At 42.9% G+C, this 60,948-nt stretch overlaps 1 protein-coding gene across 2 annotated transcripts; it reads left to right on the top strand.

Moving 5' to 3' along the window:
* The first annotated feature begins 500 nt into the window (after positions 1-500).
* Positions 501-41,707, top strand: SS18 (SS18 subunit of BAF chromatin remodeling complex). 2 transcript variants are annotated; one of them, XM_086472750.1, is made up of 11 exons: positions 501-569; positions 3,730-3,806; positions 5,108-5,192; positions 18,403-18,556; positions 23,393-23,614; positions 31,157-31,324; positions 32,041-32,145; positions 34,292-34,384; positions 35,108-35,230; positions 37,681-37,814; positions 40,000-41,707. In XM_086472750.1, exons 1-11 carry the CDS (start codon positions 501-503, stop codon positions 40,024-40,026), a joined length of 1,257 nt encoding a protein of 418 aa, XP_086328876.1. In that variant the 3' UTR covers positions 40,027-41,707. The 2 variants fall into 2 exon arrangements, with proteins under 2 accessions (XP_086328876.1, XP_086328877.1); XM_086472751.1 differs by lacking the exon at positions 34,292-34,384.
* Positions 41,708-60,948: the final 19,241 nt, after the last annotated feature.

Genomic DNA, 60,948 nt, shown 5'->3' with positions numbered 1-60,948 from the left:
TCGCGGCGGGTAGAGGGGGGAGGAGAGTGCGCCGCTCGGCACAGCCAGAGCGCGTCCCCTGTAACGTGCGCACCACAGCTCTCCCATCCCCCCCCTCCGCCGGCCGTACCACTTCGCTGCCCGTCCGGCGCCGAGGCGCGTTGGGCAGGAACGTACCAACGCCGCGGAGGGAAAGGGGTAGCCAAGAAGGTCGCGTGACAAGGGGAGGTTACGTTCAAACGGCGCAGCGCCGACTCTCGGTCTTAATGTTTTGGCCGAGAGGTTCGAGACGGCCACGGCCTCACCGGGTCTCCCCCCTCGCAGCGGGGAAGGGGGAGGAGCCGCCGGTCCTCCTTAACCCTTCCCCGGCGGGACGGCGATGGGCCGTCCCGCTGGGCAGCCGCCCCCGCCCCTCGCGCGCCGCGTTCTTCCCGGATCGCTGCCGCCTCCCGCCGCTGCTGCTGGTTCCGCGGGGCGCGTGAGCGGGCGGCGGGGGCGGACCCTGCTGGGAGCGGCCCGACATGTCGGTGGCGTTCGCGGCCCCGAGGCAGCGGGGGAAGGGCGAGATCACGCCGGCCGCCATCCAGAAGGTGAGGGCAAAGGGGAGAGGAGCGCCCGGCCCCGGCCCCGGGGGCTGCAGCTGCTTCCTGCCGCCGGGCCGCGCCGAGAAGGGGGCGGCGGAGCCCCGGAGCGCCAAGGCCGCGGTGCGGGGGGTGGCTGCTGGGCCGCGCTGAGGGCACGGCCCGGCGGGGGCGGGCGGCGAGGCGCTGCCCCTCTGCGCTTCGGCACTTGTTCGGGGGTCCCGCGGCCGAGGGGGGAGGCGCGGAGCGGGCGGGCTGTGGCGGGGCGCGGAGGCCGGGCCGGGGCGGGGGGGGGGGCGGCCGGTGGCCTTGGCCCGCTCCTCTGCCCGGCTGCCCCCCGCACTCCCGGGGTGCGGGCGTGAGTGAACCGAGAAGGACTCGGCCTGGCACGGTGGGGAAACGGAGGAGTCGAGTGGCTCCTTCCTGTGAGGGGCGGCTGTAAGTGGGGCTTCAGTCGGGTGGTTCCTAAACCCTGCCTGGCTTTGGGCTCTGCCTCCGCGGGGTGAGCGGCGGCTGCAGCTCCCAAACTTGGTTGGCCTAGTGGTGAGGCTTCCCCCATAAACCTCAAGTGCTATTAAAGAAGAAACATTATGGTCGGAGCCAATGACAGCGACTCCGGACGACTCCATTTAAGCTTTTGTGGGAGGGAGCAAGTTAACTCGCTAAAGCCATCGAAGAAAAGCACATGTAGGGTTTGTAATAACCCACGATGTTATGTGTCAGCAGAAGCAGAGAAGCATGCTCAAGTTCACAGGTAACTTGATGATATTTAGAAACTTAACTGCAGACTTGCAGTGTTACCAGCATAAATGGCCGTGAATCAGATACCAGATTACTACAAGCTCCTTTTACAGGAGCCTTTTGGGTAGATTTAGCCAACCTCTGATTTAGTAAGGAATGAGAGCATCGACAAGGTAGGTGTTGCAGATCAGGACCTCAAAGAAGACCCCAGAGTTAAAATGGAGACCTGCAGGGTACTGTAGCAGAAGTTGGTGCCTGGGAAGTGTGGATGAAAAATACATACCCACTGGGTGCAAAGCTGTGTACAGGTAGTCAGTGGAGACTTGAGGTCGCTGGGGTGCGTGTGGAGAATGCAGACAATTAAGTTTTTCTTGTACTATAGTCAAACCATTAATTTGATGGTGGCGTGCTGGCAAAACCCTAGTGTAGTTAAAGCTGAAGAATCTTTGTAATGTACATAAGCTGTCAGAAGCCCTGGAGGTGTCTTCATCCAGCTGAAAACTAAGTTCTCTTTCCGTGGTAGGTGTTTATAACTTTCAAAGAACTGTTTCAGTTTTCTATTGGCAAATGCTCAATCAAAATTGTATAAAACAATGCCTGCAGCCCCCTCTAGAATACAGTTATATTCCTTCTTGTTTGCTTTCCTCTAGGCTCTTTCCTTTCCCACTGTTTTCCCCCCCCTCAAAAAAAAAAAGGTCCAGCTTACAAGACAACAGTGAAGAGTGCAGCCATCTAGTAGGCAGCCTCAAGGTCTACCTGTCTGCTGAGCTTTAAGTGTCTGCTGCCTTCCTCTGAAGGCGGGAGACATTCTGAGGAGCACCTTGATTTAACTCATTTGCAAGTGCTCCGTTAGCCTTTGATATCAAAGATGTTACCTCCTGTGTCCTGATTTTTTTTCTGGTGAAAATGGCCCCTGAGTTTCTTAAAAACGTGATGCCAGTACATGTGAAACGTGTCTGTGTAGCAGTGTATTTGTGATACTCTTCAGAGTGTGGAACTGCAGTTCTGCCTAGTTTCTGAGGCTCAGGCAGTAGTTCAAAATGCTGCAGTTCTGTCTGTGTTTAGTGCTTAATGACAGTGTTTCCAGATCTAGCAGTTTTGGGCAAAATAATTGCTCGGTGATCATTCTAGTCAGTTCTGGTGTATTACTGGTTTGGATTTAGGAAGACTTGCCTGGCTGGCTCGTTCTTACATGGATAGAAGTCCTGAGTGGACTGTATGAGGTTTCTGACTCCATACTCTTTTCATAGTAGAGATGGATTAGTCAGAAGAAAAATAATTGTTAGTACTTATTTCTTTTCTCCCTTTTTTTTTTTCTCCTGTAGGTTTTGTTTAGGTTGGATTCTTGGGGAAAGAAAGGTGATGTAATAACTGTTTGTGCTTTCCTTGTAGAAGTATGAGCCTTTTGGCTAGTCTCAGCCACGTGTGGAAGAAGGGAAGTCTTGTGGATGGTTAAGATCATATTAGTTTTGTGACATTCAGCAGCTGGGTAAAGGGATCTAAACTAGCTTTCTGCTGAGAGGAAGCCAAGGGAGAAATCCACACAGAACTTCTGATTTGTCGGTAAACTTTCCATTTGGTTCAGCTGACTTGGGCAACTTGGCTGGTAGCTCAGATGAGCCATGCTTCTGCTGACTCTTGTCTGGGCAGAGTGCAGGAGAGTGGTTAAAAGATAGGAGTGTGGGGATGTGCAGCTCTAGGAAACCAGGCTTTGGTCTCTTCCTGTTTGTGGAGCTTGGAACACTCTGAATTCGTGAGCTTTTAGTAGAAAGCCATGAGATCTGCAACTTCCATGAACTTAGGGCTGCTTTTTTTTTTTGGTCAGAAAGTTAATTCACTTATGTTTGTATTCCTGCACACTTCTGAAGTATGATAGGTTTATTGTGCACATTATACAGAATATTTATAAAGTGCAGTTTAGTTAGAAGTTCTTCATGCAAATAGGGTCTAGCTTTCCAGGGCATTTCCGTGCAACAAACCTGTCTGGTAAACTCAGTTTCTACCAATAACAGTTTCAGTGCCTTTTATTATTAAGTTTGTAAACAGTTGCAGGCTTTAGAAGAAGGGAAACTTGAGGCATAAATTTTTAAGTATTAATTTCTTGGTAGAGATTAAATGAAGAAATGGAAAACTTTGAAAGCTTCATAAGAACTTGGTACAGAACAAGTATAGGTGTTCGAATGGGAAGTTTCACAAATGTAGCTGTAAAAGTTGTATGAAACCCTTAAACTGAAAGCTGTAAAACTAGTCGGAGAGGGGAAATGGGAGCAAAAGCGTTCTGTAAATAATTGATTAAAGTTGAACTTTCTGAAATACTTTTTTTGTTATTTTAAAAAACTCTAAGAAGAGGCGCAAGACTCAAACTTATCTTCAGGTTTTTTCCCCCTAAAGAACATGAAACTTACTCCAAACTTCTTTGTCATTTCAGATGTTGGATGAAAATAACCATCTTATTCAGTGTATAATGGACTACCAGAATAAAGGAAAGACGTCTGAATGCTCTCAGTAAGACCTTCATCCAAATCTACTGTGGACTGAGTGAATTCCTATGTAGATCACCATTCCCGAGTTGTTTAGCTCATCTTGTAGGAGAACTGTGCTGTGAAGAACAGAAAAGTATTGCTACAGATACTATAATTACAGTTTATGGGTTTTTTTATTTGCATATAACTATCAGTCCTGTCACTGAAGTGTCGCAACTTGCCTACTGCAAGTTGATGGCGTAACGATGATGCCCATAAAAACGGGGACTGTATAACCAAGATCTTTTTCCTCTGCATCATAATTACGCTTTGGAAAGAGGTAGTTTTCTTCTCAAACCTTTCAAAATCACGTAGGAGTGGATCTTTCTTCTTCCTGATGGTGTGTTTGAAAAGTACCTGCTTACCACTTGCCCAAGAACAAGCAGGGTTGTCTTACAAGTCTGGCTTGCCAGAACAGCCCGTGTGGACTTGCTGTCTGGTGGGGTCTCTTGAGACTGATCTGAGAGAGCTGTGGAAGGAGTGAATTATTAAGGAATATTATTTTCCCATTGCTCTTTTCTAGCGGGGGATGATCATGGCACCCTTGTAATCAGACAAATACAGGGCCATGTGACACACAGGGCTCAAATCCCTTAACTAAGAGAACTGGTAGCCTGGGAGTAGGAGGGGGTTCGTCAACAGCAGGTATTTTTGCTGTAAGGAAATGCTCTTGTTGTAGCACAGATCCTGTATTAAGCTGTTTGCAAGCCTGTAGTGTGTATTTGTAATCTCTTCCTGATTTCAAGGTTATTTTGTGAGTGCAGGCTAGATGCTGAGACTCTGGAATGTGGTTCTGTAGCAGAAAAATAATTCCATAGTCAACTTCCAAAGCTCTGGGTGCTGATGAAGTGTTTGCCCTGTTCCTGGTCCCGGTTCGCATAAATCTATGATGTCTTGTATCTGGGAATGTAATAAAAGGAGCATTCTTTTCCTAGTATTTGTGATGGAAGTTACACCAAACAGCCACACACACACTCGTATGTCTCCTGGTGGCTCAGTTTGGGGCAGGAAGTGAAACAGGTGAGAACCGTGTCACCCAGCTTTAGATTTTTCATAGCAAGACAAGTTGTAGAGAAGATACAGGCACAGATTTGATGGAGACATTGAGAAGGATGGGGTAATAGTAAGTGCGAGGGAAAAGCTGTAGGATTCCTAATAATGGTACTCTTGTAAATCTCTCTAATCTTCTTTTACGTAGGCAACTTTCTTTACGTGTATAAAGTAAATTCTGATGTTACTGTATTTGTGACTGAAGATCTGTTTTGCTTTTGTTTATTTTGGTAGATACCAGCAGATGCTGCATACAAACTTGGTTTACCTAGCCACTATAGCTGACTCCAACCAGAACATGCAGTCTCTACTACCAGCAGTAAGTACAAAATAGTGTGAAAGTAGGGAATAGATTTCATTTGGGTTCCTGGAGTAAAAAAAGCCAAACCCAAACAGAATTGGTTGAGGTAACGACCAAACATTTAGCCTCTGATTTGCTGTACAGTGAATACATGATGCAGTGTCTGTTCATGCTGTGTTTGGAGCAGTCTCACTGCTTGGGTCTTGCTCAAAATCTGACTCCTTTTAACTGAAGGCTGCTGAATTGAGCGTGCAGAGCACAGATCAGCTGGCCTGTCTCATAGATAGTTTTAGATTTACTTTTTTCCACGCCCCCCCCAGGTGAGAACTCTGGTGGTGTGGCTCATGGCTCCTACAGCAGTACTCTGTTTTTCCTCCTACACTAGGGAGAGATGGGGGGTGGGATTTATTTATTTGTTTTTTAATTTTTCACTGGAATATCATCCTTTCTTTTGCCTCAGTGGAATGAGGTTGGGTACAACTTTGTCTGCTTTTCTGTACTCTAGGTGAGTCTCAAATTCTTTGCCTTGCTCCTCTATCAAAGTAACCTTTTTTAAGGTGGATAATGATAATATGCAAGAAATAAGGTTGCACAGGCTGAACTTGAAACACTGCATTGCTTTACAAATGAAGCATTTTTAATCTGGAGTCTTCTGAACCCGTATTTGTGAACTCTTTCCTTTATAAGATACCTCAAATTTTCCTGCCTTTCCATTGTTTATGGAGCAGTAAGGAAAGATACAACAAACATTAAAATAGCTTGTTATCTGTTTGCTTTTTGGGTTAATCAGAAGGCTTGGGGAGTTTGTTTTGAGTAAGACAAGGAAATCCTTTGTTTTTTTGGTAATAAGACTTTTCTTGAATTAATATAGTCTTGATTCATTTCTGTAATATGAAGCTAAAAAGAATGTCTATAAAGCAACCTTTCCTTGAAACTGGTTTTCACCAACTGAAATTGAATTACTTTTTCTTTGGTCTCTGGAGAAGTGTTCTCCAATCACTGCTGCTAGTGAAGCATCCTTTCCAGTTGGTACCTAGAGGACTATAGAAACAGTGCTTCATTATGGCCAACCTGTTGTGCCTGCAGAGGCTTCTCTTTAAAAATCTGTGCTTATAGCTGAGAGGGAGGACAAGAAACCTTCTAAGAGGGCTGTGTGTGTTACTCAACTAATCTGTTTTTGGAGGTTTAATTCATATCCTGGTTCTGATGACAACTGGAAATGAGTTTGACCTTATCTTAGTCCCTGGTGAACAGCCCTGGTCTTAAAGTGGAATATGATGACATTCTCTTCCTGAAAGAAAATAAGGATAGGGGTGGGGAAGACACTTGCAGGTCAGGACTGAAGTGCATTTCTGATCTTGAACGTAAAGAATGTTCCACAGGAGTGAGTAGATGGTGTAGTGTGGTTTTGTTTGGAGGGAGGGCGGGAAGTCCCCTTTGGGCGACTGAGGGGCAAATAAAAAGGTAGTTGCTTGGGTTTTCTTTCAAACAAAATGAAATTCAGATGTTCAGTCTTAACAAGTGTAGACTCTAACCTATCAAATCAAATCTTTGAAGATTTATCTGAAAGGCGGTAACATAATCAGATAAAATGACTTTTTGTTGGGGTTTTTAGAAAAATATTCTGTAAATTCTTTCTGTCTTACTAACAAATTTTAGCCAGAATTTGGGAACATGTGAGCTACTGCTTTTTTTCAATGCAAGATAAACTACTTCAGCCTCCTTCTCCTTTACTGACTTTCTGTTCAAGAGCTGATGAGGCTGACGTTGGCTCGGCAGTGTTGTGTTTCTGTACACCGTGCTTCTGGGTCAGCTGCTGAACAGGCGTGCTCAATTCAAGGGTTGGGGGTGGCAGCAGTTAAATATGGAGCCAGATACTGTGTGTGTAAACATCTACTATTTTTAATAATAAAATACATCACCTTTGTGATCCTACCACTGCAGCAGCTTCCCACCTAACCTGGGGAGGCTGGAGTCTGGGTAGCTTCTGAAGTTGGATTGTAGTGGATCTATTCATGTCTAGAAGATTTTTCCCCTGGTAAACTGTACTTTTTTTGTTTAAATTTTATCTAGTTTTTGTTTTCATCAGGTAAATACACTTTCAAGAAATTTCACAACTTAACTATTACTTTTTATAAAATGCTTTATGTGATAGCAAGGTTGAAAAGAGAGTACTGCTGTTAAGACAGCATTCACACTGAACAGAAGAGCTAAATGAGCAGGTTCATTGAAGTTTTTAATACAAGCTAAAATGACATGAACCTTGTATCCACTCTCAATATTCTTTGGACTTAATGCTTCATGTCGTTGGGAAAAATGCTTGTAGTTAGCTTCTGTGCCTCTGTCCCCATCTTTTAGAATGCGCTATTGTAATCAAATGACTGTACATCCTTTCTGAGAGTGTGATATTGTAGAGATCAAGATAAACCTTATACTAACCAAAAGTATAGTGAACCAACTGTGTTGTGCAGAGAAATGCTCCTATAAAGGAGCCCTGGAAGTGAGGAAAAGGTGAAAAGGGTGAAGCAAGCGTTGTAGGGCGTGGGTGAAGGGAACTGGAAAGGCTTTGAACTTCCAGTGTCATAACAAAGCTCCTGTTGTCTTGTATGCGTGATAAATTTAGAGTATTAAATGATGGCTTCTGGGGTGAGAGACCTTCCTTCACATGAGAAGACAAAAGAAGTCTGAGGTTAATCTCCTTGAGTCCACCAGTCTTTTTGCAGCCACCTGAGCAGGAGCTTATTAAGGGCAGGGCTGTTTTGGAGTGTCTTCTCAGCTGGACGAGAGCATTGGCTAAATCCGTGTGTGAAGTTGGTGCAACTCTTTGCTGCCCCTTCCCGAGTTGGGGCAGGTGTTCTCTTTCCTGGGCAGCGGTCGAAAGCCTGTCCCATCGCCACAGGGGGTGAGCTGGCTTCCTGAAGAGGGCTTGTGTGGTGAGGAGCACAACTGTTGGTTCTTTTGGCTTCCACTGGTGCTGCTGTTGAGGGAGGCAACAGCAGAGCAGTAGTCTCTTGGGGCTGTAGAGAGCAAAGATGCAACTCAAGGTTGTTACTGGATCTTGCAAGAGAACCTCCAAAACCAGCAGTGAGGTGTGTGCCTGTGTTGCTCAACCTGCAGAACAGGCATCTCTTCCTTCCTGACTTTTAATTATTTTTCGTTTTCTTGAAAAAGAGTGTTTTAATGGCATTAAAAAGTCATTGCGAACTGTTGAATAAAAGATCCCCGACTTTTCCCCTTGGACATTTTCCCTCTCCCATATGTCTTCATTTCACCAAATATTTATAAGAAAACAACCCATGACCTGTATGGGGAAGAGTAGAGGGGAACTGTTGTCCTGCACTCCGGCTTTTTCATTTTGGCATTAGTTTTATAACAGGCAAATATTGAGGTCTGCATTTTTTTGATTGAGAACGTTTGGTTTGAGGGTTGTTTTTTTTTTTTTTTCAAACACAAAAAAGGGATTTTTTTTTTCCCCAGAGTTTATCTTGCATAATGCAACTTGCCTTCTGTCAGCATGCAGAGCACTTGATTTCAACTGTGTATTTAAAGAAGGTGATGAAAATAAATACTTATGATTATTACTCACTTCTATCATGTACCAGTATTCTTTTATATTAAAAGTGCCTGTTTCTTCCAGTAGCAAGCTAAACTCCGTATGCAACGTGACTTCCAAGAACACTTACTGTCTCTGGGTTCTAGAAAAGTGTGCATGTCACGTTGAATTGTTTTTCTTAATTTCCTAATAGTGGAAAGGTAATTAATAAACCTACTAATTAAAAAGTGATTTTTTTTTTTTCTTGCTTGAGATACTTCTGTCAGAACTAATACTTTTTTGTAGGACTTGAGAAATCTGTGAGTGTATGCTGTTCCCAAAGCTGTCACACAGATTAGGATGAGGTCCGTGCTTCACTTCTATATAAAATGGTGATTGCTTTTGATAAACACCCGGCATCAACAATCGCTGAAGTGCTGGTTGCTGCCAAAGAAACTGCTTCAGGAGGTTGAGCCATTAAACATCATTACTAGCACCTGACTAAAACTTTTGCTCAGGTTCCTTCTTGAAAGATGGGTTGGTTTTGTTTTGGGTGGCTAAACAGGAGTCTTCCATGTGAGAATGGTTGTACTCAATCAGTGGAGAGCCTCGTATCATCTTAAATACACTGTAGTATTTTTTCAAAGGGGTAATGCTCAAGCTACAGTTTTAATGTACTTGTGGTGGGATTAGTTTGTAGAAACAATTCAGAGTCTTAGGAACTGAACAGTGCACTCTGCTTTTTTACTGGCCTTTGTTTTGAACATAAGAATTGTCTAAAATCCATATGTTAATTAAATTATTTTGATACTGGCTTTCTTGAGAAAAGCAAGGTGGCATCCAGAAAAGAAAAATCTGCTCCATTTTTAAGAGCTAAAAATAAAATTTGCAAATAAAATTGTCATTGCTGAAGATGAGGGGAATCCTAAATTAGTAAAATTCTTGTCCAGTTATGTATGAAATGCCCGGGGAAGTCTGATATCTGTGGTAGTGTAGCAGAAAGTCTGTTCGTGGCGTATGCTTTTCTGCTGATCACAGCTGGCATCGGTCTGTGAACCTCTGGCTTAATTCTGTGTATATTGAATGTTCATGTGTTGACTAAATTAGTTTTAAAGCAGATACACAAAGCAGTATGGTGTATTATTCTGCATTAGCCTTTCAGAACACAAGTCCATGCCAAATTTAAGTTCAACAGTTTGTAAACTGAATTAATAGAGAACAGAGTAAAAGAAAGGTTGAATGTTTCTTGTCAAGAGGCAAGAGAGCTATTATTCAGAAGTGGAGCTTGGACTTTGGAGAATAATTGCTCTGATTAAACGTTTGTTAAACAGTTTTCAAAAATCCAAATAATTTCTAAAGGCTTTTCGGAAGAGAAACGTTAGGTAGCAGATTTTTTGAGAAGGGGAGGAAAGATGTTGCATTTGTATCTACTGTAGCATGCGAGTACACTCCTGGAATTTTACTGCTGCTCTTCAAACGAGAGGCAAGTAGAGCTACTGTGGTTGGGGTGGGTAAAAGAAATTGAGCTTCACATCCCCGTACTGTTATTAGAAACTATCAAGCTAATGCAAATCCATAACAGATGAAAGCCGATCTACTTGTGCTTGCATCCACCTGAAGAATATAATTTCTTGAATTACTGCCTCCTCCAACCCTTCGCACTCTGTTTTTATTTGCTGTGTTGATTCTGCACAGCAAAAAGTGTTTCCTGGTTCTGTAAGCAAGAAGCCCATGGGGTAAGCCTCCTGTGGTGCTCGTCACTAGCCCCCAGGTAGTCAGGCGTCGTCACCAAGGAACGGGAAATGTGGGACACTTGGGTTTGTGTTGCAGTACCCCATTGCTGTAAGAACTCAGCGTCACCACGGTGTGAGCGAGCTCAGATGCTCGGCACTTTGAGCACACAAGACTTTTCCTGGAGTTGTACAGTGTTAGGGGTCTGTTGGAGGTGAGAGTTGATTTTTTTTTTTTTTTTTTTTGCTGTCAGTAGCCTAGTTCATAGGTATGACTGCAATAAGCGGTTGTAAAAGCCATGCATTACGATTTAGCTGTGTGTTTACAGAGGGACCTCGAGTGTCTGTATCATTTAATTGTCTTTACTCCAAGGCCAGCACGTGATCATCTGTATCTGTTTTCTTTCTCTGAGGCTTTGGGTGCTGTTTGACTTCTGACCTCTCTGAACACTGCCTATGTGTTCGTTGAACATGAAATGTGGCTATGGGGTATTAACCAAAAGAGAACTAGTTTTACAAGTAGCTACTCAGATTTTTTTTTTTTGGGGTGCAGCATGAAAGAACACATCCATCACTTATACCAGGAAACTGGAAAACTATTCACTATGAGAAGGAAATCTCATAAAATTGTCCATAGTGCAAGCTTTTCAGAAGAGTGAAAGGCTAAACAACCAAATTTGCTATGGTTTAAGTTTTGTGGGTTGTTTCTTCCCTAGTGTATTAGTTGAATGTCTATAACACCACCAGTCCTTGTCTTGATACGCATGTTTTGGGGCCTACAGTGTCATCCTGCTTTAGCAAAATGGAATTGGGTATGCTGCTTTTTTAAAAGAATTTTCAGATCGTGGATTCTCAGTTTATCCACATGTGCCACAGTCTTATAATAAAAATTGCTTTTCCGGGTGGTTTGTTTTGCTGTGGAGAGGCTTTTAAACGTTGGAAGGAAGTTTGTCGGTGTCTGACAAGGTTTCCTTTCGATAGCGGTCGTTACACTGCCACAACCAGAGCCGTGCTCTCGTCAGCCGCTGTTCTGCTGCGTGACGTTTTACAGTTGTTGCATGATGAAGCGATATGGAGACTCAATCCGGATTAATTAGGTGGAAACTTTCATTTTGGATTAGTTCGGATTAACTGCAGGGCTATGAGAATGGCTGTGTTGGCACAGTGGAAAGGGTGCTATTGGGAAATGGAGGGCAGCTGGTGGGAACTTCTTAAGCCAGCAATTCCACTAAAAAAATGGAATCAGAATATAAGAATTCCAGTTGTTAGCATGTTAGGAGTGAATTCAGAGCCCGCTAGTGTACTCCACTTTAAATAAGGGGCTCGCTCATTTGTGTAAAGCTTCTCTGCATGTGTTGCTGGTCAGGTGTGTCCACACGGGGAGCCAGTGCACTGCGCACCGCAGACCTGCTTGCGCTGCCTGCTCGCTGCTGTGGCAGAGTTGGAAATGGGTAAGGATAGCAGCCGGTTTGAATGGGGAGTGTGCTCCAAAGTGTGATTCTCTCATACTTGAAGGTGCGATGTGGCTCTGTAGGACCGTACCTGCACAATAAGTACGTGTTTCAACCCGCGGCGGTTTGCTGAGGGCCGTGCCGGGTGGGCTGGTAGCACGGCAGCAGAGTCCTTTTAGCCCGTGTGCTGCTTCCCCAGGGGAACGCTCGGGGGTTCTGCAGGATTCCTTCTGCTTTAATTGAGTTTATTTACGGCCTTCTCCGTGGAATAGAGGTGGATTTTTTTCTCTTAGGTTACTAAATGCAAGCAAAACCTGTAAATATTGGACCAGATGGGAAACTACCTTAAAAGCCAAAGAGACAGGAGGTAAACAGCTGGGGAACAGAAAGCTCCTGCTTTTGAGGACAGGTATGAACTGCATTTATGGGGGATTACAGAGGACCTCTGAGGTTGTCTAGTTTCTATAGCTTGGTGTTCCCCAAGATAATGTCCACAGTTAACTTATTCCTAGTCACTTAAAATAAAACCATCTGAATTGGTACCAGATTACTTAACTTTTGATTTAAATAATTTCTAGTTGTATCAAGAGTTTAGAATTTTGTGTGTTTATTTTTGAAGTGTCAGTATTGCTATGTGGACATTAAGCATTTTAGGGTTAAGTTTTCTGGTGGTCAAAATGATTCTAAAGAATATTTGTGTGGTGAAATATTTTTATACAGTGATCTATGTAATTTGAAACAACTAAAGATTCAGATTTTCTCTTTAAGTGAAGTGTTTAAGTATTACATTGTACACTCTTTTAACATTTTCTTCAAATATTGAGTCAGAGTTTCTCTCATTTTTGAAGATGCTGATGTAAATCAGGATTTAGAAACTGGTTGTCATTCTAAATTTGGAATTCCTTACTGCTTTGTCACAAGTGGTGCTCCAACAGTGAGAGCACAAATTACATTTGTAACTAACTTCACTATTTAGACATGATTGCAAATGCTTTTGATGTAGAAATCTTCCCTACCCCCCTGATACTACGCTTGCTGAAAATTGTTCTGGGTTCTTTATTTTTTTCATTTCAGAGACTCTCAGTACTAGAGTACCCTGCACCTTGTAGAAGAAGAGTTATAACCCAATTAAATAAATCTTGCCTCTTTCAAATCTCAAAAATATATTCCTTATGATCTTCCTTCCCAGTCTGACAGCTCGGCGAGTCCTCTGCAGGTGCCATCAGCACCGATCCAGAGCGCTGCTCTGGGAGGCTGGGACGGGTGCTGTGAGAGTAGCCATGCGATGCCAGCAGGGCAGGGTGCCTCCCGGGACGGGATGCTTTGCTTTGCAGAAAATGTGTTTGAGAACTGAAAACAAAAGATGGATTAAATCCTGAGTTAGAGCTTCTCTTAGAAAGGCTTTTATGTTTGTGTTCCATGTAGCTTTTAATTGTTATTCTGAGAGAATTTCAATAAAGTTGCAGTTTTGATGGTGTACTTCAGATATCTGTTGGTATTTGTACTGATGAGCAATGCTGTGTTTTGGTGTGCCTAACAGGATTTCCTGCCTTTTACACTTAATTGATGACTGAGTTGGTATTCCACCTCAGTTTTTGCAACAGTAAATGTTCCATGAGCAAATCTTTCAACTGCCTATTGATGGTAAGAAAAATCCAACAGGGCAGAGAAGAGATGATAGATGAAAGTTCCAGGTGTACGGTTCCACCATGGCAGCCTTTATTGTTTGCTGTCTTGCATTTGATCTAATATATTACTTAAAGAAAATCATCTTAAAAAAAAAAAAAGCAGGTTGGCTATTATTTTAAGTGTATGCTTCCAAATAACTTATGGGTTGAGTAGGATTTTGTTTGCTGAAAGTTGTCAGTTGAAATCTAATTTTTTTTTTCTTGTCTCTTTTTTTTGGTTACAACTGCAGGTCAGTTACAGGGGTGGGTTTTTTTGTTTGTTTGGTTGGTTTTTCCAGTTCAGATTTCCAGAGTTGGACAAAATAGCTAATTTGTTCTTTCATGCCCTGGTAAATTTTAAACGCTCAGAGTGGCTATAAATTGTAATCTGTGTGTTTGGGGAAGTGAGCCAAAAATTAGTGTTTAGCAAGTAAAGCTGTGTCTAACATCTTACTTCTAATTCTTTAGTTTCGTGTTTGCTGATAGCAAAATATTTAACGTTTTCTACTTCATAACTGGAATCAAATCGGCAGTGGTTTTAATTTCCATTCCTTTCAGTCGCTCACCCAGCAGAAGGAGGGAGGCAGCCTTTCCCTTGGTTCTGCTCACTACATTGGATGTCACTTCACCCGTCATAGCTAGGCTGCTTGGGTAGGGTTCATGCTGGGTCGCTTTACTCTCACAATGGGTGGGGAGTTTCTTTTTTCTTCTCTTACTATTTGGCTTTTGAATGCTGTGTAGTCATTTTGTATTTTAAAAGGTCTTTGTCATGTGTAGTGCATATTACTGGGGATAGTCAGCTTCTGTAAAGAACAAAAAAGGTTAAATGACTTGGGTTTTGTAGTGGTTGGGTTTTGTTTCTTAATTAAAGCCAATTTTAAAGTTTATCACCTGTAAAAGCCTGGATCAACTGTGACAGGAATAGGGAAGTTGTCATTTTAAAACAATTTTTTCTTGTTTTCTTCTGGCTGTGGTCAGTAGAAAAACACTCTGGAGGAATTTCACAGGGGAATAATTATATTTGCAGGAGACATTTTTTTTTTAATTACTGTCAGGTAGCGATTGGTTTATGTCCGTGACGTTAAGGCTTGTAACACATTTTCAACATATCCTATATAACGGTTTCGATTGCACATATGTATGTGTAAGTATCTCTGAATACTATTTAAACTTTGTTCCAGTGTCTCCTGTTTGATGAATTCCTCAGGTTTATGTGATTTATGTGGTGTCTTGTATGTTTGATGTTATTCCTTAATTTATTGACTATTCTCCTGGGATTTTCTTTGTCATTAAAGCATAAATTGGATGATATACTTCTTGCATGTATCATACATTAAATTGTATTTCTGTCATAGCCTCTTTTATGTTCATTTCCTTTCGATGTAAAAAAACCAACCAAACAAAAAACCCAAAAACAAACAAACAAAACCAAAACAAACCCACCAAACCAACCAAACAACAAAAACCCCCACAACAAAACAAACAACCCAACTGAAAAAACCCCAACCCTTCCTTTTTGACTTGGTTCAGGTGATTAAGACATTAGTCTTTAATCACCAGTTGCATGACTCTGGAATCCTTCTGATTTTACAGTATCTTTCTGTGATTGCTTTCCTCAAACCAAACATGTATCATGATCACAAATACCATGGCTTGGTTTTTTCTTGCGTGTTGTACCTTGCTTCTGATATATCGAGTACTGCAGATAATCAGAACCTGAACACAGGTATTATGAATGTTTCTTATGGGTAATTTTATTATTATTTCTTCCACCAACCTGTCTGGCTAGTGGTCAATTTTTTTTTCTGCATTAGTTATAATAGGAGTTTCTTCTTTCTGAAGAGTGGTTCAAAATTCAGTGTAACTGCTGTATATTTATCCATGTTGAATTTCACCTGGCACCATTCTGCTTATTTTACAGTTTTCAGTAATTAATGTTGCAGTATCTTCAGATGTTAACTTTTACTAACAAGTATTTTCAGGGGACTTTTATTTGTTCCTTTATTCTTTGAACTTCATATAAGGTTATTGCTTGTTTCTTCCCTTTGGGCAGTTTCTGAGCAGTGAAAGTGTACCCTTGGACAACATACTTCTCCAAAAGGTGTTGTCAAAAAACTTGTTCCAAGAAGTGTTTGATAAATATGCAGCTAAGTGGTTGAATTTATATTTTTGAAATTTTCTAATAGATTAGAAAGATAGAACTTCCCTGTATTGACACTTTACTAACGCATCTTTATTTTTATCATCCTTAGAGTTTTATAATACTCTTAATAATTTTCATCAATTACTTGTAGCTTGGGGAGCAAGTCTCGCAGATTTATGATTCTCAGAATTCGTCCTACTACTTTTTTACAAAAAGAGGTACGGTGTTCGTCTCCCTCGCAGTCATCGTGTGGCGCAGTGTATCTTAATGGAAGGCTGAAATCGTTAGCAGCTTGGGTCTTTTTCTTGCGTTATTTTCAAGAATCCGAAATGGGTTCACACAGGTCTTTGGGCTGTTTCCATATCCCGAAGCTCCTCTTGTGAAATTATTTTCTGGTAGTACCTTTTTTTGGGTGTTTTTTAATTACTCCCTCAGTTCTCTCAATTCCCTGTGGTTTGTGAAGTCTCTTGCAGTTTTTTATATCTAATGGGATTTTAAAAATCCCTAATACTTTTTTTCCCTGTCCTTGAATGTTTGCTCTCTCAATGCTGTTTTTTGATCACTGAAGCGTTTGTCTTGAAGTTAAACAATAATGTTTTGAAAACTTACAGACTACATGGCAGAGTTGGAATATATACTTTTGTCTCAAATAAGCTTTGCAGGTTTTTTTGTCCATCTTCCCATGCGTAAGGGCATGCCTGTGTTTGTCCAGTAACACCTGCAGGATAGCTAAAACCTAGGTATGATCTAATATTTTTTAGTATTTTTCATTATCACCATGTTGTGTGAACACTGGATTTACTAATGATTTATGCTTGGAATCTAAGTGGTTCATTTTAATTCTGAAAATATTTCCACTTGGATGGTTTTTGGCTTTGGTCTCTGCTGACGTGGGGCTGTTACGCTCTGAGTTCTAGATGCTCGTGTAGAGAAGCCAAGGATGTTGGTTTTGCTGGTATTCCAAAACGTACTTTCTAAATAAAAATTAAAAGGTTTTTTGTTTTCTTTTTTGTTTGTTTCTCTGTATATCAGTTTTAGATAATTTCTGTTAGTTGCAAAAGTAGGATGATGGTGAGCTTGTGAAGGTGAAGGAAGACTCAACTGAAGCAGCCTTCCTTTGGTTGCTCGCTAGTGAAGGAGGATCAAGCAGAATGAAGCAGCATTCCACTCCTGCTGTTCAGAGAGCGGAGCTGCCTTCCACTCTTACCTTTCCTACCTTCTGCCACTTCTGCTGTAGGATGAGGAAGAAACTTGCTTGTAAAAAGTCGTTCTCTTCATTGTGGAGGAATGCAAGGAATTTAGTAAGAGAAGTCATCTACTTGCCTGTTTTCTTTCATGTCCTTCCTTCCTCCTGCTGGAAAAAAAGCCTTCGCTAATTCCTTGAGGAACTTTTAAAAATCTCACAGGGAAAATAATACCTGCTTGAGGTATTTGAAGAAATGTTGAGAAAATAAGTTAATGCTGTTCTTCCCCTCCCCCAGCAAGTGAACGTGTGTGTGTGTGTGTGTGTGTCATTTACCCTGGTGTTGTGGGCTCCAAGGCCAAAAAGGGGTCCTGCCTTACACCCGTTTGGGAACTGCGTTATGTCTTGTCTTTATGTACATCCTGATGAGTAGGTGTAGGTGCAAGGGGAGCTGGGCTAGACAGGAACTTGGGGTTCACCCCCATGGCGCGCTCTGTGAAGAGAAATGTTGAAAAATGCACACGTGGCTGTCTCGCAGGAAGGGTTTTGCGTGGGTAGTTACGGCCTTTTGGAGAGGGTCCTCAACAGCCAGAGACCCCAGCGTTCCCTCTCTGAGATGACTTTTATTCCCCTGAAAGCGTTTGGCTAAGGTATGTGAGAAGGCTTGTACAGTCTCACAGGTGTTTTAATAACTACTAGCAGCTACTAGAGCTTCTGTGGCTCCTTACACTGTGCGAGTAGAACCTAACAGTAAATTCCCCCTTGTATTTATTGTTTTTCTTGCTCTCCCTCTTTGAACTCTCAAGGTTATTCAGTTATTTTCCTCACAATTTCATTAGGAAATTTGCCAAAAACATCCTTTCTAGGCAGCTGTCTCTGGACCTTTGGAGGCCAGCACTAATGTGCTTCCAGTCTGTAGGGGGTGTTTGGCACGGAATTATGAACTAGGCCTTCAGCGCTTCGGGGGAGAGAGGGGAAGAGATAGCAAACGGTTTACCACACCCAGGTGCAAATTTCTGCAGGTCTATGAGCATTCAGAGGCTTTCATCTCTTGTTGTACCTGTTTTGTCCTGGTGCAAGGTCTGTTAACAGCAACTAATTGTTGGTGTGAGAGAATTATAATGGAAGAGTTATTTTGCTGTTCACTGAACGTTCCTTTGAAGGAAAGCTTCTGTGTGTGCGGGAGGGAGCGGCTCCAGCGATCTTCAACTGTTCAGATATATTTTTTTAATGAGGCATTGATTTGTATTTCTTTTTTTTTTTTTTCATTTTAAAGCGGTGCTTGAAGGTGCTGTGGTGTTGTCGGCCTGTAATACTTCATGTAAAATTGATTGAAATATTAAATGTTTTGCCGAAATGAGCACTGGGAGGAGTTAAGCATATCAGAAAGAGCAAGAAAAGCGTTTCAGTGCTTGCTTTTATGCCCCACTGAACAATATAGGCAACTGCTGTACCATATGTACATATAATATATTTGTCAGACTAACTGCTCCTCGTGTTTGACTAAACTGTCTCCTTGCAGCCACCCACACAGACTCTGCCGATGGGCCCGGGCGGGATGAGTCAGAGCGGGCCCCCCCCGCCGCCGCGCTCCCACAACATGTCTTCCGACGGGATGGTAGGTGGGGGCCCTCCTGCGCCACACATGCAGAACCAGATGAACGGCCAGATGCCTGGTAAGTTTTTCTCCTCCAAGACATTAACACCAGCGTTGCCTGGCAACTGGAACGACATGGGGGCTCAGGGGATACTAGATTGTTGATGACAAAACTGCTTTGAATGCCCCCGAGTACAAGCTCTCTTAGAGTTTGTTAGCTACAGAGCTACGTGACCTGTATTCAGTGTTTATCAGGCTGCCCTTGGGCTTTGATGTAGCTGACACACAGCATTCCTCTGATGAACAGAACTGGCTAAATTTAGTCTGTTTGAAACCATGCAGTACAGCTGGCTTTAGAAGGCTTATTGGGGAAGGGTATTGGCCTGTGGCTGAGCGAACACAAATCCTTCCATAGAAAGATAATGTGAAATCGTTGTAGCTAAATAATTAGATAATAAAATAGATGTGTCCTAAAGAGGGTGTTTCAAATGTCAGTAAGTGTTTAAAAAAAAAAAAAAAGATTGCTTTTGTACAGAAAGTCACCCAGCTCCCACTAATCTTCTGTGTTCTTTATTATTGAAGATGTGTTGAATCGTAAGGGATTTGTAAAGAAATGGCCTCCAGATTATTGTTCTAGGTGTAAATTTTAAGTCTGTTTTTATGCCATCCTGTTTGTAATAAAAGGGAAGGTGCTTGGGAAGTCAGAAACGAAGCAGTGAAACAAGATGATAAAATTCCACGTTGTACCTACCAGTACTGGCTTTGGGGTAACTATTCCCTTTAGCAGTCAGATCAGAATGGAGTAGGCCCCGGAAAAGCTTGCTGCTTTATATAGGGGCTGTTTCCCAGAATTTCCACTCATAAAGTCGTACTGCCTATTTCATGTGAATTGGCTTTCAGTTTAAAATTGCATTCCCAGGATTGCTTTTGTTCAGGACACCTTAATTTTTTTTTGTGTGGAGGAACTTTTTGTACAAAAGTTCCTTCAAGGTATTGATTCTTCCAAGAAAGGAAACTGCTGTCAAAGGATCTTTGAGAATTCATCTCTCAGGGGTCACAAGGATAAGCTCCACGACAGCAAGCACAGTAAATAACTATGCAAAACTTAGAATGAAGTAAAATATGGTTGCTGTAGTCAGTAATTTCTGTGCAAATCTTGATAAAACGGGCATGATAGTGACAGCTTTTCTGTGAAGAGTGGCTGAATAGCCTCCGGAGGCTGTGTGTAAGAAGTGTAATAAAAGATCTGGAGAAGTTAGTTTTGTTGGTCATAGTCTGCATTTGGAAGTGGAAAGAGCGATATACGCTGCTCCCTAAGTAAGGCAGAGATATTCTGGTTGTGGAGTCCTCTATCCATCTAAGATCCATCAGGTCCCATGGAGAATAGCATTGCCTCTCACAAATCAGTCTCTTTGACCCTCTAGTGTAATCATATTATTGTTATTATAATGATCTTTTCCAAGGAGAAGGATTACTAAGTCACAATGTGAGCCTAATGACTTCACTGCAGAGCCACGGGGGAGAAAAGTCACTCCTTAAACATACATATTTTGTAATTAGATAGAATAAGAAAAGAGCTCTTACGAAAATATGTGAAAGGTAAATAGGTTTGTTTTGGTATTCACCTAGACAGATACTTAAATACAGTTTCCAACTAAGCTTTAATTTAGCCGTTCTTCCAACATGTTCCCTATTTCAAATGGCTGTTCCTTCCCTTCTCTGTTCAAGGTTGTCTCTGAGGATGTGAAGATAAACAGCTTAGGATGAGGGCATCTCTAATGTTGGAAAGGCATGCTGAAATCATTTCATAGTTAGGCGTTGGAAAGGGGGAAGCAGAATTATCTTGTTAAAAAAAAAATCATTCAACTATCCGCTTCAGTGTTTGCTAGTTTGCCTGCATGTGAGCCTTTCTTTCTCCATGTATTCTGTAGACCTGTATTTGTAATAATTTCTGCAGTGTATGCATCTGCTTTCCGTTCATAGGGCGCTTCCTCTACAGTTGCATAGACACTTTGTCATAGAAGCCAGGTACAAAACCTTAAATGTCTGAAGAGAAGATCTGTCCAAAAGGAATAAAGTCACTAACATGCAAACTGAGACAATCCAGGGTCGACAACCACGAGTTGACCAGCCTGGAAGAAATAAAATGCAGGCTCTTAGAAATACCAGCTAAGGGCTTATCTGAGCAGGGGCTTCCACAGGCCTGAGCGTGGGTGGAAGTGTTGATGGGAGGATTAAAAGAACTGCCTAGTGATGGGCAGGGCATGGGTTGATTTAAGGTTCTACTGTAGAACTGATCCATTATCTAAGGGGCAAAGGATGAATGTTCTCATACTTCTGTTGTGGTTAATAAAGTACCTGCAGTGCTGCTGAGGCCGTTAATTGCATCTCCTGACAAATGAGTCTCTGTATCCTCTTCCCGGGGAAGACAGCCGTGACAAACCTTTTTCAGCCTATGGTGGAACTGAGTGTTGTCTGTAGATGTGACAGATTACAGCTTTTACCTGAAAAAATTAGTCTGAAGAGTTACATTGACTGAGAGTTTGTGTGATGCAAAGTAAGGGTGGTCTGGATTTGGAAGGAGATGATGAGCTGAGTTGTGCTGGTGGCAAGTTACCTTCTTGGTTTCTTGAGCTTGTTTTGTTGTGTGTAGAAAGCTGGAAGGTAAGACAAGCCGTAGGGTTCTCTGACCTTTACCCGGGCACTAGTAGGTGACCCTGAATAACAGGTGCTTGTGTGTTACCAACAAGTGCTCTCCAGGTCTTCTTTCCTTGCTGCACATGTGGTCTCAAATGCACTTAGGCTGGCTTACAGCTTCTCACAGCTAAGGCACTGTCCGTAAGTGGTTAAGAGGAAAAAGGCTCATAGAATCATTTTGGTTGGAAAAGACCTTTAAGGTCATCAAGACCAGCCGTTAAGGACTTCTGTTTATAGTCAAGGTAGATGCTTATGCCACTAACTTTACTAATTAGATTCTGTGTTATAATTCAGCATTTAAAGCAGTTACTTTTATGGCAGGTACGGACTTCATGTCATTCATATTTCATTCATATTCCATTCTTCCCATTTCATTTATTCTTAGGGAAAAAAAAAAAAAAATCAACTGTTGTGTCCTTATGTGCAGGAGAACCCCATGACGTATTTTGGCCAACCATAAGAAAATTTGTTTGTCAAGTTGTTCTTACTGGTTTTCATTTGCACGGTTTTTTAATACTGTGGTCTGAGCTTTTCCTCTATCCTTGTCTTCTGGCTTCTCACTCACAAACTACCTGATTATGACCCCAGAACATACACGTGCCTGACATTCTGTGTGCCAGCTTTTTCAAATGAATGCTTTCTCCTGTTTTGGTGCTACCCAGGACATGAAGTGTAAAGCAGCGGTTTAGAGAAGGTGTTTTATTTTTTCAGCTGCTTCTCTGCATGTATGATACCTTTTTCTGCTTCTTCATTTTCCTTGATAAAATAAGTTCATGTGTTCATTTTGGTAAGGTGCCTTGAAAAGGATGAACATATCTGTTTCTGCATGTTGGCTTTTAGTGGCTGTATTCCTTGATCATTGTTATCTTTTTCTTCTGCATCTTTGCAGGTCAGTTGACCTTGGTGACCTTGGTACAGCTCTCTGTGTCCTTACTGTTGCCGTTCTGTCCTAGATTAGTGCAGTTCTCTCTTTAGCCAAGGTCTTGGGAGCTGTTTTCATCTGAGGGCAGATGTGGGGGTTTGGGTTTTTTTGCATAGGGAGATATGTAACCAAATTCACTGTCTTCCTGCATCTCTACTGGCATAGTTTCTTTTAGGTTCTCTTCCAAGTTTTCTGTATTTCTTGGGTTTTGTAGCTTAACAAAAGACCTGTGGCATGTTTGGCAGCAATGGCATCTTCTTGGTGAACTCTGTATGGATGAACATTTGTTTACAGTGACCTACTGTGTCACATGCTCTGATTGTATGTAACTTCATAAACTCTTCATGTGGTGCTTGTCATAGGCATAATCCTTGCATTTAATTTACTTAATTCCCTTGTCATGTTTATATCCAGTCACACCTCTTACTAATTTTCCTCCTAATAGCTGCTCCCTTATCCCAGCTAAAGTAATGAGTAAGTTGATCAGATGATATGGTAAAGTTTATACTTTTAAAAATACCCATTGACAGTAGATTTAATTCAGAGAACAATCCAGTTCCAACTTGTGTTGTCAGGAAGAGGGGAGATAAAGTGAAGACATGTAGTTGGCCTCATGGGTATACGAACAGGTTGCTCTTCCTTTGCATCTTTGCAAGCATGAGAGGTGAGCTGGTAATTTGGTGGCTGACCTTCCAGTCATCCTCTCCTGTCCCAGTGATCTGTAAATACAGTAGATCATACGTTCCAGCAATGTTAAATATGCCTTCAGCCATTTTTGTTCTGCATGTATTTGTACCGTGTTGATGTTAATGCTGTCTGACTTTTGCAAAGAAGTATTAACTAGTACTTTCAGAGCAGTCTCCGGTATGGTTGGTTTGAATAAACAGAAGCGTTACAGCAGTTGTAACAATTATGTAGGTGTGACGGTTCAACAGCCGGCTTGGTAGCTCCGATCTTGTGCAATTCAGATTGAAGTTCAGACTGTGTTGTGCAAGTACTAAAAAGACTAGTTTTGCATATGATACAGGTATAAGATGAGCTGTAGGGTAATTTACACCTTTGTTTTAGTAGCCTCAGCTGCTCAACAAAAGAAAATGTATTCTGTAGTAGAGCTGAGCTTCGACTGTTGCTGACTCTTTAAGTTGGGAAATCATGAGCAAACCCTTTATTTTAGCTTTGTTTTAATGTAATTTGTATTTAATGACTTTTATGTAGTTTTGTGATTCAGTGTGATGTATTTGCTTGTTCATGGTGTTATGCTTAACGTAGAACCTTTTCGCCTGTTTCTCTGTGCAGGACCTAACCACATGCCTATGCAAGGACCTGGGCCCAACCAACTCAATATGACAAACAGCTCCATGAACATGCCTTCAAGTAGCCATGGGTCGATGGGCGGCTATAATCACTCCGTGCCATCCTCACAGAGTATGCCAGTGCAGAATCAGATGACCATGAGCCAGGGACAGCCGATGGGCAACTATGGTCCCAGACCAAACATGAATATGCAACCAAACCAAGGTAGGTGGGGTGCTTGCTACCGTCTGTAAAAAGGAAACATCTCGGGTACAGACTTATTTTAAAGGTAATTTCTTACAGGTTTCCTTCTCTAAATGCATTTCTACCCGTGTTTTGGAGGACTTCACATCTCCTTTCTCCCATGTGGCAGTGGCTTTTTATTTATTTGCAGACACTGAACTGTTTTCAGCTCTTGTGTGAGAATCTGGGAATGGATCCACTTTCACCAGTTATAAGTTCGAACTACTGTTTCTCTTTCTCAGACTTTACACTTCTATCTAAGTGTTATTATTGCTCAAATTGATAAAATACATCTCTACTCTTCAATCTCTTGGGTAAATTGAAAAATTAAAAGTCAGGTAGCCCTCAGGTTTTTGTACTAATTAATCTTTGTTCTTTGCTGCATGCTGTTTTAGCATGGAATGTCTGTTAATCTTAAAGAAATAAAATTCAGTTGCAGGAACAAATCTGCTGCTCCCTACTGTTTTCAGGAGATGTCCTTGTGTATATAGTAAAATTCAAAACTAATTTTGTATCTAGGATATTGGCATAGCATAAACAGATGATCTGTCCTGTTGACAGTATGGTCCTTGTTGAAGCGCAAGGACATTGCGGAATTAAAATATTGCATTAGAGTCACAACAGACCGAATTATTCAGTTGTAGGTATACTGCATGTTCTTGTAGATGTGCCTTACGAGTCAGCAAGCAGTACTTCCAGCTTGCCTGTTAAGTCTGTTACTACGTGGGATCTGGACGTACCACTTGCTAGAAGACATACTGCGGAATTTTTTTAAAAGATGCTTCTGCCACGGTTACAGGTAGTGCATGGGGGTTTTCCCAGTACGTGTGAGCTCGTATGGATATATTATCTGAAGGATATGGCTTAGGTTGAGGTTTTCATCTCTCTTCTGATGCTGTAGGAGAATGTGGAGTTTTTTTCTAAGGCTCCCTTCCTGGTTGTTGTAGAAAAAAAAGAATCCTCCAGTGGCATAGGTGGTTCTTGGTGCAGTACAGTCTCATTGGAGGCCAAAGCTCCACTCTGTTAGGTAGATACCGTTTGTTCTTGAGGTGTAACAGACAGACCAGGTTGATTGTTAGATCACAGAAAGGCTCAAAATGGGCAAAAGACTAAGTTAATGAGAGACCAGAAATGGGTCAAGATGAAACAGCTCTTTCTGCAGTTTTCTTAACAGTAGTGAAAGTGGGAAGTCAGAGTCCTTCATCATCCACCCTGTTAATGGCATTTTTCTTAAAACTTAACAGCAGAGGAGGCAGAAGATAGGCCCATAGCAGGGGAAACCATCACAAGTGGGAATATTTTTGACTGTCTCTCTGAATTGGCAAGTTATCTGTGTATTCTGGGCAATACACAGTGGAGTAATTTTGTAAACATTTTAAGATGCTTTAGAAAAGTCCTGTGCATGCTCAGTTGAAATTTCTTAGTGACAGAGAATTAGCAATAAATACATAGCAGTGTGTGTGAGGGAGCCATCCACTAAGTCACTATGGAAAACAACTTACTTTGTGTGACTGGCTTACAATTTAGGACTAGTGATTATTCCATCTAAAAGTAGTGTTCTTTGCTCTTCCTCATAATATTCCCTTGCTGTATTTTCAGTACTCTGTCAAACTGGAAAGTTGCTCATTAGAAATTAGGCAGAAAGATACTTAAAAGGTTTCTGTTCTGAACAAATAATAGTGCTGAAGTGGCTTTGGGGAATAAAGAATAAAGTAGTATCTAACCAAATTACAGGTTCCAGAACAGGAGCTGGTACCATTGCCTGCACTTAGGGCCCCACAGTAAGATTTCACTTTGGATAACCCTAATTTTGCCAAATTTTGACCCTTTGGGCTGAGAGCTTTTCCATTCCAAGGGTCTGCTTCAAGGCTGATTTTCTTTTTAAGTTTTCCAGAAGTTTCACAGAAGTGGAGAGCCATTTCTGACAGTGGGGTGAAAAATTACATTCTTTAAAATATTTCAGTGCCTCACGAAAATGTTGGTAAATAGAGCACTTCATATGTAAATGGAGGGGTGCAGGTGCCTCTTGCTTTAGAGCAAGGCTTTGAAACCTGTCTGTTATGCCAGCAAGGTGCTATTTGCTCTTTCAATGAAAATATGTCCTAAATTAGTAAAATTTTAAATATCTATGGGGGAAGAAGTCTTTAAGTCTGAAGATGTGCATGTTTGTTATGTATTGATAGCTAAGGCCTTTACCCCGAGAATATTCCCAATCAGATCTACTTGATACATCTCCATTTTCTACTCTTAGTTGTTGCATTTGTACTGAGGATTTGCTGACAAATCAGAAGAAATATTTTTGTATCTTCACTGTCTTGTGACTCCAAGACAGCAGGGGAGAGAATGGCGGAGACATCTGAGACCATGAGAGGTTTAGATGGGTAGCTCAGATCCAGAGGTCTCAGCCCAGCATGGACACTGCAGGCCTCTCGTCTGAGTGAGGAACAAGAATGAGCTGGTACGAAGTGCATCGAGGGGCAGCTTAACTAACAGGGAGTGAACAGATTGTGACTTGAAGGTTCCTTAGCTGGTAGGTGTGCTGCCCTTCGGCAACAGAGATGAACCAAAGTTTCTGAACCTCAGTCTTGTTGTCAGGAGACGTTTGTGACCCTCTGAGCATGTTTTGTTTCTTTGCCTTATAAAGGTGATCCATACTGAGAATGAGAGATCCTGCTGTGTCTGTCGGTTAATAACGGCACTAGCTAAACAGAACCCTAAATATTCTGCAAGAGAAGGTCTTAGGATCTCAAGTTGGCTGTTAAAAATGAGTAGATGTTTTGGACCTTAATCTTTCCCTGCCTGGGTTCCCCATCTGTAGAGGAATGAATCTGATGGTAAGATTACGATACCATCTGATTTCATAGGAGTGTTGTGAAAGTATATCCGTGATGAAGATTTGGATATTTTGGTTATAAGTGCCATAAGAAAACCTGTGAGTAAATGAATAATTCTGTCTTCAGCATTTGACTAGGCATGGCATCTCACACGAACAATCAGGAGGAAACAAAATACTGAAACAGCTTTTCAGTGAGTCATGTCTACGGTGTACTGAAGGAGGCCAGTCCTTCTAGGAAAAAAGCATGCTCTCATCTAATAGATAAAGACACTATGACACACAGAAAGGTTTGATCTAACTTTTGTGTGGGTTTAGCATAACTTTGTGTGTGTTTCCTAGCAAAGCATCTTGCTGTATGTACCCATTTTGAGGCAGATGGTGTTACTAAGAAAAAAATTAAGAAGTGCTAATTAAAAAATAAAATGCATGGTAACAGAACCCATTGTTGGGTTTGCTTTCTGTCTCCACTTTCTACTCATTATTGATTTGCACTCATTTATAAAATGTTAGCCAGGGGAATATCTTAAATGAGAAGCAAAATTTTCATGGTATTGTTTTTATGTAGTCAGTCCAGTTAAAAGAAGAATTTTAGTCATTTTGGACTTAGGAAGCAGAATGTTTTAAGTGGAAGATTCTGTAGATGACTCTTGATTAAAAAGCTGCTGTAGCAGCCTGGGACATCTGCAAGGGATATTGGCTCCCTTTTTGGAAAAGATGGGAAGCAGCAGGGGCTGAGTGAACGTGGAAGAAACTCCTTATAAGTGCATTTTTTCTATTGTATGGAAGCTACTTGTGTGGAATGAAATATTTCAAATCTTGCCAGTTTTTGACCTTGCAGTGGGGAGGTGTAAGCACAGTTTTCTGGAACCTGAAACTTCCATGGAACTTCCTCTTGCTTATGTTGAACAGATCTTTCACAGTCAGAGAATGATAATAAACAGGAGAACACAAATACTTTAAAAGTAAGGACCAAGAAATTATAGCTTGGCCATCTCAAACTTTGTTTCTCCGATTGTTTTGCTAAGCTCGGCCACCTCAAGAGACTGTGTTTCCCAGATCCTTTTGCTGGGATTCCGTTGCCTTGCCAGAAGGGCTTGAAGCAAAGTTGCGAAAGTCCCCAGTTTGTATTTCATGAGCATTGTAGGTTGTTTGGAGTGAGGGAGGGCAACAAGTTTACTTTTAACAGGTGAGCTCTACATGAGGATATCGTATTGACTCCCATCATTTGCAGAAGACCAGTTGTTGAATCTGGTGTTGAGACTTTCATTTATATAAACTTACAAAATTCCATTAAAATTTCAGAGCTCTTTCAGTTGCAAGCAAATATGAAGAGATCATGGAGACAGCAGAGGCAAGTGCAGAATTCCTGTTCTTTTGTTGGTCACATAAAGAAAGGAACATAAAGATAGGGACAACCAATGCTATCTGAAATATGAACATGTTCAGGGTATGACAGATCAAGATAAAATGATTTCTGAGGCAGAGGACCTTTTGTGAACGTCTCACCAGCTGTTCATTCCTGTGTGAGCAGAGGCTGTTACGTTTCGATGTCTCAACTGCTTATGATAGCCATGAAGTCGTGGACAAAATAGGGTGGTCTCAATTTTTTGGACACCTAACCCATTAAAGAAAACCAAAATTGCCTCGACATTCTGAAGTGCTATCATGCTATAGCTGGATTTATAGAATGTCTAGCTGTAGAAGACGCTGTGGTTCTTCAATCTTGAAAAAACAAAGGTATGAGTAGGTGCCACAGTGCTTGGTCTTTTCATGGTTCTTCCCTGGTGTAAGACACGAAAGGTGACGTCGGTAACTAAGGATTTTTTTGTATGACTTATTTTTATGTATTTTTTTCTTAAATGACGTTGGAAATTATGGTTCAGTTTGAGATGAGAACTTTGTGGAATCAGTGAGTGTGAAGTTTCTATTACCTTTAATTTGTACTCTGGTGATGCTCTGGATGTGGATATCAGCTGCACCTTGTGGAATGCCCAAAGAACAGACCTCTTCTTCGCGACAGAACCAGACTGGCTTTGAAGCCTGAAGACACAACAGCTTGTGCTGGTGCTTTTTGGTTATACCCAGCTGCTCCCATAGCTCTTTAATTGGAACGGCAGAGCCACCAGTTCGCTTGTGAGCGTGGTTCCTCACATCTCTGCTGTTTCAGAAGTTTCGACCGCGTCAGCAGTTGTTCGTGTCCTCTCGTAGCGTTTACCACCGTTACCTGAGTTTCAGCATGAAAGACAAAGCAAAGGAGACTTCTTTTAAAACCACTAAGTTTTTCTGCAGCTGTTTCATCCTCAGTGCACTTCTGGTCTCAGGTTTGTCTGGGACCCACTTCTAGTTTGTGTTTCTGTTTGTTGTGACCTGATTGGAGATTCAGGATCTGTATTTTAAGTGGGCTGTAAAAATACGTGCTATGAGTATTAGAAAGGCCTGAATCATGAGCTAATGGCCTTAAGTTTTGTGAAGGGGTTTCCTAGGTTAGTTTTATGTCATACTAAGTATTATATGATGAGTAAATGTAGGTTTATTGTAGGCTTGATTTATTTTTTTTTTTTTAAAGAAAAAACATATTTAAAGTTCCTTCACCCCTTAAAAGTACTGCATAAAATGGTTCTGCTGTGTGAGATGATAGAGACCATGGTGGTTCTTTTTAGGTATCTTCTTAATAAGAGAGAGATGTGAACCAAGCTGGAAGGAAGCCAGGCACTCTGTTACTAACACAATACACGGTCTGATACAGGGTAGTGAATTCTCATTGTGGCTCTACAAAGCGTTAATGAAGTTCTAATTTAAAAAGCAAACAGAAAACCTCTACATTGCACCATGGGGACCCAACACATTTTATCACATTGTATTGTGACTAATATTAATATTGTTAATTAACAAGCTTTCTTGAGATCTAGGAATATTATGGCAACAAGTTTTTATTTTTTTTTCAAGCCTGCCTAATGTTTCTCAGTACATCCAAACAGAGGAGCAGTGAAATGGAATGATCTAAATTATCTGCTTGTTCAGAAGATGAAAAAATGAAATCTATTTTTGTTACGTGAAAAATAATTACTATATCTCAATTGAAACCATTTTTTAACTTCAAAATCAGGACATGGAATCTGCTATGCTGAAGGATAGAAGCATAACTGCATCATTTTAAGAGTGGCCAGTATTTATCTTCAGAGGAAAATGAAGCTTAACAGAACTAAGGGCACTTTACTTCTCACTGAGAGCTTCCACACAGGGGTTTAATGGGATTTAACTAACGCACTTTGAGTTCATACCATTAATTAATGTGGCTTAACTTTCTCTCGTAACCCCACATAGACAGGGTCTAAGTGACTGTGCATTCCTTTCCTTGTAGAAATCCACTGTCAGTACGGACCACATCTGGGTAACTCTGCAGTGCTGTGGTTTCACGTAGGACTTCCTGCTTGTGTTCCAGCGCAAATAGTTTTAAATGGCTATTTAAAAATATTGAATGCAATGGCAAAATCCAGCGTGCCGAAAACTAGATGATACCTTCCTTTTTCTCCTGGGGTGGGGCTAGGGAGTGGCTGTGCTAGTTGGATGTTTTGATTTGTTTTGTTTTTTTTTAGTGAGACCAGTTAACTTGTTGTCTTCATAGTTATAAAATATTTTTTTTTTAAAAGGCAAAAAAAGCTTAGTGTTTCACCCTTACAAGGTGTGCAATAGATGTTGAGTGGTTTGATTTAATGTATTATAAAAACGTGTGGTTTCAGAAGTTTAGTTCCTGGTCTCTTTCCTCCTCGTGCTTTTAATACTGGAGCAAGTCCCTTCTGAACTGGTACTGTAGAGGAAGTGAAGAAGCTGTTCTGTGTTGGAAGTTACATCAGCCTAACCTGCAGTCTCGGGTAATGAAATGGTGTAATCATCCTTCTCATTGCTGTGTGGTGTCAGCAGGGTGCTCTTTAACTGTCTGGTTTCATTACTGAAGCTTACATTTCTCCAAGTTTGGCCTTAATCAGGTTTTCTCAGTTGATAAAACATGGACAGCACTTGATCTTTCCTAGGCTCTTGCTGTGGTTCATAGGAACTTGGTGCAGCTTGGCATGAGAGAAGACTTTGGTTGCAGGCTGCTGGGGACGGCTCAGTGGGGGGCAGAGCGCGCGTTTCTGTGGGCCTTTCTGCATAGCCTGTTGGGTGGTTGCCTGACTTACTGGTACGTGTGGTTTGTCTTTACAGGCTAAATAAACTTGTTTCTTCTGCGGTAACAGCTAAGTGGCTCGTTGATGGACTACAGCAACGACTACATGTGTATTAAAACTGTGCCCCGACGAGTTCATGTTAAATGTTTTTTCTGTGACTTACCAAAGTGTCACTCTCAGGTTTTCATCTACACTTCTTTGCAGATGCTTCTTAAAACAAACAAATAAATGGCAGAGGTGTTTGTTATCTCTGTGTGTGAGTAAACTAATGTCTGTGTAGTTTGGAGAAAAACCATCTAGAGAGCAGCCTTATTTCGGCTGAGTTCAGTTTTGTGATTTGGTTACCGACCTGATTGCCCGTATTTGCCTACGGCCAGAAACAATGACTCCTTATGAGGGCACTGGTAATACAGGGCCTTTTCCCGTCTGTTTGTAAAGGTTGGGCTTACCATGTTCTTTCTGAAAGGTTTAGTCACCAATCCCGTGTTACAGAAGACATGCCTGCTCCTTTCCCTTTTCCAGGTCCAATGATGCACCAGCAGCCTCCCTCCCAGCAGTACAACATGCCCCAAGCGGGTGGGCAGCATTACCAGGGGCAGCAGCCACCCATGGGAATGATGGGCCAGGTTAACCAAGGAAACCACATGATGGGTCAGAGACAGATTCCTCCATACAGGCCGCCACAGCAAGGTAGGACTTCACTTCAGTGTTTTTACACCGATTTTAAATAACCACCTCTAAAACTTCCTTGCTTACAACAAATTTTGATCAAGTCATTGGGTGTCACAGACTCTGTTTGCAGACTCTTTTTGTTACCCTTTTAAGGGTGGTTCTTGCAGCAACAGATTACTGGTATCACCATGAAACGTGAAGACAAGTATTTCTTTTGTTTTGAGTTTTCTGACAAAAAGTATCTAAAAATACGCATCTCAGATATGCTGATGCAGAATTCTGTTTCAATATTTAAATGATAGGTACAGAAAAGGAACAGAGTACCTGCTTCGTTCTGAATTTGCTCAGTTGCAAAAAGGGAACAATGCTCCACAATCTTGCTTTTTTCTCTTTTTTTTTTCCCAGTCCTTTTAGAAAAGGAATAACTTTATTTTTAACACCTTAGTCTGTTAATATACATGTTCTGAAAATGAGCTTAAAACTGAAGTTTGACATATATATATGCTCAATCTAGTGCAGCCAAAGAACTCTGTGTATTTTTATATATATATATATAGTTGATGCTTTTTTGTTTGTTTGTTTGAAGTGAACCAGATTACATATGCTGTCTGAAATGCAACGATATGGGTGGGGAGTAGATTTGAGAAATATTTCTCATACTAAAATCAGAAATTAGCAAGCTTTATAACAGAGAAAACAAGTTATTTACGTCTTGACTGGTTGTGGTTTTTCAGGCCCACCACAGCAGTACTCAGGCCAGGAAGACTATTATGGGGACCAATACAGTCATGGTGGACAAGGTCCTCCAGAAGGCATGAACCAGCAATATTACCCTGATGGTAATCTCTCATAAATGTTAACTTTCCCATTTTCTATACCTGCCCAATACTAATGTAGTCATATGCCCAAAATTAGGGAATGAGGCAAGAACAGTAATTGGATATCGTACCTCACATTTACGAAACCTTCCGGATTCAGAATTGTTACTGCAGTTTAAGTTACTATGACTAGTTAATTTTACCACTTACTCGAAGCGTGTAATTTGTGATACTCCCTTTTGAAACTCTTAACAACAGTTTTAGTATTTCAGAGTGAAGTTCCGTAATTGGCTTATCTAAAGTACAGAGGGTTCCTCATCACATCTAATTTAATTGAGATGAACTAAAACAGTCACAACTTTATTACAAATAAGAGAGGGGGCGTTATCCTTTTATTAAAGATTTTACTGAAGTGGAAAAACGTGCTAAAAAGTTGTGGTTTTTCTGTAAATACTCTTATCTTTTAACTTAGCGTTTAGTTTTCCTGTAAGTCGCACAACTGTGTTATTGCTGCTATGGTATGGGCCTTTAGTTTAATTTTCACAAAGGAATGAACTGGTCCCTGCCCTGAGGAGACTGTAATTGTGAATCCTCTTTAGAAGACCCCCCAGTGCTTTCAAGACAAGACGGGAACTTTGAATTTCATAAGTCTGTCCTCCTGCCTCTTGGAATTTAGAGTGCTGAAGGCTATTGGATTGTGTTATAAGTTAGAAAAGTTGCTATTAACCTGTTTTTAGGCTGAGCAGAGACTGGGAGAACAAAGATGCTGACTCATGACTACTGTGATAACCACGTGTGAAACTTAATGGTGTCTTATGAGTTCAAGGAATGGGGTAGATACAAAGCAAAGCTGTATCATTGCCAGAGCAACTACTCGTTGTGAGTTAGTTGTTTGAATTTTAATTTCTGTTAAATTGATTTTAAGATACATCAGGCCACGCCTGTATAAGCTTACATGTGTTATTCTTGGAGATACACGTGCAGAATTATTTTACAACTTGCATGAACTCGTAATTACGAACCTTGAATTTTGGCACTTCTATGCTATACCCACGAGCTTTAGATGGTTACGGGCAATTTACTGTAGTAAAGGCAACTTGATGTTACCCTCAACAGCTCTATGGCAGCACAGATTACTTCTCTAAGACCTCTTCCTTCTAAAGGTTCATTCTTTATCATTACCTCATTATTACTGTTATATAGAACATAAGTAGAATATATTATAAAACTGGTTTTAGTGGTTGTGTATTTATATTCGATTCAGTCAATGACATATGGTGCAGTTGCAGAACTAAGTACAAAGACCAGTTAGTTTTAGAACTGTTTTCTCCTTTCCTTATTTCTATTCCAAAACTTTATTCAAAATTTCGATAACTTGTATAATTCAATTTCAATTTTAAACAAAACTTTGGCTTGTTTTCTTGACCAAGGTAGCAATAAGATATTTTGGTCATCTCTAAGACAACAGGTGGGGTGCTCACTTGCATATATCGGTCCCTTAATCAGAGATGCCTGCAGTCTCTGACAAGGAAGGTTTGCTTGTCATGATCCTACTCAGGACTGGAATGTAACAGGAAAAGTTTTCTTAAGACTTGTAGGGATTTTTGTTTGTAGGGAAAACCTTGAGGATGTTATTTTTCTGTTGCTTAAAAGCAAAATTTAATGTAGAGTGTGGTTCATAACGTCATTGAGCTTTATTTGTTATATTTCACACTGCTTTTAGCATATGCTTTTGAATTGGAGATCAGCAGAACAGGTGTTAGACAAAGTATGATAATTGCTTTCTTTGTTCATTCTAATTTAATTCAGGTTATTTACATGTGAAAGGCCTAAATGCTTTCATTTTTTTTTGAGTGAAAGATAAAGTACTCTCTCCCCCCCCCCCCCGCCCCCAACCCCAACAAGGATTATCAGAAGGTTAAGACCATCCCTTGCTGTGATGTTGCTAAAACTACTGCATTAAGCCTTTTTTTTTTTTGTCCTGTCACATGTTAATTCAGTATGAAAGGAAATCATATGAATAAGTCTTTGGCTAATACAATTGAAAATTCTTTTTCATGTATATCCAGTTGAAATTTTTTTCATTTTTCTGAGAAATGAAATATTTTTAGGGTTTTCACTCAGAGGCCATTAACGTTTCTTCCTGTCTCTTGTCGAATTGATGTAGGTCATAATGATTACGGTTATCAGCAACCGTCGTATCCTGAACAAGGCTACGATAGGCCTTATGAGGATTCCTCACAACATTACTACGAAGGAGGTATCTATATACCTTCACACACATACGCACATACATCCCCTTTCCTCCCCCACCTGCCACGGGAACAAAAATTCTGGCACAACACGACTTATACCCGTGCAAAGCTCTTGTAGAATACTAGTTGCTGGCTGTCTTGAAAATTGCAGGGAACTTGAAGCGTTCAGAATAATTTCTTGCAAACACCTAAAATATATAACCACAATTTGCCATTTCTAACAACAGTAAAATGACTAAAACACTCTAGAGATTTTTTTTTTTACGTCAATGGAAATTTTTATTTAAACATAAATCTGTTGGTTCAGTTGTATATCTTTTTGTGTGTGTATCTATTTTGTATAATTATAGTGCTGTTAGGAAACAGCTTGCTGATCTTGTGTAGCTAGTCTGTGCTCTTGTAGCTGTCCTTAATTTTGTCTTTTTTTTTATTTTATTTAGCATAGTCATGATCTTATGACTGTGATGTTCCAGTAAATGTAATGCTCGTTTGGCAGAGATGCTGAAAATGCTGCAGTTCAACTTTGCAAAATTGGCTTTAACTGCAGTTTGTTTGGCCGAATTCCTTCTGTTTGGTTTGAGTTTTCTTTGTTGTTTTCAGTTTTTGAAATCAATATTGCATTTTCATTTTGTTCTTGTGTTGTTGGCTGTGCATCTTAGAAGGAAAAAAAAGTAGTTCATAAAGTAGGTATCTTTATAAGTTTTTGCTTTCTTGCAATCATCTTACAGGGAACTCGCAGTATGGTCAGCAGCAAGATGCATATCAAGGACCCCCCCAGCAGCAGGGTTATCCGCCGCAGCAGCAGCAGTACCCAGGCCAACAAGGCTATCCAGGACAGCAGCAGGGTTATGGTAAGAACCTGAAGGCTCAGACAGCACTCACAGGGAAGAGCAGGAGAGATCCTCGTGTTCCTCAGGCGTTGGTTTACTGGGCTGAAAGGCCAGGCTTGTGCAAAGAGAGTTGGGTGCCCGCGGTTTCACTGGGCAAAACCAAGAAAGCGTAGGAGACCGCAGCTTTGGGGAGCAGATCCAGGGCTGGCGCTCTGGGACAGTGGTGGCGTAGCAGGGAGGGTGGCTAAAAGGCTTGTGAAGGGTGGCTGTAATGTAGAAGGAGCCAGAAGGACTCTGCTCTCTTCTGTCCTCTGTAGGTAAACACAGAGTCAGGAGGGCCCGAAGGTGCCAGGGATCCATTTACACCCTTTCGTCTCTGGATTTGCCATTTAGACAAAATCTTTTAAAAATCCAAACTTTCGTCCAACATACATGAATCATTCTATTAAAATTCTTCTGCTGATCAGTCAGGAAGTGAATATAAGCATTGCCAATGCAGCTTTCAAGAGAGTTTGTCTCACAGCTTTGCTCTGGTAGTGCGAACCCTCTGATGTATAGCAGGAATGAGAAGTCCTCTGCCACAAGGGAGAAAATGCAGTCCTTGGATTCAAGGAAAACCTCCCAAACAAGAAACTTAAAGTAGTAGTATGCAACTTTTGTGCATTACCTGTGAAAACTTGAGGTCTGAAGAGCATGCTGAAAATACTGCTCTCAAGTTTTGAGTGCTTTGGTATTGTAAAGCTCTACATATTTATCACCCAAAAAGGAATCTCTGAAATCTAATTCCATATATTTTAACTTTTAGCTTTGTTGCAGGTTTAAGTGCTAAAACTTTCAACGTCATGGGTGTGTGAGGAAGTGCATGGATGACTTGTTTGCCATGTAGGTGAAGGTCAGATTCACAGTAAATCCAGTTATCTGACTTATTCTGAAAATTTAGGTTAAGAAATACTAGAGGAAGGAGATGAGGAAATCCATTGGAGTGACTTAGCTACCGTAATTTGTAAACCCAAATAACAGACTTCTCAATTCCTGTTTTTTAGCAGAAATGGATATTGAAGTTCCATTTTTATTTTATAAAACCTGTCACTGAATATTTAGAATTCAACTATAAAGAATTACCATGAATAAATAAAACCAAGTTTCGTTTGTCAGATGAACACAGCATTTTTTAGGATGTAGTATCCTTGCTCAATTTAATATTTAATTGCTTTCTAATTTGCAAAAATAAATCTGCATCCTAGTCATTATTCTCAGTCTTTAAGGCTTTGTTCCACTGTAGAAAGCTGAAACTGCATAGTTCAAGGGGATTTGAGGCCTGAGGAGAATGATAATAGCCTATGGAGCTTTTCTTCTCCAGGTCATCTCTTTGACTGTCTTGTAGATCCAGAAAGAATTACTGAGTGAGAGTTACCAGCTAATGTCATCTTAATGTCTGCTAAAGTCCTGTAGCTAAACGAGCCCTCTCTAGCACTGAATATTGCTAAAACACATCAGTTTCTTGTGATGAGAAAAAAAAAAAAAAGTAGTGTTGTGTAAAGGAAGGCACTTTGGAAGAGTTGCAGATCTTCTGGACTCTTGCCAGTTTTTAAGGGGTGGTGTCAAAAAAGCTCAGCTCCACCGGAAAGATCCATGTGGGGTGTCACTGACACACAGCAGACCATCTCTCCCAAGGTAGGAGAGGAGGAGGTTCATTTTGTTTGGAACATGGCTGCGCTGCCTGGTGGTAGTAACCATAGCAGCTTCCAGGGGTAGACAGGCTGTGAGTAGTGACAGCAAGAGTTGGTATTGACGGAAGAACCACCTCCTCCTACAGCCAAAAAATACTGGAGCCAACGTTTTTTTTTTCTATCCTTTTCCTGGAAAGTTAAGATGACCAGAGGGGTGTGGAGCAGAGGGTGCTTTCTCCGTCCCCCAGTAGCATTTACTGCTGCCACATCTCTCCCTTCGTTCCTGTGATGTGCTTGCCTGACACCCCGTTTGGGATGGCCTGCTGGGGGTGAGAGCTGTCGCCGGCAGCGCAGCGCTGCTGGTCTCTTCCGAAGGCCCAGGCGCTCCATGCAGCTGATGAGCTGGTGCCCCTGGCCTCGTGGGGCGCTGGAGCTGGAGCAGGAGGGGAGAGTGCGTCCCGAAATCCTGGAAAGGGCTCATGTTCATGGTGTGTCATGTCTTCCCTGACCTGTGACTCAGGTGTGGAACCACATGCATTGATAATGAATGATGAATATAGAAATAAAAGTAAATGTTTCTGTGGTTGGAGCACAGGCCCTGTCACTAAGGTGCTTTCTGGGATGAGAGGGGGACCACTGATCCCTGGTATGTTTTTAGGTAGGAAGAGACCTGACTGCACAGTGGTGATACTTCTTAGCCCTGCTCAGTTGTAACAGTCAATGATTTTACTGTTCTCTTCTTCCTAACACCTTAAGCAATCTTTTTTTTTTTCTTTTTATTTCCATTTTAATGATCTCCAGGCCCCTCCCAGAGTGGTCCAGGACCTCAGTATCCCAATTATCCACAAGGACAAGGCCAGCAGTATGGGGGATACAGACCCACACAGCCTGGGCCACCACAGCCACCACAGCAGAGGCCTTATGGATATGACCAGGTATTCTTTCATTTGATGAGAAAGTTGTTACTCTTACACAGTTATTTGAGAATCTTAATTTCTTGTGGACATTTGAGCTAATGAATTTGAGGACATGGCCTCTCAGGTGCGTATATACAGTTCTCATGGATTTTATTTCTAGGTGAGTTACCCAGAATCATTTGTCTGGAGATGTGATTAGTCATTCTCTACTGAGCTTGCAAAGTTTTAATGCAATTTGGCAAAGTGAGGCCCTCCAGGCGGTGTTTTTGGACCTTAAAAATTAAGGTGATCTGTTTCATAGCCTCGTGATGAATGGCTAGTATGAAAGATGAGGTTCCTATGGTGGATCATTCTTCGTTACTGCTTTGCAATAAAAATGAGTGAATTGATTCCCCCCCCCCGCCCCAAACACAAATCCAGTAATCCTCCTCTCCAGTTGCAGAAGCACCTCAAGTTGCAGCTGAGGTCCTTCTACTGTAGGCCTGTATGGGCAGACACGAAGCCTGTTTTTGCACTGACCAGCCTATTTTCTCTGAAAATAGACATGAAGCCTGTTTTCTCTGACCAGCGTAAAGAACACTGAACATAGGAAAAAAGTGACCTGAACATCAACTGCTTCTTTCCTATCACTGCTAAGATACGTTGAAAACAAGCAAACAAGAACCACCAGATCTCTAGGCGGGAGTTGTAGCAGAGGACTCCTGTAAAAAAAAAAAAAAACAAACCTGTCTTCTGATTAAAGGATGAAGAGGAGGTTTTGTTCCTGTAGAAGGTACTAAACTGTAAAATTCTAATCTTTGCAATATGGATCTTTCAGAAACATCATTAAGAAACGTACACTATTCCTTTCCTCAGCATAGATAAAATGGAGGTTAGCTGCACCTTGTGATCAAGCTGAGGTTCTAGTGTTTAAATCGAGTTCTGATATGTCAGTAGAAGATCAGTTGAACTTCCAAGAAGAATTTTCCCTTGGAAGAGCGAATAGCCACAATTGCCCACACTTTTAAAGGAGAACAGTTGGCTTCCTTTCTACAGAGCTTACAAGACAAGGAGGAAGGAACAAACTCTTTCGGTGTGGTAGTTTAGAGACGCAATTTCTTCTCATTATTTATCAGCTAACCAAAATGCTTAGGCACTGAACTAATAGCTTTCTCCTGCAAAGAATAAGCTACAGGAAAATGCTTTGCTTGTGGCAAACGTAGGGTCGAGGAAACTTAATCTCCACTTGCTGAGTGTCTTTGCGCTTGCTTTGCAGCAGGAGCGGATAACCCCTTCTGTACTCAGGCTCTGCTGCTCCAGTTGGTGCAGTCCGAGTTCCCCAGGAAACTCAGTTACAGAAGACCTCTCTTTCATACTAGCCCTTCCCACAGGAATTGCGCTGCTCAGATTCTCACCTGGCAGCTGTTCTGGTACTCCTCTTCCTGACTGCTTGTCCTACTGCCGTGGGAAAACCTGGGATTTAAAGTCCTGCCTCACTGTGATGGAACTTGCCATGGGGTGGTGCTGGGACTGCTGTCTGGAGGACGTTTGCGTCCCAGCACACGGCTCGTTGCTGCAGCCGTGGTGAAGGACCGTGGTCAGCAGGTAGCGCCGGTGCCTTCACCTCCGCCCTCCTCTGCAGTACCTGACCTTCTGCCCGAAGAAATCAAGACTATCAATAAGTGCAGTAATTCTGTGTATCGGGTCTATGGAATAATTAATTCCCGTAGGATGGGCTTACTCGTTCTTTACGTTCACTGGGATGTGCCTTGGTTTGGAGACACATGGATCGGTCCGTTCGGGGGTGCTTGACCGAGGGGTATTTTTAGGTATCTCTGAAAGCGGGTTAGCTTCCTGGATTGCTTTGAATTTAGGTGACCTTGCGTTTTTGAAATAATCTTCAAAGTTTAGGTGGGAAGTAACGCCCATCTCTTATTTTTGACTGTGTTCTGCAAATTTCACAGCAGCCTATTGAATTTAAAGGCATACTCGTTTGATCAAATTAGGCTTCTGCCTTTAAATCTGTGTCATCAGTCTTACTTTTACGTTAAAACGGGGGATTTTTAGTGGGATGCAACTGTACCGCTTACATTGGGTTATCATTTATTGTTATTTGTTTCCACTTCTTCACAGCACAGTTTATTTGGATGGTCTCTGATTTCAGCTTTTAATACAGGAAAATATGCTTTGTGGTCTAATGATGTATTTTGAATTTTTTTTTTAGGGTCAGTATGGAAATTACCAGCAGTGAAAAAGTACTCACATTCCAGTAGGCAATATCTGTTAGCAGCCATATTGTCTCCTCAGCACTGTGGACATCTTCCTGAGATGAGAACCTCCCATTCCATCTAGCTTTTGGAAAAATCTTGTGGCTGTCTTATGGTATACAGTCTTTATGGCTTAACGGGTAAAGACTGTAGATTCTCAGAAACGGATTTCACATCTCTACTCTAGATGGCAATATTGGACAGAAAATATGTGACACAGCAATTTGCAGTGAGTTGAGAACCGTACGTCAATAGACTGTTACAGACTGAAAGGTGTGAACAGCTTTGTATGTTTATGAAGGTTATGGGAGTTTACTATTTTTTCCACAGATTTTTTTTGTAGGGGGAAAGGGGAAATGCACACTTTTTACAGCAGCAATATTTTGTATATTATGTTTTTCATGTGATGAATATGCAAGACAGTACACTACTCGCTGGGCAGGTTAGGAAATCTACTGTTGGGAATGGGTAGGGGCATGATAAGTGCTTGATTGTGTAAGTCTTGAAACGGTGTACAATAAAGATAACAGAGAAAAAAGATGGAGAGCATCATACATCACTGATAGGTTCATGTACAAAGAATGAGAATCCCAGTTATCTAAATGGGAACATAATTAAGGGCAGTATAATATAGTCTTGTGCAAAGATTAATTTTTTAAGCTTTCCAATTTTTCTGAGTGAAGCAGTTTTGTAAAAAATTGTTTTTAACATAGTTTGACAATTTTCTGCAACATTTTTTGGGTAACGAGATAAACGTTTGGGTTTTATTTCTCAAGTGTTTTGTCACAGCTTTGCATAAGCAAGCTGTAATCCCTCTTAATAATTGCAATAACAAAGAAAATGACAAGTGTTAATTTTACTTGGCTTGATTATGCAAAGAACTTGAAAAAGAGTGTGGAGGACAGGACTGTATTGTATAAGTGTATTTTAACCTTTAGTTGAATAATTTCTATGTATCAAATAGCCTAGAAGACTTTGTAAAACCTGTCTAAACTTTCCTACCCGGGAGTTACTATCTTTAGAAAGGGGGCATTTTTTGTGTGTGTCCATTTTTCTTATTGGTTAACAGGAGACCAAGGGGTGTTTTGTAACATCAAATATAAAACCCGTTAATGAGGTAAATGCCAAATTTTGTTTGAACTGCATTAATGCTTGTAGTGTTGCATGTGAGATAGAGGCAGCACCTTGGCCCCTAGCATAGTACACAAAAAATTGGTTTTGAGACTGTCCTGCAACTGTATATCAGATAAATAAATGGATCTTCTGTTGGGCAGGAACGTATGCTTTCAAGAATTGCTGGCAACTTTTATAAAGGACAGAACTTAAAAATTAACCCAGGAGTAAAGTAACTTTTTGGTTTTTGGTCGGCGATCCTGTTTTGGGGTGCGGGGGTGGGGAGAAAACCAACTGGTGTTCATAGTATGTACGATATTATACTTGGAAGACAAGCTTTTCAATTTATTCGTCATTTTTAAAGGGAAAACAATTTTCTTAAAGTTGATAGAAAATACACATCAAGGTTTGAACAGACATGGCATGAGGAACATAATTATGAATGAAACGCTTGTAGGTTCTGTGCCAATTTTCCACCACTGTGTACTTCATTGCTATTTAAAACTGTACTCCATCAATTCTAACGGAAGAATAAATTATTTGTGATTTTAATTTTCTCATTTGTTTCTTTAAATTAGATCCCTATCACTCTGATGTCTCATCTGGAGACTCTGTGGGTTTTCATTTTGTAGAAGTTTGGCCAGAATAACCGAACCGTATTTGCATTCTAGGACTTTATCAAAATTCTCTTGCCATAGCCAAGTTAATTAGAATTAACTGTTCCGTAATCAGCATGTTGTGTAGGTTGTTTGTTACGAAATTCTTCCTCTGAAAATGAAGGTCCATGAGGCCATAATCAAGATGACTGAATTAGATAAATGAGTTGAGGAGGCAAAAATGTGTTGAACCCAACCTGGTGTAGATATGTTATCTCATTTGAAACAAGCTCAGCTGACATTAAGAAATAATTTGTCTTGCCAGCCCATCTTCTGTTGTCTTATTCTCCTTTTTAATGGAAACTAAAATTGCAGTTTTAATAAGCAGAATTTCCTCCAGGGTTTCCCTCCTAGAGACTACTGCATTTGCAAGGTTTAATTGTTTTATAACGGTCCTGTTTCGTGAAACTTTTTAATTGGTGGTGACAAAAATTACCTTATTCCTCTGATACTATGCCAGAAGAACAACTGGAGAGGAGATAGCTCCATGCAAAAGTATTTCTACTAAAATTATAAATTAAAAAAGAACCGGTTTTCCCTAAACAAAAAAGCAGGAACGCACGACAGAACTAGGATGAAACAGCAAGACACGAGGTCCATTTTATGAAGTATTCTTTATTAAATAAAGCCCAACCAATGGGGAGCTAGCAAAAAAAGATGTTACGTTTGGCATTTTACGTGTAAAATGTGGAAAATGAGAATTAGGGGGGCACTGACACAGCAAATCAAATATGTGAGCAGAAATGATACGAATGTCCAAAGAGTGAAGAGGAGGAGTTAAAGGTTTGGTGGCAGCGCTGTGCCTCTTGCCATCGTGGTTTGCTCCTCGGACTGTTTGGTTCCCTGTTTGCTCTGAGTGACTCGCCGAAGGGAGAAGCTGGCTTGCTGTGTCAAGTGGAATTGGCTTCGCGATGTTGTAACATAAAGCAGGATAAATGTGTCATTTTGCAAATAGTCCTGCTTCTGGTTTCGTATCTAAAATTACTTCTAAATGTTTAAGGTAACTGATTTTTTTGAGAAAATGCTCCTGATTAAAGAAGAGCGAGAACTTCAGTGCAAAAATGCCGTTGTACTTCTACAGTTCTCAGCACAGATAATGTGATTTAAAAAAAAAATTTAAAAATCAGATTTTAGATTCCCATAAAGGAGAGAATACTTAAATTTATGAAATGAAGAGAAGTTGTTACATCAGCAAGTCCGGGCTGAATTCAGCCAGGAGCTGTGAAGAATTTTAAAAAGTAGCTGGTTTTCCTACGTGGGGAATAGTTGTTGTATCATCCAATAGAAGCATAAGGGTGAAATCCTAGGGAATGAACCCAAACAAACCTTCTGAAGTGAGCAGATAGCTGGATGAACTACTAAGTTAAATGGAAAATCTGTTGTGGTTTTTTTTAATAGTATATTAAATGTATGTTTGTTTGTTTTGAAAAAGACCAAAACGTGGCCCTTAATCTAGAATTACTGTAAAAGAAGATAGCACAGTCTGATGGAATTGGTCTTTATTTGTACGTTCCCAAAGCCTGAAGTTCTCTGAGAAGCTGCTGCCGTAAGAACTGGCTTCAGACTGCACAGCCAGGAGGACCATGAAGCACTGGGAATGAGGTAAGACAGGGGAGAATAGGAGTAAACAGTGAATATAAAAAATTATGGAGATGGATAACAAATTATGCCAGAGCTCTGTGGGGAGCACTGGTTTAACACCTACCAGATAAACTGGAAACGGAATACGTGTTCTGGTAGCCAGATCAGGTGGCAGCGGTGTTACTGGGACTCTGCAGGACTCAAAACTGTGGAAACGCAGTGGGCTGCGGCAGAACTGCAGAGATGGCCGATGTTCACAGCACATCCAAGCAGGTCCCGGGTGGGCTAACGCCGGTCTGCTCTCGGGCAGTTGGTCAGGTGTCAGAGAAACCCCGCGGCGAGCGCAGTAAAACCGCTGGTCAGCAGGTGTCGGGAGTCACCGGGCGCCGGGTGTTCGAAAAGCGGCGTGTGGAGCGTGCGACGGGGCGCCCCAGCGCTGGGCGGGGTGTTCTCGGCGCCCTGAGGTACGGTGCTCGTCCTCTCATGGCCGTATCGGGAAAGAGCTTGGGGAAAGAGAAGTGGGTAACGAGCGAGGGCGAGCGAACGCAGGGTGTTTGGGAGGCCCTGGTTGAGGAGTCGCTGTGTACGAGCCACCGGTACGTCACAGACAGGGTGATTTTTGCAAGGATAAGGACAAGGTGATGCCAATTAAAGGCAACACCTTTAACAGGAGTGACAGGAAATGCTTTTTACGACACGCACAACTGCAAACTCAATCCTCAAGGTGTTGCTGAAGCCGGGGGCTTAGCAGGATCAAAAGAAAGAGTTGTGTGTGTCTGTGTGTGTGGGAACACGCGCAGCCACGTTGGATCAGACGAAGCAGCTCATTTCGAAAGAACCCGGACCTCGTGCCGCCCAGCTTGGTGCAACAGGCAGCGCTGGAGGCCGGAAGGTGCTGGTTGGTGCCTGGGCGGTAGGGGTTGGCAGCGGATGTGGATTTCTTCTTGCACGTTGTGGAACTTCGCTCCCAGAGCCTGGAGGGAGGTGGTGGTAGCAGCGGGCTGCTGGTCCCGGCCGCAGAATTAAACTGAACTGTCGAGCTGATCCGCAGCACTGATGTTCTGTTCGGGAAATGATTTTTTTTTTCCGCCGTGGTGAAATACATCACCCAAATAACACAAGTAGTGAAGTAGGTACATTTCAAGGTAGGAAGCTGCTGGGTGCTTTCACTCAATTCCCATAAGCTTCCTGTGACACAGGGTTTTTTAAGAAAAGTTCTTACTAATCTAGCAGAATGTATGATTTTCCTGTACCTGAGAGCCGATCATTTTACAAGAGATGGAGTTTTCAGTTTTTTGTAGGTAATGTCTTCTAATTTTCCCTTGCTGTTCATCACTTGGCCTTTAAGAAATGAAGGTGGTTCGGTGTGTCCGTGACTCTGCATATTTACACCCCGAGCTTCTGTTGGGGCAGAGCCGTGGGGCTGGGAAGGCAGCGGCTGGCCTAGCCAGGGCTGTTAGTCCATGGACGCCTCAGAGCGCCGCCGTGTATTCACTTGCCTTGATGCTTTTCAAACAAACGGCGTGGGCAAAGTGCCATATAAATGCTTTTGCATTTTGGTTCATAATTTTCATTTAGTCTAAAAGTTAATTTTACACAGCATAAATTCTAATCACCTGCTGCAGTTGGTGTTGCCAGAAGTGTGCTGGCATCTTGACACAGGTCCATTACAGACACTTTTAGAGAAAAATGCCATTTGCTAGGGCAGGCTTGGTAGAAACTCACATTTTCTTTTTATGAAGTTACGTTACATCAGTTATACCTCCTGAATTGTGTATATATATTTGTTTTTTTAGCAAACTTCAAGTGAAGAATTTTTAATATCCATTACTAAGTTGCCTCCTTTACATTTTTACAGTAATAGGTTTCCTCATCCCAGAGCCTTTAGGCTTCTTTCCACAGGGCTACGATGTAAACAAGTGCCACAGTTCTTTAGAGTTTCTACCTAAATACTGATTATGGCGTTACTTGTTAAGATAGTTTCTTGCCAAGTTGATGGTATCAGAGGTTAATGATCTGTATATCTCTTTCTCTTTTTTCCCCCCCCCAGCAATGATACAGATCACTTCAGAGCTAGCTCTTCTTGTGTGAGCACCTACATAGCTACATCTGTTTGCTCCCAAGGCTGTTTCCAGCTTGGATAAAATGTTTGCCTTCTGTCATGAAATGTTTTATTTAGAAACTTACTGTTGGGGGAAAAGGGTTCCGCTTATAAGTGCCGGAGGTTTTAGTTTCTTAAGCCCAGAGAGCCTGCCTAAATTCTCTAATTTGCTGGTTTGACACTGGCTTCGGGTGTCTCACCTGCTCTGGGACCCGTGTAGGCTCAGGCAAGCTAAGAACACAGCAAAACTGAGCCAGGCGTGAAGGTTTCTGTCGTGTCCCCCAAAGTTTTTGGCTGATGGCAAGCGGTTGATTTTAGGACTGTAAGTAGATGCTTGGTGGGTGCTGGGGTATCTGTAGCTGCTGCCAGTCCCTCGTGTGCATGCTGACGTGTCTGCTGGAGCCTGGTGCTCACCGGTGCCGGTTGTGACTGTCGCCGAGCTCTCGCTGCAAAGGCAGCGCTGACACTTGATTGCCTCGGAAGCGCGGTTCTGTATGGCCTCTGTTCTTTGCCCTTCAGCTTCACGTTGCCTCGTAGCCAGGAGCGTGGAGATGAATTCACCGGACTGCTGCCGTGGTTCTGCTGCCTGTTCAGAAATCTGGCAGGCCTGAGGTCTGTGGGCCGAGCACGCTAGAGGTGACCTGCTGACAGAGGGTTCTTGGTGCTCTGCCCTGTTATTGAGGGACCACTGACAGCCGGTCACCGTTGGAGCGAACCCTTGGCGGTACGTCTGTACGGCCCGTTCGTGCTGGTTCTTTGAGCACCTTCTGATGAGCTGCCGGCCTTTCCACCGAGCGCTGTGGGGAGGGTGCTGCAGGGGTCGTGCTGGCTGGTGGGCCTTTGTGTCTTTGCCCCAGTGACTAACTCCAGTCTATATGCCACCAGCAGTGTACTTTGTGTATTTAGATGAATATTGAGAAGCTCTCTCCTTTGTTGCTGTTCCATCATGGGACCGTGTTGATCATCTGTTCTGTTTTTGTAAGCCGTGATGGCTCACCTTTTGACCATGCCCATCTCCTGGAAGGGTAGTGGGCGAGACTCACCTCGAAGCCTGACAGAGATGCGAAGGTGGAACTGCTGCTGGAGATACTGGAAGATGTCTGTGATGAAGGACAGACAGCAATTATTTATGGAACTGCCCACATGGATGATGGATCACCCTATAGTTCCTCCTTTGGTATGTGTTTTAGACCACCTTCTCCATTGCTATGAAGAGGCTCTGAGCCCAAGAGACAGCTATGAATTAGTGGATTTACATCATACTTATAATTTGGAAGCAGGGCTTTTGGGTGAAGATCTGTACAGGGAATTGCTCCCTGAGATTCTAAAAGAGCACAACACCTTCCAAGCACCAGTACATGTGAAGGAGAGGGTGCCCAAGAGGCTTGCTTCTGTTGCTCAGTGGCTGATGACTTCAGCGTGGGAAAGTCTACTGCAAGGAAGATGGACAACAAAATCTGCCTTCTCCTGACAAAATCCATAAGGTCGTGCAGAACCTCACCCAAGGTTCCAGCGCCGAGTCCTCAATTCCTAGCACTGTGGGCACCTGTGACTACATCAACAAGAAGAGTTTACTACTAATTTTATATGAGGCTTCATGGATTTACACCATACTATATACTGATGAATCTGAGAGCTGTGTAGCCTTTGAAAACAAAAAGTTTATGTTTGAGTAAAGGGATGGTGTAGAAAGCTAGGAGGAGGAAGAGATGGCGAGACTTAGAAACATCCACAAGCATAAAATCTTTCTTAGTGTATCCCAGGAGACTTGCAAGGACAAGGCAGGGTCTGTAGCACCACTGCCAACTCCAAGGGAGAGAGGGGAGAACTTGATCCTTTACGATGACTTTGATGGCTGATGGCATTCTCAGAAGGCAGAAAGTCAGATCATAAACTAATACACATGGGAAGGGACCTAAGGAAGTCTCTAGTCCAACCTCCTCAAAGCTGGGTCCATTATGAAATCAGATCAGCTTGCTTAGGTCTTAATCCTCTCAGGTCTTGAAAACCTCCAAGGATGGAGACTGCACAACCTTTTGGGGCACTGTGTTCCCCTGCCTGACTTTCCTCCATGTGAAGAAGTTTCTTCTTTTAGCAAGTCTGAACCTCTTCAGGTCATGTCTGTTGTCTCTTGTCCTCCAGCCACGCACTGCCATGAAGCACCTGGTGTGGTCGTCTTGCTAACCTTCCCTTTAGGTGCTTGGAGGCTGCTGTTAGGTCCCCTTCAAAACCATTTCCTCTCAGCTGAACAAGCCCCTGTGCTCACAACCTGTTCTCAAAGGGCAAGTGGCTCCATTCTGGTGGCCTTTGACCAAATTTGCTCCGCTTCATCAATTTCTTTGCTGGAGGTGGGACAAGGCTGGACACAGTACTGAGGTCCAGGCAGCTCCCAGTGCACAGTCAGTCCCTAGCAGTCAAAGATGTCAGTGCTCAGAAACAGACAGTGTCAGAAACTAAAGACTATCTAGAAGGAGGTGTTGAGGTATAAGATCAGAGGAGGAACAAGAATGAGGATAGTGAATTGATAGGTTTAAAACTCCAGATGTCTATATAAATGCAGTAAGTGCAGGAATATTTAAGTGTATGATCAAAGTGATGACTGCATTGGCATAACGGAAACATGGTTCTATTTATTTATTTATTTATTTACAGGCCTTGAGCGTTAACATATACGGAACTCTCTTCAAGAAGGACAACAGGTTGAAGAGAGAAGATCCTCTGTCAGTGAGTGAGGCAGTATGTCTTCTCTGGGGTATGCAATAGTGACCAGTTGAGAATCCATGGCAATAACAAATGGGAGGAGAGCAAATGCTGTCATTGTGGTACTAAAGACTTGGAATGAGATCTGCCTAAGGTGCACCCGGCCATTCCGCGACTGACCAAGCCACGCCGACTGAAAGGCAGGAGTTGATGGTCAAGGGGAATGACAACTGTGCAAACGTGTCTTGGAAGAGGATGTAGAAGAATACAGGAGGGTTTCTTGGAGAGTTTTGATACAGAAGGCATGGGGAGAGCAGCCAAAAGGAAGAGGTCTTCATGAGTTGGTAAGAGTTTACCCTTAGAAAAGGAAGGAGAGGAGCAAATAAGTTTTTGAACAACAGAACCAATATTGCCAGTTTTGCCTTGTAGTATCAAGAATAACTTTATAGTCAGATTCTCTGATGCCTAATGAGTTGTGCTCTAACAACAGCCTCTGCTGAACTGAGGTATTTATCAAATCTCTTTTCGTTGCCACTTGGGTTGTTTCATGACCCTTGTAGGAATGTTAACGTCTTGAAATGTCTCTCTGAGTTGAGTGAAATTTCTGAAATTTGGCTGAAATTTGCCAAGGAGTTCACTTTTCCTCAGGAAGCCTAACAAACAGCAAACTTCCACAAAGATGATGCCTGTAATCTCAGAGAATGAAGAGGGAACACGTCATGGGGAAGAAGTCTAACGAGTTCAGGGGAGCTGGCAAGTTCTTAAAGAAATTATACTATGGGTAGACGTGCCAGGTATCCAATGTGGAGGATCAAGAGCTCATCAGTGCCTTCAAACAAAAGAAGTGCACAGAAAGCTCTCATTATTAGGGTTAAGCTTAAAAGAATAGTAGAACACACAAAATCAAGGCAAGCCACAAATAAACTATAACTATTCAGAGATACTGGTAAAAAAGGAAGAGGTGGTCCATTACTTCACAGAGAGCAAAAGCTGTAGACAGTATTGCTAAAAAGTGCTCAAACTTAGGACATTGCTCCTAGACTTAGGTAGGAGTAATGAGTTACACAGATACCTGAGGAGGAACAATTCAGTAGGTACATACAACTTTTCTATAGTAACAGCAAATTATTAGATCGCTACCCCTATCTTAGGATCAAGGAACTAGTAAAATAACAGCAGTAATAATGATACAGTCCAGATTTGTTATCTCAGTGCCCGTATCAGACGAATTTATGGCAGGAGGAAAGACAGTGGGCACATTAGAGGTAGACTCTTGGCGGGGATAATTACCCCCACATGACTACTGGCAAGAAGTGAGTATGGAGAGAGGATGGTGGGTGGATCTCCGATGGGAATAACACGTATTGATCGTATTTATCAAGCACAGTGAGCTGACCACAAGATCCATAATAGTATATTGGCTCATTATAGAACAAAACATGTATCAGCTCTGACATAGATTACACCTGTGCTTTTAATCCCCACCACCGCTGAGGGAGCCATGAACTTCCAGCAAAGGTCTGATGGGGAGGGAGTAAATAAATGGTCTTGCAGAGAACCTGCCAGCTGCCACATCCCACTGAAATGGGTGCTGGGAAACCAGTAGGTGAAACTCTCATTTTGAAGATCAAGTGCTGCTGCTAGTCACTGTACTATTACTCCTTTTTAACTTAAGAAAACATCCTTCAGCTTTAAACTTTGTCTACACAAATTCATGATGGTTATGATTGAGAGGGTCCCATACTCCTGAGTGACTTTCCACTGTACTAAGCACCAGTGCAAGTTTCCCAGTTGGGTAACTCTGGCTTTTGGGCAGGTGGGAATCCAAGTTCTCTCCTAAATAGGCTGTGCTTCAACCCGTAGAAGATGGTGGTGCTTTTTTCTCTTTTTGATACTGAGAAGCTGATGATGCTCAGGATATCCTTCTGCCATCTTCCGCTGAGCCAGAAAGGTGCTGGCAGGAGCTGCAGACAGTGCCCGTGGTAGGGAAGGAGGCTGTGTCACCATCACGAAATCCCCTTCCCCAGACACTCTTGCTTGAGCAGGGAGGAAGAGGAGCTGCTCTTCCTCTTTCTCTGGAGGAAGAAGCAGGTCAGCTGAGCAGCTGGGTGCCAAGCGCAGGGGAACTGCACTTCCTAGGTGAGGAGCACTGGGGTGGCACAGCGGCGTCCCTGCAAGACAGAGCTCAGCAGGAACTGGTTTTCAGAATTATGTACTTGACCCTCAGCAGCTGCTTTAGACCAGGCTAGCTGGGGTGTGCACCAGAGCAAGGACTTCTGAGGGGTGCAGAAAAAATGGGTTTGCACCATCTGAGGATATTTCCTAGCTGGGAAGCACAGAGACTAGGGAGCAGTGCAGGGGGCTGGGGCGCACACCGGAGGGTGATGACCCGATTATGTGTATTTTGGCACTTCCTGGAACATCTGAGACCACAGGAGCAAACCAGCCATTTCTGTGTTATCCCCAAACCCCTCACATTTTTAAGAAAAACACTTCAGACTCTCCTTAAAGGTTTCAGAACGGAATCCTAAGGACTGCGTCTCTCTTCAGCAGCTGTAGCTCTACCAAGCCATCAAGACCCAGTACTTCAATTTCAGCATCCCACTCTCTAGCAAATCATTGAAGCTCCGTAGCAAAGTTGAGTACTTCAAATCCTGCCAGTTAGAGCTCAGTCCTCATTCCCACATAAACACAACCATTTTGCAAACATGATCCGATATTAATTACCCCCCTGGCACCAAAAGTCAGGATTTCCTGATGCAGCCCGCTAATGTAAAATGCATTAGTGAAAATGCTGGCTCCAAGGGGTTAGGTTCTCTAAATAAACACAGCAAAGTTCTTTTTTATTCGCAACTCCCAGGCTATTCTGAAAGACTGATTTCTCCAACAAGGAAAAAAAAAAGACTAAAATCATCCTTGGGTTTTTAATAGGTTATAAATGCCTTTTTTCTATCCAGTTGCAGGAACTGAATGTCAAGTTGTAGATCAATGAAATCTGACTCTTTCTTGCCTTAGAATGAAGTTTGCCCAAGCTCCTTTCTGTGGTCGTGTGCTTTGTGTTGTGTCTCTAATAGCAGACGGCTGAGCATCACCAGCACTTCTGACTTTTGGGCTAAAGTGGCAACACTAAAATTCGTGGGTAAAAAAACGAAAAGTTTTTAAGAGCTACAGATTATTATGTCCAAACCCAAATTTAATTTCTAAGGCACTGACTTAGAATTGTTTTTCTTCCACTGCAAATGCGAAGGAGGACTCGAAACAAAGGCAGCTTGCAATGAATGAGAAACGTTCCGCTCCGTTAACAAAATACGGCTGCGAGGCCAGTGATTCTAGGGCTGGGGCACGGTCCAGAACTCGATCTGGCTTGAGCAGAAAAACAAGGAAACGTCGTTTTAAACAACCCAGACAAATCCCCCGAGCCGTTTGCAGCCCTGTCGCAGGCAGAGCTGTCCTGGGGCCCGTCCGGCCCCGCGGCAGGCGAGACCAGGAGCAGCAGAGGAGCGAACCCCGCCATGGTTGCCCAAAGCCACCTGCAGCAGAGCTGCTGCCGTGTCCCCGGTGCCAGCAGCCAGCGGCGGGGGCTGTAACCGCGGGGTCTGCGCCCCTCACCGCGGGGTCTGCGTCTGCGGGGCGAGAGCTGCCTCCCTGCCTGTGCGGGGCCGGGGTCGCCCGTGGGGGCCCCCAGCGTGGGGCAGGGCTGGAGAGCACCGGCGAGGGGTGAGCTCCGCTTCCAGATGTGCGCCTGCCTCTCGCTGCCCACGCCGCTGGGTTCTGAGCTTCTCCCACGCCGCTGGGTTCTGAGCTTCTCCCAAGTCCCTGCTGTGACATTTCCACTCCGGCTGACAAAAGGCGGCCTTGAAGTGCCTGTGGGAGGCACCACGGAAGCCGCAGACCAACACGCCGTAAGCCAGCTCGGGCTCCGCTGCCTCACCGACAGCTCCTGTTTGTGCCCAGGGTTTTAGAAGGGTCTTTGGAAACGAGACCCAAATACCCATCCTTCTTCGGCCTCCTCTCGTTTGCATTTCCCTGCCTTTCCCCCCTTAGGGACCAGGGAAAGGCGGTGTGTTAAAGCTCTAGTCTAGCCCTTTTATACAGTATAATGAGGCTGAAACAGTAGTGAGGATTTCAGTCCATAAAGGGCAAGTTCTATATAACTAGGTTGTCAAAATAATGTGTACTCAGTCCTCTTCACATTTCAGAGCAGCTGAAAGTATATGTACCGGTATGATAAGATCAGGTACCAATACAAGCATCTCATCCCCTCCTGATTTGAAACACAAATGCCTGTTTAATGTTACTCCACTACAAATAAACAAATTTGTATCTGAAATGTTGTCCAGCACGTATAATAAAATCTATTCAGCTAATGGTCCTGTCATGTCTATAAGAAGGGCTGAAACCTGCAGTAGGTTGAAAGAAAATTCAATTACAATTTCAACAGAATACTTGTCCAAATCAAATTTTGCTTGAATCATATAATGAGGCACACTGAATCACTGGAAAACTGCAGCATTTTTTAGAGTAGTTTTCAAATGTTAATTCTGAGGGTAAATGCATCTTTTTATCTCAACAGTTTAAGTATGTCATGTTTGGTTACAAATTTAACTTTCTTGAATCTAGCTAAAATGAAAACACTTTCTGTCTTGGTACTCTAGCCTCGCACATTCTATTCTTTAGTTGAATCATCCTAGAAAATGTTTTACTTTTGTCTTCCATACTTGCGGAGGGATGAATGAAATGGCAGCTTCAGTCTACTCCAAAATTTCTTCTTAATCTGAAAAAAAAGTTTGCTGTACAAGTTTTCTACCAGGGTCAAGATCTAGGGGAGGGGTTATAGGATTCTGAAATTTTGAAACTAAATACCTCTTTTCTACCCAGAGTTTTCAGAATTCATCCTTTGTCACGCAGGTCTGAAAGGTTAAAAATAACTGTACCTCCTGAGACTTCACCCTGGGCTGTGCTCTTCCCTGGGAGCCTGCAAGCTTTTTCCACCCAAACTGGGTCATCCTCTGTGCCTAATTTTAAAATCTCTGGGATCCAACGCTTTATAAAAATCAATGAGAACTTCCCATTATATAATCCCAGCAGTCACATATGATATGCTCTGGCCTGATTCCGCTGAAGCTTGATTTTATATATTGAGATGGTGATTATTAGTCTTAAAGAGCTGTGAGCTCCTTGTGGAAAATTATGGGGGAAAATTCTTCCTATGTGGAGTCTTTTCTCTGCCTCTTTATGAAGAGTCTTCCCTTTTCAGGCAAGAAGACTACAGTTAAACAGAGAATGATTCCTGACTGAACTTAGGAAATTATCTTTTAAACTGAAGGCTGAGAAAATACATTTTGTTATGTTTGCTCTGATTGTGTTTGTGGTCTCTTTTACTCTCTGAAAATATAATCACAAAAAATGGTAATGGAGATCACAAATATCTCTACAAATATTGGCTTTCTAGATGTTTTCATACTATAGTTGTTCATGAACAACTAGTTGCAGCTAGCCTGCGAGGGTTGGGAAGAACTCAAGCAATATTAAATAATACAGAGGACCATAACTATCAGGTCAATGATTAAACCAAAATTATTTAGGTATTTATGTAAAAACATTGTTTTTCCACTCTCTGCTTAGAGAGACTCTTCTTTGCTATGATGCCTACAAGTTCTTTGACAACTGTTTGACTGCTCACATGCTAAACCACGTCCATCACGCTCACCTTTTTCTGCGCTCTGGCTTTCCTGCTGATATCCAGCTGTTTCTAGACTTAGACTGTGTATGGGAATAAGAATTTTTTTTCTCTGCATTTATTCAGCGCCTAGCACAGCGCCATGCTGATGCATGGCAGGGACTAGAAGATGCTCTGGCAAAGCAAGTTAAGAGTGTATTTGGGGTTTGGAAATGGCATGAAGAATTATTCAAGATTCAGCTCCAGAAAGTAAATCACTAAGTCAAATTGTTAACGATAGCTGTGACAGGCCGCTTGGTAGCAATGCGTGGTTTGGAATATGACTGTAAACAATTTGACAAATACTTTAGATAATGAACAAAGTAATAAAAAATCAATATATCTTCCCAGATAATTTGTGAAAAGGAAAAAGGAGTATATTTATGAAATATATTGTTTCTGCAAATAGTTCACCTCGTGATTTCAGAGGGGAAATAGGTAGGAAGAGAAAATGAGCTCAACAAAACCAACATTGGTTTGTACGTCAACATCCTTGTAAATGGCAATGACAGGAGGGAAATACAGCTCACAGGGCACGGGGACACACTGATTTCTAAACTGACCATTTTGTGGTGGCCCTCCCGAACTCACCAGCTCTGTAGCACTGACAAATCCGCGGGGTCACACGCCGCCGCCGGAGAGCCCTGGCTGTGCCGCTCCCGCGGCGCTTCCCAGCTCGCCCGCTCTGCCGTCGCCGTCCGGCGCCATCCATTTCCCTTCGTGCTCTGTTTGTCCGCGGCAAGTGGCCGTTTGGGAAACAAAGAGGCACGTTTCTGAATGCTGGGGGAACAGCAGCCCGCCTCACAGCAGATTTCCTTATGCCTTTTGAAGGACAACATTAGTATCACTTACAGCCATCTTAATCATTCCCTTTGACAGAAACAACCGCAGAAGAGGGAAGCTTCTTCCAAGAGATTGACTCTGCCTTGCTTGTGGCTTCCCCCTTAATTAGGAAGCCAGAGGCGTATGTCTGAAACCTACCGCGGATGGAGCCGGGCAGGTTTAGAAGCCCCAGGACACGCATCATTTCAAAACGCAGCTACCTCAGCGCCCAGCCGAGGGGCAGACGTGTCTGCGTGACCTGCTGGCACGTCCTTTCCTGGGTGGCACCGAGTTTGGCGGCAGCTCCCCTCCCCACCTCCCGAGCTCTTCGTTTCAGTCTGGTGAATCACGCTTCTCCCGTCGCTGGGGTTCGCGGGCGGAGGGGAACAGCCGCGCCAGGAAGGTACAACACATTTTGGTTCCGATTGGAGTCGTCGTGATTCTTTATGGGTCATTTTTAGTCTGATGAGACGTAGGAGAGGGAACGGGTGACACCATAGCCGAGATCAGGACGGACAGCAAAGCCAGAGGGGTACAGAAAGGCGGCCTGTGCTCAGCCCCCCCCTTGCCTGCAGAAACACCAGTTGTGACCTGGGAAAGCAAAGCAGTCAAGGGGGTGTGAGGGTGGGGGGGTGGCAGGGTCCTGCCAGTGCCCATTTTGCTCCCGTCTTGGTGCTGGTGCTCCCGTGGGAAAAAGAACACCAAGTCTGAGGTTTGCCCTTTCAGCTCCTGTCTCCTCCATCCGAGGAGGGCGGCCAGCGTGGCTCTCCCGGCGATGCCACCCACCGAGCGCGCCGTGCCAGCGGCGGCGGCTCCTGGAGAGCAGAGCGGGGCAGTGGCCTTCTGCTGACGGGACGACGCGCGGGGAAGCGGAGCCCTCAGGCTGCTCGGGGGTCCGGGGGACATGGCAGGGCGAGAGGAGGCCGTGGTCAGGGCTGGCGGCTGCTCGCTGTGCTGTCCCGGCACCCCGGCTGTTCGGCTGCGGGCTTCGGCGCTGCCCGCCGCTGCCCTGGGTGCCTGAGGAGCGACCTCAGAGCTGGCCTCTTGAGGCCTGTGGCCAGCCCTCAGATCTCTGTGTTTTATTCCCCAAAACAGAATCTCATTAGATTTTAGTAGGGGAGACTTTCTCTGGAAAAAGGGTTTTCTCTGCCAAATACCAGGACCCTAAATAAGAACGAGCCTGCAACTGGAGAATAGGCTGAGTATCACGAATGCCTCAGGAGGTCTCTTCTTTCCCATTAAAGTCCTAAAACCAGGCAATATATACCTAGAAGTTTTATCTTCCTCCTTTCCACACTATTATCTCCCATTAGTAGCAGTAATGTTTTAGGGATGTGTTTTCATTTCATGAGTATCCTACTATGCAGAGACAGGTAAGCATGGTCTCCACGTAACAGCCTGTTTGCAATGAGGAGAAAACGACGTCTCGAGAAGGTAGGTGGCACTGAGCTCTCCAGCCTCAGCTCTACATTTGCTCACACCTCAGCAAATATCTTTTGACTAGGATCTTGGGGGAGGGGGCGTGGGGGCGTTTGCATAGCTTAGTAATAAATGCCTACAATATTCAACTCATTTTGGGGTGTCAGCTGTTCTTCTGCCATTATGCAGAGTCAAGGTACCCTACAGCAGGGAGCCGAGTAACGGTGCTCAGCAGCAGACGGTAGGCACTGAACACTGCTGTAATCAGTGAAGGTCTATGCAATAAATGGCTTGTAGTAGTATTTAAATCTCAGATGTCTGTGGAAAACATCGACTTGAAGAACTTTCTGTCCTCATTACTTTAGAGTGTGTTCATTCAAACCGAACACAGAGCATTGAGGACTCTAAAGTTCATTCAAAGTTACAGCCTCAAATTCACATTTAAAGCACCACAGAAAAGGAAATCTGACTTTCAAAAAGTGACTGTAAATTCCAGATTTAAAGGTAGCAATGAAATGCCCATGGAGGGGGACTGTGTATCATACCGTCTTTCGTTGGTTTCAGACAGACTCCTTGGCTTAGAGAAAAACAAAAGCCAAGAGTTGGGAAAGCCATTACAGGAGGGATTGATTTCAGTTTGTGGAGGTTACACAAGTCTTGCCCTGACTGCTCTTGTTCTCCAGGAGGCTAAGTGGTTATCTTAAACTTGAGGGAGTCTCTCCAGGTGCAGCAGCAAGGATCCAGTAAGGATCTTAAAACACAAACAAACAAAACCCAAAGAAACCCAGTCCTGGTCTGCGCAGAAATACGATTTTTCTTTTACCTACCTGACCTGATTTGTGGGAACAATATTTGCAATACTAGCATTTTTCCTTCAGAGAAGAATGAATTTCTTTCTACAAACTCTAGCTCCTCACCATCTGCACTCTGCTTTCCCTTGCACAGTCTGAATTTGCTTTTCCTGAGGACTGACGAGCACAAAGACCAAACACTGCAGGGGAAATCTGGCAAGCCTCATCTTCCTGATGGGGGAAGTATTACATCTCACTGTACCTGATGGCAAACTCCATGTTTTGATAGATTCAGCTATTAAGTGCCAGTTGAAAAGGTGGCACAGAGATTCAAGCATCTATAACCCATTGGAGATCAGCGAGTGCCTAAGTCTCTTTATGCTAAATCTCAGGCTCCTGGCCAGAGAAGTCCGGCCTTTCCGTACAATTGTCATGCTTGTAATTCTCTGGGTATTTTTACGATTGTCTTTTACGTGTTTGTTTTGCCAGCAGCTGAGGCGGAAGCCCAGCCTGAAGCTGTTTAGATCCGCAGCAGTCCTTCCGCTGAACTTCCCAGCCTTCCAGGAGATCCGTAACGTTTGGTGCCTGGCGGCTGCGATGGCGTGATACAGCTCGTCACGCAGTTTGGGTGACTTTGCCCTCTGGGTCTGGACCACTCTGGGGTCTGATTCCCTGGGTGTGAGTGACCCACAGCACCCATGCTCTGTGGGCTCCCTGCGGCTCATCCTGGCACCGGCTCCACAAGGGGACTTTGCGGCTAAACCCCTGTAGATCCCTTGGGGCTGATGATAACTCCCTGCAGCACGAGCTGGCCCTTCCCAGAGCACCTCCTGCTCCCCACCCCAGCGTTCCAGCTTTCCGCTCTGGCTACGCTGGGGCTTGACCACACAAGTCAACTTGGCAAAGGGTCTGAAAACCAAACGTTTCCTACAGTGGCAGGTACAGAGCATATGCAGAACCAAACAAAACTCACCTCTTTGCAGGAAGACTTTTGCCATCTTGCTTGGACCTGCCATTAAATTGGACCCCCTTTTGCTAAAGAATGTCCCCCTGCCTCTGGGGCTGTAAAACTTGACTGATCGAAAATCACGAGCTAGAATCACTCAGGACAATCAAGTGAAAAGGCTGCCCCCCCGTCATTATGTTATTAAAAAAATTTCTAAATAGTGAGCTTTTTAGAAGAAATCTGTGGCTTTATTTCTTTGAACTCTTCTCTCCTTCCTTTGCACTGTGTGTACATCAACTTTATTTGAAAAACCAACATTTAGCACATCCAGAAATTAACACCTCGCCCTGCTGCTTGAGTAGGGATTCTGCACATGCTGAAGAGAAGGGAAATCCATGCTCGCAGCCGTCTGGACTTTCTTCTCCACCATGGCCTCATCTCTCCCCTGTACTTGCTCACGTATAAGGGTTCTAAAATGAAGACGAAGGTATATTCTTTATGCACTCGCTGTGAAATTATTTTCCGATACATATTTATGTGAACTGCAAACGCCTTTAAATGTAAAGTTGTCATTACAGTGTCAACAATCTCGCTAACTGCTGGAAAACCCCTCACCTAAGCAGTGCTTTTTATAACTCAGCACAGTCATTATATTTAGAATCCATAATTATCTCTTTTCCATAGTCAACTCTAATAAATTCCAAACATTTAAAAATAATTTTAAATAATGCTGCTTTCTTTGCATATTTTCAATCAACTGCACAAATACCTAAATTATCTGGTGATTATATGACATTTGGTTTACTTTAAAAACTGGTAATTAATTGCCCAGTGCAACAATTCCTTTCTTCGTCTCCGTTGTCCCTCTCCCTCCCTGCCCCAGGACCCGCTCCCGGGCGCTGGGATGAGGTCCCAGCTTCCCTTTGCCCCCCTCTCCCCGCTCTGGCTGCCTGGGTGTCCCTCCTGGTCCCTGAGCCCCGGAGGTCCAAGCCCCAGCGAACGGGGAGGCGGTGGCTGCCGCTGTGGTGGCCGTGGCTGCTGCCGCTGGGGGACACCACCTCCGCCAGCCCCCGCACCTTGTTATTCTGGCGGCTCCGCTCATTGCAAGGCAAGAACTCACCATGGTAGGAGCTACGGCAACCGGGAGTAGCTACGAGCCGTCGGGTAGCGGTCGGCTCTGGGTCTCAGCTGCTCCAGCCAGTCTTCTCCTTGGGAACGTTGCCCTGTATTAAGTCCTTGCAGGCTCCAAGCAGCCGTGGAGAGAAGATGAGCACAAATAAATGACAAATGGCAAAATAAATAGTGAGCTGCGACATGTTTAAGACTCGGCCGTACACACACACTAACCCTTTCACTTACACTCACTGTCATCAGTCGTGCTAATTGACTAATTGACCACAAGGATGTCTTTTTCATTAAGAATTCTCACTACTACTGTGTGTGTTTTTGAAATTTTGCTGTAAAATTGTATTTAAACAAATTTTAATTTACCATTGCTTTTGTTTGGAAAGTAAATATTAAAAAGGAACACCTCAGTTTGGTTTTTTTGTTTGTTTGGGGTTTTTTTAGGATACACACACACACATGTATTTTAAATCAAAAATATGTTACCCCCAGTAGATCAATATGTGTTTTATTAACAGTTCTTGTGATGGTTAAAAATTTTCAGTGAAATAAAATTCCATCCAGTAGAAAACTTTTGGGAAGAAGAATCATCCCACTTCAGTTAAAAAAAAAAAAAAAAAAATTGTATATGTCTGACCATTTTTGGTAGCAATAATTTTCATTTGGTTCTAAGCTTGTTTTTATTGTGGGTTGTTTGGTGGGAGGGAGACAGAGGATTGAGGGAGATGGATGAAAAGAGGACTAGGAGTGCACGGGGAAAATTTTCAAAGAGAAAGGGAGAGAACATCAGAAATAAATAACGCTTGATGTTTTCATGGATAACGTAATTTCTCCTTTTGCTTTGCTGCATAAAGTACCCACAAACAAAGACTCCCCATACAGAAAACAGGAGATGCCACCAAGTTTTCTTCAGAGAAATGAGATGATGGCATGAAGGGGAAAAAAATAGTAATCTCTTTCTAAAAATCAGAATGAACATCTCCTTCTGGACAGTTTCACATCGTCAGAGAGAACTTCTCTTCCTGAAGAACCACTGGATGTTTCTCTAGGGAACTTTCTGAAGCAATCTGCCCAGGGAGGGCCCACCGCCCTGCCGAGCTACCCCGGGTGTGCTGCCTTGGCGGACGGCTGGAGCAGCGTTTCCCGAGGGGACGGCGATGAGGAGGCACGAGTTGAGCTCTGCTTCGTCCCCTTGTGCGGCCCCAGGCAGGTCACTCAGCCCCGCTGGGCAGACGGGACCCCCATTGCCTGCTCACTTGGTAGGGCACTTTGAGGACTTCGGATGAAAAAGCAGTGCTTTTATTTGGAGATTGCTCTATGCTGGCTCTGTGGCAAAAAAAAAGGAAGGCGATAATAAAACAGGGACTGAGTCTGCCCTTGGGGTAGTCAAAAAGAAGATGAACATTTGAAGATAGTTGAAGAAATATTTTCTGGCAGATCATCTCATGTGAAAGAAGGAAAGTGGAAGCGAAGGGGAAATACACCTAACAGGAACAGAAAAGAGATTTGTGTCTTGGGGCTTCCTTTTCCGTGCCAAGACTTCTGTGATGCAGGTCTCCACCTTCTTTACCATCCTTTAAATCGCTCCGCACTGGGGATTTCTTACTGTTACTGCAGTGAAGAGTCTCCCAAGGATATGCGTGAGCAAACTCTCTCAAAAACTGACAGGCCAGAAAGCCTCTATGGCTCCTGTGAGTGGTGAGCCTGGAGCAACGCTGAGGAGAGCCAAGAGCCAGAGAACGGAAGAAACCGAGCCACACATGCAGGCAGATGAGGAGAAAACAAAGCCTCTCAGATATTGTCTCGGTATCTGTCTCCCGTGGCATTGAAGAGGCAACAAACAGCTAGGAAAAGTCATGACATGCTGGAAAATTCAGGAGAGATCCTTTAACGGAATAGGATTAGGGAAGCTGGTGGTCAGAAAGAAAACACT

The sequence above is a fragment of the Leptosomus discolor genome, chromosome 13 (assembly GCF_034619465.1).
Source record: "Leptosomus discolor isolate bLepDis1 chromosome 13, bLepDis1.hap2, whole genome shotgun sequence".
In the NCBI taxonomy this organism is placed as follows: Eukaryota; Metazoa; Chordata; class Aves; order Leptosomiformes; family Leptosomidae; genus Leptosomus; species Leptosomus discolor.
This window is presented reverse-complemented; position numbering and strand designations above follow the sequence as displayed.

Coding starts and splice junctions, on each gene's coding strand:
- SS18 (XM_086472750.1), top strand. CDS start 501: ATGTCGGTGGCGTTCGCGGCCCCGAGGCAGCGGGGGAAGGGCGAGATC. Junction 31,325..32,040: donor ATACAGGCCGCCACAGCAAG/GTAGGACTTCAC, acceptor GTGGTTTTTCAG/GCCCACCACAGCAGTACTCA. Junction 32,146..34,291: donor CCAGCAATATTACCCTGATG/GTAATCTCTCAT, acceptor GAATTGATGTAG/GTCATAATGATTACGGTTAT.